The sequence below is a fragment of the Triticum aestivum genome, chromosome 2A, assembly GCF_018294505.1.
Source record: "Triticum aestivum cultivar Chinese Spring chromosome 2A, IWGSC CS RefSeq v2.1, whole genome shotgun sequence".
In the NCBI taxonomy this organism is placed as follows: Eukaryota; Viridiplantae; Streptophyta; class Magnoliopsida; order Poales; family Poaceae; genus Triticum; species Triticum aestivum.
Window position 1 is genome coordinate 709933194 of NC_057797.1, and position 71702 is coordinate 710004895.

Genomic DNA, 71702 nt, shown 5'->3' on the forward strand with positions numbered 1-71702 from the left:
CGGATCGAGCTGAAATTTTGAGAGGTGGTAGATATAGGAATTCCGCAGCCGAGCAACGGTTGGATCTTTCAAACGACGTCCGAGCTAGAAGCTGGACACCACGCCCTAAACTCGTCCAGATTCCCGTCCAGATTTGACAGGGCTCCGGTATATCATAGATTGCCGGAGATTCCTCCATCGAAACTTGATGAAATTTTCCAGGGTTGTTGTAGACTCGATTCCGCACAATTCCACCGAAGCGATCGTTGAAGCGACACTCGAGGAGGCGGTGGCCGCGGATACGTGTTCGCTGTCCGGAAAAACATCACGGTCGCCCGAGGGCAATGTTGACGTTGAGCCCCCGAGCTCCATGGACGATTCCTCCATGATCTTGATAGAGATCGGAGTTGGTGTTGATGAAGGCCCTCGTCCGAACATGGTGATTCGAACACGGGGCGCAATTCTTGGTCGAACCAAGGTGACTAGTCGAGCTGGTGACAAAGATGCCAAAGTCGCAGTTGATCTGCAGGCAAGCCATCGATCCTTTTGTCGATCACACAGCGGAACTCTCAATGAAAGCACCAATGTCGGTGTCAAAATCGGCGGATCTCGGGTAGGGGGTCCCGAACTATGCGTCTAGGCCGGATGGTAACAGGAGGCAAGGAACACGATGTTTTACCCAGGTTCGGGCCCTCTTGATGGAGGTAAAACCCTACGTCCTGCTTGATTAATATTGATGATACACTGGTAGAAAAAGGGCCTATAGTCCCGGTTCGTAAGGGCCTTTAGTCCCGATTCCTGAACCGGGACTAAAGTGTCGGTACTAATGCCCCGACCCTTTAGTCCCGGTTCAATCCAGAACCGGGACTGATGGGCCTCCACGTGGGCAGTGCGCAGAGCCCAGGCAAGAGACCCTTTGGTCCCGGTTGGTGGCACCAACCGGGACCAATAGGCATCCACGCGTCAGCATTTCTGTGGCTGGGGTTTTTGTTTTTTTTGAAAGGGGGGGGGTTGGGGGTTTTGGGGGGTTAATTTAGGTGTTTCATATATTGTGTTAGCTAGCTATAATTAATAGAGAGAAGTGTCCTCTCTTACGTCCGTGCTTGGTCGACGCTACGTACTATACATACGTATAGAGAGGACTAGACACGCTAGTTAGCTAGTAAGCAAACGAAGGAAACAGAAGATCGTCATGAACATATATGCATACAGAGAGAAGTGATATCGACCACCTCTCCTTCTCCGAGAGATTGGTCGAACAACAAGTTCTCGTATATCTATCCGACACTACCGGCTACATATATACAATAATTATCTCTTACAAATATAATCATACGGACTCATGGTCCACATAGTATTCTCCGTCTTCAGCGATCACTTGGTCAAGAAAGAATGCCGCCAATTCCTCTTGAATTGCTCGCATGCGAGCTGGTGCTAGGAGTTCATCCCGCTTCCGAAACATCTAATTTGAAGAAGGGGGTCAATACATATATATATATGAATGAATGAAACTCAATACAAATGATGGTAATAAAATAAAATTGTGAATGTTGTTATTTACGTACTTCATATTGTTCGTCAGAGTACCCGCCCCGCTCACAGGTCGTGTGGCGGATGGACTCGCAGACGTAGTATCCACAGAAATCATTCCCTTTTTCCTGCCACAACCACTTTACAAGAAATAGAGGTCAATCAAACTGATAAGCAAGAATGCTAAATGGTATTGATGAAACTAGCGCTTGAATCACTAGGAGATGCGCGGAACATGCTACTATAGTACTTACTTTCGGGTGTCTAAATTCCAGCTCCTTCGGCAGTCCCGGAACTTTTCTGGTGAATTTTCTCCAAACCCTGCCGGACAAAGAAAACAATTACTTGATATCAGGAAATGAACAAAGTTGCTGATATGGTGGATAATGATCGATTTAACTTACTTCTTGAGGATTTCAGTCATGTCCGCATACTCCTGGGGATCTTTTCGTTTAGAGTCCAAGACGGTTACTACTCCCTGCTCAAGCCTAATCTCTAGGAGAATATAGTGGAAACTGCACACGCATGCATAACTCATCAATTACATTACTATAACCTGGACTAATATATAAGGGAAACCGAATATGCACAAGACAGTAACACTCACTTGAAGTTGTAAGGAAAGAGTATTATATCTTTGTTTTCATTTTTTTGAATGATCGTAGCAAGTTGGCCTCGGTATCTCCGGGACGATGTTCAACCTCAGTTGCATCTATGAGATATGTGTTAACGAACCCAATATCACCGATTTGTCTTTTCTTCAATTCGGCGATCTTCATTCTGCATAATATAGTGAGGATAATTATAAATACATGCAATGAAAGAGATGAGCTATATAGAGAGACTTAATGACAGAAGTAGTAGTACTTACAGACAGTAGCAGGTGATCGTTGTTTTATCGAGGGCCAATTGATTGAAAAACTGATAGAACTCCTCAAATGGAATAGGCAACAGTTCAATTCCAACGAGGTCATGCTCCGGTTTAACTCTCGCATACAAAGTACTCCTCCCCCCAGACTCTCTGCAGATTTTCAAGTACCAATCATGTAATCTTCGCATCATCGTTGTTAAAGATTTTTCATCTTTGACGAGAGGCTTCCCGTACTCGTATCTGTGTATCTGCACCTCCATGGTATCATAATGTACATCGTCGGGCAGGTAATCGTCAACATTGCCATAACCGGGCACCATCCTCGGATCGACGATGTCGCTAGGCACCTTGAGGGGGGGGCACGATTGCTTCGCTTGTTCGCCGAGCTGGGCAATTTGTTTCCCAGCTGCTCGTCGTTCTTTCAGCCTTTGATCACTGACTGTACTTCCCGACCGCTCCGCTTCGGCCCATGTCTTTGCAATAATGCGCTCATAGTTGCCTTTCGGCGGAGACTTGGGTGGTTTTGCCAGGGCAGCCAGAGTGCGCTTCACTTTCACCGGATCTACCTTCTCCTCCGGAGGTGGATGTCTCTTTGCTCTCAACCCTTGAAACCAGTCATCCACTTCGGTTCGCGCGATCTCGGCGTTCTCCTCCGGGGTCCTCTCATATGGTAACTTCTCTGGAGTCTTCAGAGAAGGACCGAATCTGTATGTCCTCCCGCCTCTGGTTGTACTGCTAGACGCCGACCGAGCAGACGGAGCGGTTGTCTTCTTTACTTGCTTACGAGGCGGAGGAGAAGGACTACGACGCGCCGGAGCAGCTGGAGCGGCGGCAGGTCTCTTCCGCCCTTGCTGACGAGGCGGAGAAGGAGGAGGCTGGCTGCTCGGGCGCGTCGGCGCAGGCGGAGAAGGAGGCGGAGTGCCGCCACGCGCCGGAGAAGGAGCCGGCCGAGGGCCCTGATCGTCACTCGCCGGAGGAGGAGGCGGTGGAGGAGGCGGAGTGCCCTGACTTGCCGGAGGAGGAGGAGGAGGCGGAGGCGTCCAGTTCGGAAGGTTGATGAGCTCCTTCCGCCATAGGCATGGAGTCTTCAGAGCAGACCCCAGCCGAGTCTCCCCTTCACCGGTAGGGTGGTCAAGCTGGAGGTCCTCAAATCCCTCCGTTATTTCATCCACCATCACCCTAGCATATCCTTCTGGAATCGGCCGGCAGTGAAAAGTTGCGCCGGGTTCAGTAGGATAAACAGAGCCAACAGCCGCCTTGACCTTCAAATTCATCCATTGCGTCATAAGGTGGCAATTTTGAGACTCCGTGATAGCATCCACGGGATAGCTGGCAGGAGCCATCAAGGCATGCTCCGGCTGAAGCAGCTCGGTGGAAGCCACGCTGCTTCTGCGCTGAGATGGCGGGGTAGCTTCGGGGGAGGCTTCGGCAGTACGTTTGCTGCGATTTGCTTCTCGTTCCTCTATCGCGTCTACCCTTGCTTGCAGCGCCTGCATTTGGGTCTGCTGCACTTTTTTCCTCCTCTCATGGGATTTGTAACCGCCTGCGTCCGGAAACCCAACCTTCCACGGAATGGAGCCTGGCGTGCCTCGTGTCCGTCCAGGGTGCTCAGGATTCCCGAGGGCCATTGTGAGCTCGTCGTTCTCTCTGTCTGGAAAGAACTTCCCTTGCTGCGCTGCTTCGATATACTGCTTAAGCTTCCTGACTGGTATGTCCATTTGATCGTTCGTCCAAATGCACTTCCCTGTTACAGGGTCCAAGGTTCCGCCAGCCCCGAAGAACCAAGTCCGGCAACGGTCTGGCCAGCTAATTGTCTCTGGTTCGATCCCTTTATCAACCAGATCATTCTCAGTCTTGGCCCACTTAGGCCGGGCTACGAGGTAGCCACCTGACCCCGTGCGATGGTGAAGCATCTTCTTCGCAGCATTTTGCTTGTTTGTCGCCGACATCTTCTTACTCTTTTCCGATGTCTTGTGGGCCACAAATGCGGGCCAGTGATCTCTGATCTTCTCATATCTGCCCTTGAATTCTGGTGTCTCATTATTTTCGACAAACTTATTCAGCTCTTTCTTCCACCTCCTGAATAGTTCTGCCATCCTCTTAAGAGCAAAAGACTTGATTAATTTCTCTTTAATTGGGTTCTCTGGATTATCCTCTGGCGGTAGGGTGAAATTTGACTTCAGCTCAGTCCAAAGATCATTTTTCTGCATATCATTGACATAAGACACCTCAGGGTCTTCTGTAGCCGGCTTAAACCATTGCTGGATGCTTATCGGGATCTTGTCCCTAACCAGAACCCCGCACTGAGCAACAAATGCGCTCTTTGTCCGAGGGGTTCAATCGGTTGGCCGTCGGGCGCGATTGCTATGATCTCAAACTTTTCATCCGAGCTCAACTTTTTCTTCGGGCCTCGTCTCTTTACCGAAGTTGTGCTCGATCCGGAGGGCTAGAAAAAAGAACAAAGACTTAATTAATATGTGTACATACCAAAACAATGAATGCATCAATCAGCTAGTCAGCACAGGCTTAACTAATATATATACCTGGCCGGACTCGGTTCGGTCACCGGAGCCGTCATCACGGTCTCCTTCTTGCACCGGCATTGGGTCACCGGAGCCGTCCTCATGTTCTTCTTCTTGCACCGGCATTAGGTCACCGTAGCCAGCTTGTTCACCCTCTCCTTCCAGACCATCGGTGTCGTTGAGAAACAACGAGACGGCATCACTTCCTTCTGCGATTATGTCCCTCAACAACGCTTCTTTTGCTTCGTCTAGGGCGGTGTCCATAGTTTCTACAAATATTTACAACATGGCAATTATTATTCAAACATGACAGATGGATATATTAGTGCCAAACGTAGAACTAGCTACCTAATCATAGTAAGCTATCGGGAGGGGGTATATATCGACAACGACGACACTACATCTATGTCCCTCGACGACCCTCGTTCCCGATAAAAAAAAGAGGAAGAAGAAGAAAAAAAGAGGAGAAGAAAGAATAGAGGAGAAGAACTCCTCTATTCTTTCTTCTCCTCTTTTTTCTTCTTCCTCTTCTTTTTTTATCCTCTTCTTCCTCTCATGTTCGAGAGGATCGCCGAGGGGTCGGGAGGTTGCCTAGTGTCAAAGGATTCAACAAAACCATGTCTTCATCATTAGGCGAAAGTAACATGTGCATGATGGTACGAAGCTCTTCAAAGTTGTTCTGGAACGGAGTCCCAGATAGGATAATTCGCTTTTTGGTACAAAGTTCAGCAAGAGCCTTCCGAATATCGCTATTTGGAAGGCCTTTGCTGAATTCGTACCAAAAGGCGGATTATCCTATCCGGGACTCCATTCCAGAACAACTTTGCAGAACTTCGTACCAACATGCCCTGGTTACTTCCGGCTAATGATGAAGGCATGGATTTCTTCAATACTTTGACACTAGGAAACCTCTCTCGACCCCTCGGCGATCCTCGACCCCTCGAACCCTCGACGACCCTGGAACCCTCGACCCCTCGGTGATCCTCTTCTTCCTCTCATGTTCGAGAGGATCGCCGAGGGGTCGGGAGGTTGCGTAGTGTCAAAGGATTCAACAAAACCATGTCTTCATCATTAGGCGAAAGTAACATGTGCATGATGGTACGAAGCTCTTCAAAGTTGTTCTGGAACGGAGTCCCAGATAGGATAATTCGCTTTTTGGTACAAAGTTCAGCAAGAGCCTTCCGAATATCGCTATTTGGAAGGCCTTTGCAGAATTCGTACCAAAAGGCGGATTATTCTATCCGGGACTCCATTCCAGAACAACTTTGCAGAACTTCGTACCAACATGCCCTGGTTACTTCCGGCTAATGATGAAGGCATGGATTTCTTCAATACTTTGACACTAGGAAACCTCTCTCGACCCCTCGGCGATCCTCGACCCCTCGAACCCTCGACGACCCTGGAACCCTCGACCCCTCGGCGATCCTCTTCTTCCTCTCATGTTCGAGAGGATCGCCGAGGGGTCGGGAGGTTGCGTAGTGTCAAAGGATTCAACAAAACCATGTCTTCATCATTAGGCGAAAGTAACATGTGCATGATGGTACGAAGCTCTTCAAAGTTGTTCTGGAACGGAGTCCCAGATAGGATAATTCGCTTTTTAGTACAAAGTTTAGCAAGAGCCTTCCAAATATCGCTATTTGGGAGGCCTTTACTGAATTCGTACCAAAAGGCGGATTATCCTATCCGGGACTCCATTCCAGAACAACTTTGCCGAACTTCGTACCAACATGCCTTGGTTACTTCCGGCAAATGATGAAGGCATGGATTTCTTCAATACTTTGACACTAGGAAACCTCTCTCGACCCCTCTACGATCCTCGACCCCTCGAACCCTCGACGACCCTGGAACCCTTGACTCCTAGACAACCCTGGAACCCTCGACCCTCGACCCTATAGAACCCTCGAACCCTCGACCCTGAAACCCTCGACCCTTGACCCCTCGAACCCTCGACCCTGAAATCCTAGAGGAGAAGATCGAAGAAAAAAAAAGGAAAAAAAGAGGAGAAGAAGAAAGGAATAGTGGAGAAGAAGAAAAATAGAATATATTCTATTTTCTCTTCTTCTCCACTATTCCTTTCTTCTTCTCCTCTTCTTTTTCTTCTTTTTTCTTCTTCTTATTTATTTCTCCTCTTCTTCCTCTCCTCTTCTTCTTCTTATTTAGTTCTCTCGACCCCTCATCCCTCTCTCGACCCCTCGACGACCCTCGTCCCTGATAACATTTTTTTCTCCCCTCGACACCTCTCGACCTCTCGTCCCACTCTCGACCCCTCATCATCATCTATCACCCCCCTCGTTTTCTTTAGCATATATCCATGAAGAAAAAAGAAGTCTTCCTCTTCTTATTTTCCTTTTTCCACTCCTTCCTTTTCTTCTTCTTCTTCTTCCTCTTCCTTCTTCCTCTTTTCTTCCTTTTCCTTATTTTACTTTTTCCTCTACACTAACCTAAAATCGATATCTACTAATTAACAACCTAAATAAAAAAATGAATACATATATGAAAAAAACATCATATGAAAAAAACGTCTAGCATTTCATCAAACACCTTCTATATGGACAAAAAATTCGGAAATTCCAAAAAATTCAGAAAAGTGGACAGCGAGTTGCTGCTGCTCCACTTCTCCTCTCCTCTACTTCTCCTCTCCTTCTGCTCTTCAATGCATCAGGGCCGGCGGCGACCATGGAGCAGGGGCGGAGCAAGGGGCGCTCGAGCGCAAGAGTGGCACTCGAGAGGGGGGCTCACTTTGAGGGGGGCGGCGACGGCTGGAGTCCGGCAATGAGGATGGCGGGCTCGGGGCGGCACGCGGTGACGGGGACGGCAGCCTCGGGGCGGCACGCGGTGACGGGGACAAGGAGGCGGGCTCGGGGAGGCACGCGGCGACGGGGACAAGGGCGGCGGGCTCAGGGATGCCGGCAACGAGGACGGCGCGGGCTCAGGGAGATGACGACGTGGTCCGGAGGGCTCGGCGGCGACGAGGACGAGGAGCAGCCTGGCGGCGTCGTCGGAGGAGAGGACGAGGAGATCGATCGAACTGAATCGAGAATTTCACAAGTGTTGGCTTATATAGCCAGAGCACTAGTCCCGGTTCGTGAAACCAACAGGGACTAATGCCCCTCTTTAGTCCCGGTTGGTGCCACCAACCGGGACCAAAGGCCAATTTTCAGCAACCCAAAGGGCGGGAATCGGCGGCCTTTGGTCCCGGTTACTGGCTCCAACCGGGACTAAAGGGGGGCATTGGTATCGGTTGGTGCCACGAACCAGTACCAAAGGCGGGCATTGGTCCCGGTTCGTGCCACCAACCGGGACCAATGGCCTTGCACAGCGGCGTGGTGGTGGGAGTTTAGTCCCACCTCGCTAGTTGACAGCGCCCAACACCTGTTTATAAGCTTTGCTACCTCCTCCCTCTCGAACTCCTCTGAACTGCAGGCCTATGGGCCTAATCTGACACTGCTTTGCCTGTGGGCCTATTGGGCCTTCTGCGGGCCTGAATCCTGGCCCATGTTGGGTTTCTAGTCGTATTCAGGCCGTGGTGGCCCAATAGGTGGCAATTTTTTTACTTTTTTCCAGTTTTTTGTTTTGTTTTTTGCATTATTTATTTCCTTTTGTTTTTTGCTTTATTTTTAATTCTTTTTGCTTTTAGGTCAGAAAAATTATAAACTTCCTGTTAGTGCCATTACTTTTCAAATTTGAATAATTAAAATTTGAATTCTTTGAAATTTGTGTGAATCACAAGTTTGTGATTAACTTTACTATAAAAATATATTTTTTCCAGTTTTTTGTTTTGTTTTTTGCATTATTTATTTTCTTTTCTTTTTTTCTTTATTTTTTAATTCTTTTTGCTTTTAGTTTTAGAAAAAATTATAAACTTTCTGTTATTGCCATTAGTTTTCAAATTTGAAAACACTTTTTTGTTTTTTGTTTTCTTTGTTGCTTTATTTATTTTATTTTGTTTCTACTTACAACAAAATACTTATTGTTGCTATTTTTATTTTTTTTCCAATTTTTTGTTTTGTTTTCTGCATTATTTATTTTCTTTTGTTTTTGCTTTATTTTTTAATTCTTTTTGCTTTTAGTTTTAGAAAAATTATAAACTATCTGTTAGTGCCATTTTTTCAAATTTGAAAACACTTTTTTGTTTTTTGTTTTCTTTGTTTCTTTATTTATTTTATTTTGTTTCTACTTACAACAAAATACTTATTGTTGCTATTTTTATTTTTTTCCAGTTTTTTTGTTTTGTTTTCTGCATTATTTATTTCCTTTTGTTTTTGCTTTATTTTTTAATTCTTTTTGATTTTAGGTCAGCAAAATTATAAACTTTCTGTTAGTGCCATTAGTTTTAGAAAAATTATAAACTTTCTGTTAGTGCCATTAGTTTTCAAATTTGAATAGTTAAAATTTGAATTCTTTGAAAATTGTTTGAATCACAAGTTTGTGATTAACTTACTAAAAAATGAGAATAGATGAAAGTTGAAAGTTTCTGTTAGTGCCATTAGTTTTAGAAAGTTGAAAGTTGAAAGTTAAAAGTTGGCATGGGCCAGGGACTAATGGTCATGGTATTACGAGGGCCGAACCATAAGACATGAAAGCATTTCAAATGAACTCTGAAAAAGTTGAAAGTTGGGATGGTATCATAATTTCACCCACATAGCATGTGCATGTACAAAACGGACAATGGTAGCATGTTCGTGTGTTGCAAAGTTGCGGGAGAAAGTCTTCACTTTTTCTTCGCTTGTGTCATTTGCTTATTGCGCCGTAACCATGGATAATCTTCATTGTTTATCAGGATGCTTGGGTCAGCCTTGACATTGAAGGGAGGAATTTCATGAAACTTTTCATAATCTTCAGACATGTCTGTCTTGCCGTCCACTCCCAGGATGTCCCTTTTTCCTGAAAGAACTATGTGGCGCTTTGGCTCATCGTATGATGTATTCGCTTCCTTATCTTTTCTTTTTCTCGGTTTGGTAGACATGTCCTTCACATAGATAACCTGTGCCACATCATTGGCTAGGACGAACGGTTCGTCAGTGTACCCAAGATTTTTCAGATCCACTGTTGTCATTCCGTACTGTGGGTCTACCTGTACCCCGCCGCCTAACAGATTGACCCATTTGCACTTAAACAAAGGGACCTTAAAATTAGGTCCGTAGTCAAGTTCCCATATGTCCACTATGTAACCATAATATGTATCCTTTCCGCTCTCGGTTGCTGCATCAAAGCGGACACCGCTGTTTTGGTTGGTGCTCTTTTGATCTTGGGCGATCGTGTAAAATGTATTCCCATTTATCTCGTATCCTTTGTAAGTCAATACAGTCAAAGATGGTCCCCTGGACAACAAGTACAACTCATCACAAACAGTGTTGTCACCTCTGAGACGTGTTTCCAACCAACTGCTGAAAGTCCTGATGTGTTCACATGTAATCCAGTCGTCGCACTGCTCCGGGTGTTTGGAGCGCAGACTGTTCTTGTGTTCATCGACATACGGGGTCACCAAGGTAGAGTTCTGTAGAACTGTGTAGTGTGCTTGAGACCAAGAATATCCGTCCCTGCATATTATTGAGTCTCTTCCAAGAGTGCCTTTTCCAGTCAGTCTCCCCTCATACCGCGATTTAGGGAGACCTATCTTGTTAAGGCCAGGAATGAAGTCAACACAAAACCCGATAACATCCTCTGTTTGATGGCCCATGGAGATGCTTCCTTCTGGCCTAGCGCGATTACGGACATATTTCTTTAGGACTCCCATGAACCTCTCAAAGGGGAACATATTGTGTAGAAATACGGGCCCCAGGATGACAATCTCGTCGACTAGATGAACTAGGACGTGCGTCATGATATTGAAGAAGGATGGTGGGAACACCAGCTCGAAACTGACAAGACATTGCGCCACATCACTCCTTAGCCTTGGTACGATTTCTGGATCGATCACCTTCTGAGAGATTGCATTGAGGAATGCACATAGCTTCACAATGGCTAATCGGACGTTTTCCGGTAGAAGCCCCCTCAATGCAACCGGAAGCAGTTGCGTCATAATCACGTGGCAGTCATGAGACTTTAGGTTCTGAAACTTTTTCTCTGGCATATTTATTATTCCCTTTATATTCGACGAGAAGCCAGTCGTGACCTTCATACTGAGCAGGCATTCAAAGAAGATTTCTTTCTCTTCTTTCGTAAGAGCGTAGCTGGCAGGACCTTTATACTGCTTCGGAGGCATGCCGTCTTTTTCGTGCAAACGTTGCAGGTCCTCCCGTGCCTCAGGTGTATCTTTTGTCTTCCCATACACGCCCAAGAAGCCTAGCAGGTTCACGCAAAGGTTCTTCGTCACGTGCATCACGTCGATTGAGGAGCGGACCTCTAGGTCTTTCCAGTAGGGTAGGTCCCAAAATATAGATTTCTTCTTCCACATGGGTGCGTGTCCCTCAGCGTCATTCGGAACAGCTAGTCCACCGGGACCCTTTCCAAAGATTACGTAGTGTAAATCATTGACCATAGCAAGCACGTGATCACCGGTGCGCATGGCGGGCTTCTTCCGGTGATCTGCCTCGCCTTTGAAATGCTTGCCTTTCTTTCGACATTGATGGTTGGTCGGAAGAAATCGACGATGGCCCAGGTACACATTCTTCCTGCATTTGTCCAGGTATATACTTTCAGTGTCATCTAAACAGTGCGTGCATGCGTGGTATCCTTTGTTTGTCTGTCCTGAAAGGTTACTGAGAGCGGGCCAATCGTTGATGGTCACGAACAACAACGCCTTAAGGTTAAATTCCTCCTGTCTGTGCTCATCCCACGTACGTACACCGTTTTCATTCCACAGCTGTAAAAGTTCTTCAACTAATGGCCTTAGGTACACATCAATTTCGTTGCCGGGTTGCTTAGGGCCTTGGATGAGAACTGGCATCATAATGAACTTCCGCTTCATGCACATCCAAGGAGGAAGGTTATACATACATAGAGTCACGGGCCAGGTGCTGTGATTGCTGCTCTGCTCCCCGAAAGGATTAATGCCATCCGCGCTTAAAGCAAACCATACATTCCTTGGGTCCTTTGCAAACTCATCCCAGTACTTTCTCTCGATTTTTCTCCACTGCGACCCGTCAGCGGGTGCTCTCAACTTCCCATCTTTCTTTCGGTTCTCACTGTGCCATCGCATCAACTTGGCATGCTCTTCGTTTTTGAACAGACGTTTCAACCGTGGTATTATAGGAGCATACCACATCACCTTCGCAGGAACCCTCTTCCTGGGGGGCTCGCCGTCAACATCACCAGGGTCATCTCGTCTGATCTTATACCGCAATGCACCGCATACCGGGCATGCGTTCAGATCCTTGTATGCACCGCGGTAGAGGATGCAGTCATTAGGGCATGCATGTATCTTCTCCACCTCCAATCCTAGAGGGCATACGACCTTCTTTGCTGCGTATGTACTGTCGGGCAATTCGTTATCCTTTGGAAGCTTCTTCTTCAATATTTTCAGTAGCTTCTCAAATCCTTTGTCAGCCACAGCATTCTCTGCCTTCCACTGCAGCAATTCCAGTACGGTACCGAGCTTTGTGTTGCCATCTTCGCAATTGGGGTATAACCCTTTTTTGTGATCCTCTAACATGCGATCGAACTTCAGCTTCTCCTTTTGACTAATGCATTGCGTCCTTGCATCGACAATGACCCGGCGGAGATCATCATCATCGGGCACATCGTCTGGTTCCTCTTGATCTTCAGCAGCTTCACCCGTTGCAGCATCATTGGGCACATCGTCTGGTTCCTCTTGATCTTCACCAGCTCCCCCCGTTGCAGCATCACCGTATTCAGGGGGCACATAGTTGTCATCGTAGTCTTCTTCTTCGCCGTCTTCCATCATAACCCCTATTTCTCCGTGCCTCGTCCAAACATTATAGTGTGGCATGAAACCCTTGTAAAGCAGGTGGGAGTGAAGGATTTTCCGGTTAGAGTAAGACCTCGTATTCCCACATTCAGTGCATGGACAACACATAAAACCATTCTGCTTGTTTGCCTCAGCCGCATCGAGAAACTCATGCACGCCCTTAATGTACTCGCGGGTGTGTCTGTCACCGTACATCCATTGCCGGTTCATCTGCGTGCATTATATATAATTAAGTGTCCAAATTAATAGAAGTTCATCATCACATTAAAACCAAAGTGCATACATAGTTCTCATCTAACAACATATAGCTCTCCAGAGCATCTAATTAATTAAACCATACATTGAAACTATGTAAAACATTTCAATGCGAAAACAAATGCGATCATAATCGCAACCAAGGTAACAATTGATCCAACGGCATAATGATACCAAGCCTCGGTATGAATGGCATATTTTCTAATCTTCAAGCACATTGCATCCATCTTGATCTTGTGATCATCGACGACATCCGCAACATGCAACTCCAATATCATCTTCTCCTCCTCAATTTTTTTTATTTTTTCCTTCAACAAATTGTTTTCTTCTTCAACTAAATTTAACCTCTCGACAATAGGGTCGGTTGGCATTTCCGATTCACATACATCCTAGATAAATAAAATCTATGTCACGTTGGTCGGCATAATTTTCATAAACAATAAATGAACCAATAGTTATAAAGATAATATACATACCACATCCGAATCATAGACAGGACGAGGGCCGACGGGGGCGGATACCAAAACCGTCGCACTATATAAGATGCAATAATAAATGTAAGAAAATGATACAAGTATCTATCTAAACATACAAGTAAGAATATTTTTCCTTTCAGAAAGAAGATAAGAACAAGAGGCTCACCACGGTGGTGTCGGTGATGAGATCGGCGCGGGTGATCGACGGCGGTGAAGACGGGGACGGGGCGTGACGGACCGCTAAATCTAGACAAATCTCGAGGAAAATGGAGCTTGGAGGTCGAGCTTCGAGAGGAGAAAGCTTAAGTAGTGTTGCTCGGGCATTCCATCGAACACCTCATGTGCATAGGAGGTGAGCTAGAGCACCACAAAGCCCTCTCCCCCTCGGCCAGAAAAAACAGAGCACTGTGCTCTGCTCTTGCGCGAGGGGGTATATATAGGCACCTCATTGGTCCGGGTTGGTGACATGAGCCGGGACTAAAGGGGAGCCTTTGGTCCCGGTTCAAGCCACCAACCGGGACCAATGGTGGTGGGCCAGGAGCGAGGCCCATTGGTCCCGGTTCATTCCACCAACCAGGACCAAAAGGTCCAGATGAACCGGGACTAATGGCCCACGTGGCCCAGCCGGCCCCCTAGGCTCACGAACCGGGACCAATGCCCACATTGGTCCCGGTTCTAGACTGAACCGGGACTAATGGGCTGACCCTGCCTGGACCAAAGCCCTATTTTCTACTAGTGATATGAGTAGTACAAGAGTTGATCTACCACGAGATCGTAGAGGCTAAACCCTAGAAGCTAGCCTATGGTATGATTGTATGTATATATGATCTATCGACTAGCCTGGCCCTGGTTTATATAATGCACCAGAGGCCTAGGTTAACAAGAGTCCTAGCCGAATACGCCGGTGGGGAGAAGTCCTTGCCTTGATCGCCAAGTCTTGTGGAATCTTCCTTGTATGCGGCAGTTGTCCGAACTGGCCCATGAGTATACGGCCATGGGGGTCCTTGGCCCAATCTATCAGATCGGGAGATGACGTGTTGAGTACCCCCTAGTCCAGGACACCGTCAAACCTCTTCAAAATAGTGCTCGGCAGCTACTCGGCCTATGGCCGAACCTTGCGCCGCAACAGTGGTAGCATCCATCTCCGCCCAGTATGCCTTGACACGGGCAAAGGCCATCAGCGAGCCTTCTATGCACGCCAACCTCTTCATCGCGTTGATGCGCAACACCGCACCAAGGAACTGCTGCACTGAGCTGAAATAGCTGTTCGGCTTCAGCTTCTCCGGCCACAAATGATCTACAACGGACCTCATGGCGAGTCCGGACAACCAATTAAGTTTGGCCCATTCGGCTAGCTGATCAGTCAAGGGAAGCGGACGCTTTGGAACGTTAAATTGCGACCAGAACAGCTTGTCTACTTCACGATCTGACTGATCTCGGAAGTATTCGACCGCATCGACAGCGCTTGCCGCCAAGTCCATATATGCATCTGCCGAACTCCACAGCCGATCCAGAGGGGCATACCGCGGATCTCCGAACTTCCTCTGCAGTAGAAAGGGCTTCCCAGCCGCAATATCCCTGGATTCCTGCAACTCCTCCTTCTTCGCCCTCATAGCAGAGCGAGTGTCTTTGGTCGCCATCATAGCCTTCTCAAGGTCCGATGCCTTCACTTGGTTCTCTTCTTCAAGGAACTGGCAACGGTCGGCAGTGCCTTTTAATTCTATGGCCATCTTGGCCATCTTTTCTTTGCTTTCGCAATGGGCGGCCTTCTTGGCTCTTAACTCTTTGGCCGCCTTCAAAGCAGCCGCATTACTAACCCTCGCTTGTTCCTTGGCTCGAGCGAGTTCCGCCTGAAGGGTCTCCACGGTGGCAGCTCCGTCTACAATCACAACATATTAAAGATACTGGCATCATGCTGCTCTTATTATGTGACATTCACCAGAAAACATTACTTACCATGTGATTCATCAAGCCGCTTGTTAACAAGCTCAATGTCGGCGTCTGCCGCATCCAGTTGCCGCTTTAATTTGGCAAACTCACTAGTCCGGCTAGCCACCGAAGCTTCCACCACCTGCACATAAAGGCAGTCTGGTTATTGCCTAGGACTATGATCCTCTGTTCACCGCCGTTCTCGACGACAACCAGAGTCTCAGGGGCTACTATCTACACAGGTCACACCTAACATGTGCGGTACTATCAAATATCATTTCACGTACCTCAAAGCCTATCAGTAGACTCATAAAGGCTTCATGTAATCCACTTTCGGCGGATGAAATTCTTTCCATCACCGTACCCATTAGCGTACGGTGTTCTTATGAGATGGTTACTCGCTCCAACAGCTCCCTCAGAACGTCTGACCGCATACCAGACGGTGCCGGACTCTTTTGTTTGCTCTCTTCGAGAGCCGGATGTTGGGGACTTCGGGTGACTATGGGATTATCTTCTGGCCTCACCGGATCTGGAGAGGCCCTCCGTGACGACACTTCGGGGTCGCCCGCTTCTTGAGCGGAGGAGTCCGGGGAGGCGTTTCGCTCTCCATCATCTCCGGAAGAAGATCCCCCGAAGACGAGCTCAGCGGAGAAGGGCTAAGACCCGAACTGCATGATATATGCGGCGGTTATTCTCCTCAGAGGAAAGGTAGTATACCTTCACTATTAAAGTATTTTTTGAATCACTTACAACTCGTTGGAGGGCTGGTCCTCCTGCGGACTTTGTGCGGCAAGAGCACCCCTCGAGGCAGGACCCTCTGTTGGAGACTTCTTCTCTCGTTTGGAGGCCTCAGCTTCCAGATCCTCCGAAGCAGTCCTCTTCCTCCCCCGGTTATCCTCCTTTATGGAGGCGCTCATTACCTCAGTTGGAACTGGCAGCGATGGGGGCCCGCTTTCGCCCATATTATTCCCCCCTATATCTTCCTTCGAGGGCTCCGGGCAAGGTGCGAGCTCGAGCATCTTTTCCAGCACGGGATTTTCCAAACCCTCGGGGAGGGGGGCCGAACACCGAATCATCTTCGCTTTTGTTAGCCAGTCCTGGTCAAAGAGCGATTCCTCAGAGATGACGTCATGATGAATAAAAGACGGTGTGTTCGGCTAGAGGATTACTTACTTGTTCGGCGACGCAGTTACTGCTCAGGCCCACGTCCTCGGTAGTATCCGGACACTCTATTTGAGGTCCGAAGAATGACTTGTACATTTCCTCGTGCGTCAGGCCGGGGAAACTTTGAATAGCACGCGGTCCTTCTGGGTTGAACTCCCATAAGCGAAGGGGCCGGCGTTTGCAGGGTTGGACTCGACGAACCAGCATAACTTGCACTACCACAACCAAATTAAAATCTCCCTCGAAGAGATCTTGAATGCGGCTTTGTAGTATATGCACGTCCTTGGCTGGACCCCAGCTCAGTCCTCTGCTAATCCATGACATCAGTTGTGGTGGGGGGCCCGAGCGGAAAGCGGGGGCAGCCGCCCACTTGGCACTTCTGGGAGCCGTGATGTAAAACCACTCCCGTTGCCATAATCCGGACACCTCTGGAAAGGAACCTTTCGGCCACGGAGCTCCTGCCATCTTGCTTATTGATGCGCCTCCGCACGCTGCATGTTGCCCCTCGATCATCTTTGGCTTCACTTCAAAGTTCTTGAGCCACAGGCCAAAGTGAGTGGTAATGCGGAGGAAGGCCTCACACACGACAATAAATGTTGAGATGTGGAGAAAGGAGTCCGGAGCTAGATCGTGGAAATCTAGCCCGTAATAGAACATCAAGCCCCTGACGAAGGGATCCAGAGTGAGGCCTAGGCCTCGGAGGAAGTGGGAGACGAACACGACATTCTCGTTGGGTTTGGGAGTGGGGACGACCTGCCCTCGAGCAAGCAGCCGATGCGAAACCTCGGCGGTCAGGTATCTGGCATCCCTCAACTTCTTGATATCTTCTTCCGTGACGGAGGAGGGAATCCATCGGCCTTGAAGGCTGGATCTGGGCATGATTGAAGATCCGGAGCACCTGACCTGGGCTTTGGGTGTTAGAACTCGAGGCAGGGGAGGGGTTTGATTGAGCACGAGAGGGAAAAAGCGAAAACCTTGTCCCTTTATAAAGAGGGTGAATATCAAGCGTCCTCACCGTGGTCGTTTGGGCTTGCCTATAATCTAGGAGTCCTAGACACGGTTGGGTTACCCACGACCATATTAATGAGAATCCTGTAATTGGGGGAACACGATCTCTGCTTTGACAAGATGTGTCAAGAAACCGCCTCACGTTATGTGTGGAGTTGGTTGAAGAAAAACGGTTCGAATAAGCACCGGGCCATGGCATAATGTCATGTTGCCAAAACATGTCAGCGGATTAAGATTGGTGGAAATATTATTCTCTACGGTGGTAGGTGGAACTTATTTTGAAGGGTCGGACACTATCCTTATATTCAAAACTCTTCCCTGGTGTATTCGGAGGAAGAACCCGCCTTGCAATGCCGAAGACAATACTGCGCGCCGGACTCGTCATCATTGAAAGCCTGGTTCAGGGGCTACTGAGGGAGTCATGGATTAGGGGGTCTACGGACAGCCGTGTTGGGGAACGTAGCAGAAATTCAAAATTTTCCTACGTGTCACCAAGATCTATCTATGGAGAAACCAGCAACGAGGGGAAGGAGAGTTCATCTACATACCCTTGTAGATCGCTATGCGGAAGCGTTCAAGAGAACGGGGTTGAAGGAGTCGTACTCGTCGTGATCCAAATCACCAGAGATCCTAGTGCCGAACGGACGGCACCTCCGCGTTCAACACACGTACAGCCCGGTGACGTCTCCCATGCCTTGATCCAGCAAGGAGAGAGGGAGAGGTTGAGGAAGACTCCATCCAGCAGCAGCACAACGGCGTGGTGGTGGTGGAGGAGCGTGGTACTCCAGCAGGGCTTCGCCAAGCACCGCAAGAGACGAGGAGGGAGAGGGGTAGGGCTGCGCCATGGAGAGGTCCAAACTCATGTGTATGCAGCCCCAAATACCTCAACTATATATAGGGGAGAGGGAGGAGGGTGCGCCCCCTCTAGGGTTCCCACCCCTAGAGGGGCGGCAGCCCTAGATGGGTTTGAGGGGGGGCGGCCAAGAGGGGAGGAGAGGGAGGCGCAGGGAGCATGGGCCTTAGGGCCCATCTCCCCTTAGGGTTTGCCCCCCCCCCTTCTTCCCTTAGGCGCCTTGGGCCTTGTGGGAGGCGCACCAGTCCACTCAGGGGCTGGTCCCTCACTACCCTTGGCCCATGCAAGCCTCCGGGGCTGGTGGTCCCACTTGGTGGACCCCCGGGACCCTCCCGGTGGTCCCAGTATGTTACTGATAAAACCCAAAACTTTTCCGGTGACCAAAACAGGACTTCCCATATATAAATCTTTACCTCCGGACCATTCCGGAACTCCTTGTGACGTCCGGGATCTCATCCGGGACTCCGAACAACATTCGGTAACCACATACAAACTTCCTTTATAACCCTAGCGTCATCAAACCTTAAGTGTGTAGACCCTACGGGTTCGGGAACCATGCAGACATGACTGAGACATTCTCCGGTCAATAACCAACAGCGGGATCTGGATACCCATGTTGGCTCCCACATGTTCCACGATGATCTCATCGGATGAACCACGATGTCAAGGACTTAATCAATCCCGTATACAATTCCCTTTGTCTAGCGGTACGATACTTGCCCGAGATTCGATCGTCGGTATCCCGATACCTTGTTCAATCTCGTTACCGGCAAGTCTCTTTACTCGTTCCGTAACACATCATCCCGTGATCAAATCCTTGATCACATTGTGCACATTATGATGATGTCCTACGGAGTGGGCCCAGAGATACCTCTCCATCACACGGAGTGACAAATCCCAGTCTCGATTCGTGCCAACCCAACAGACACTTTCGGAGATACCTGTAGTGTACCTTTATAGAGACCCAGTTACGTTGTGACGTTTGGCACACCCAAAGTATTCCTACGGTATCCGGGAGTTGCACAATCTCATGGTCTAAGGAAATGATACTTGACATTAGAAAAGCTTTAGCATACGAACTACACGATCTTTGTGCTAGGCTTAGGATTGGGTCTTGTCCATCACATCATTCTCCTAATGATGTGATCCCGTTATCAACGACATCCAATGTCCATGGTCAGGAAACCGTATCCATCTATTGATCAACGAGCTAGTTAACTAGAGGCTTACTAGGGACATGGTGTTGTCTATGTATCCACACATGTATCGGAGTTTCCTATCAATAAAATTCTAGCATGGATAATAAACGATTATCATGAACAAGGAAATATAATAATAATCAATTTATTATTGCCTCTAGGGCATATTTCCAACAAGCCGGACTATCTCCATTGGCCGAACTGTTAAACTATGAAGATACGGGATTGAAGACTTCGTCTCGTATCCGGAGGGGACTCTACTTGGCGTGGAAGGCAAGCTAGGCAATATGGATATGTATATCTCCTCCTTTGCAACCGACCTTGTGTAACCCTAACCCCTCCGATGTCTATATAAACCGGAGGGTTTTAGTCTGTAGGACGAAGAATAATCATACCATAGGCTAGCTTCTAGGGTTTAGCCTCTCTGATCTCGTGGTAGATCTACTCTTGTACTACCCATATCATCAATATTAATCAAGCAGGACATAGGGTTTTACCTCCATCAAGAGGGCCCAAACCTAGTTAAAACATTGTGTCCCCTGCCTCCTGTTACCATCCGGTCTAGACGCACAGTTCGGGACCCCCTACCCGAGATCCGCCGGTTTTAACACCGACACTTTCCATGGGCCAGCCCGCCACCTTTTGACCAAGTCAAACGGGTCGGCCTTTTCACAGGAATGGGCCTCTGTTGGGCCGTGCCATGTGTCGACGTATCATAGGCGCCTTCTGTCCAATGAGTGGATGACATTTGTCCCAGTGATGAGCCGACACATGTTTCCTCCAGCCAATGATGGTTTTACACGTGCAAAATCCCCATTGGTCGGGGCTGTTAACAGGTTATCGGATCCAAAACCCGACCTGATAGCTTAACGGCGTTCCGTTACGGTGGATGCCACGTGTCGGTCACCCTTGACGAAAGCACTTCTGTGACGCGCGATTTATCGTCATGGAAGTGGACACTTCCGTGATGATAATTTTGGTAATGTCATGGAACACTTCTACGACAGCACAGGTATGACTATCTTGATTCTGTCATAAAATCATCATGGATGTACATGCATGACAGAAAACGCGACCTACTATGACAAACATGTATCATCACGGAAGTGTTTTTTTTCGTAGTGTAGTGAAAAGGCTCCTTCTTCTAGTGGTAAAAATGGCACCGGCATCTTTGCCCATGTGGAACCACCACTTGTTTATGGTGGACCGATTCCTTCCACTCACTTGAATCATGTCGGTCCTCCCCCTAAGATTGTGAAAAATGAGGACTTTGATTCTTGGGTTTATCGCTTTAAGCGTCATTTAAATCATGTGAACACTAATCTTTGGAGAATCATTGAAGAAGGTTTCTATCCGCATGACCCAAGCAACTTCACTCCTCGAGAAGCCGCGGATAATCAATTCAATGAGAATGCTCTCTTCAAGATCCAAGATGCAATCCCACCCGGAGATCTACCTCATCTTAGGCCCTTCACCTTAGCCAAAGATGCATGGCTTTGTGTGGTCTCTCTCTACCGGGGAAGCGCAAGCATTCAACGCTCCAACTATGAAGTAGTGCAAGACGAAGCCGATGAGTTTGCAATGAAAGAAGATGAAGAACCTCGTGAGCTTTACCGAGAGTAATTAAACTCGCGGTGTCACTCCGAGATCATGGGAGCAAGGACACGGGCAACAATTGGATCAAGCGCAAATTCCTCAAGGCAATTATGTCATACCACAAGGCGATGTCCTCCGTCATTCATCAAAGGCCGGACTTCCACACATTGACCTCAAGTGAAGTGTTGGATGAGTTTGTGGCCACGAACATCTTGGTCAAGACCGCCGACAATGCGGTGCTTTGTTCTCAAAGAGCAAAGAAGCCCAACCTTGCATTGAAGGCCAAGGTTTGTGTTGAAGAAGAAGAAGAGGAAGAAGAGGGAAGCAACCCCGAAGATACAAAATATGCCTATCATGAACACATGGCACTTGCTTCAAGGCAATTTTGGAGCAATAAAAGCTCAAGGCCAAACCTCAACAAGAACAACTCAAGTGGCACGAAAGGCAAGCAACGTGTGAGTACTTTCTACAATTGTGGCAATGTGAGCCATTTTGTTGCAGAGTGCTCGTATGAGAAGAGGGAAGACAATGGTGGCAAGCTCATTCGAAAGGACAAAGCCAAGTCTTTCCCCAGCAAGAGCAACTTCACCAACAAGACCCCTCACAAGGCATTGGTGGTTCAAGAAGAGTACCATGAGGATGATGATGATGATGAAGATGGTGAGTCGGTTGTCATGGCCTCCGTTGCCATTGCAAAAACTCCACGAGTGTCCCTCTTCGACTCACCCAATGAGAACATCACCGCCAAGTGCCTCATGACCAAAGCCACCAACAAGGTAACCCCCAACATCAAAACTACCATCATTAATAATCCTTCCTTGATGGATTGCATTGATGAATGTGAGGGATCTAATGTGGAGGAAAATGAGTTTTAGTCCTTTATGGGTAAACTCAAGGGTAAATCCAAGAAGCATTTTGTTGCTCTCTTGGAACAACTTGGTGAAGCCAATGACATGATCGAGTCTCATGAAGATACTATCTCCAAGATGGAGGGGCATAGTCGTGACTATGCCGATGAGATTTCGGATCTTTCCAATGCTCTTGAGGAAGAGCGTGGTCTTTGTTTGGCTCTTAAGGAGTCACACAACGATGATCATGCTAAGTTAAAGAAAGAGTTTGATCATGCTCTCGTTGTTTCTTGTGTGCTAAACTCCGAGAAGACCAAACTTGGAGTTGATCTTGTTAGACTCAAAGAGGAGTTTGATCTACTTGACAAGGCTCACAAGGTCTTGAAGGGTGCTCATGCTAGCCTCAAAGAGTCTCATGATCAACTTCAAGTAAAGCTAACCAAGGAGAAAGCCACTTTTCCTCGTATGATGTTAATTGATAATGCAAATGCTACTAACCCGTGTTGTGAGCATGTGCATCTTGTTGAGGAGAACGCTAAGCTAAAGGTGCAACTTGAGAAAGGTCTTGTGTCTTGCATACAAGGCGAGAAGAACCTCAATGACCTTTTGACCAACCAAAAGGGAGTTGTGGCCAAGGAAGGGATTGGATACGTGCCCAAGTCCAAGAACAAGAAGAAGAATGACAAGGCAAACGACCTCCTCCTCTCAAGCAAACCTTTGTGAAGGATGGTGAGGGTGCTACTAAGGATAAGGAGAAGAACTCCATGAGGGGTAGTGATGCCAAGAAGGGAAACGCTCCCCTTCCCAACAAAGCCGGCGACTTTAACCCTTCTTATGTGTTGTGTCGCGCTAGAGATGGGCATGTTTATGCCAAATTTGTTGGTTCTCCTTATGAGTACATTGAATGGTCTATTTGGGTTCCTAAGACCCTTGTTACTAACATCAAAGGACCCATTATAGAATGGGTACCTAAACCAAGCATTGATCTCTTGTAGGTGTTTGCTTCTGGTGGGGGATCATGGTTGCTCGATAGTGGAGCTACTAATCATATGACCGGAAGCAAGGACTTGGTGGTGGACGTGCAAAAGATTCCATCCATGCCCACCAATGTCGAGTGGGGTGATGCCTTGTCTTCTAAGGTATTGGGACTCGGCAAAGTTGTCATTTCTCATGATCTTACGATCAAGAAGGTCATGCTTGTTGAGTCCCTTGCATACAATTTACTTTCCCTTCGTCAACTAGCACTCATGGGCTTTGCCACTTTCTTTGATATTGATTCCGTGGCCCTCTTATGGAGCAAGACTCTTAAAGTAGCCTTTGTTGGGCACGTCGAGAACGGTCTCTATGTGATTAACTTTTCGGAGCGACCCGCTAAGACCGCGACATGCCTAATGGCTAAAGTTGACGTGGGATGGCTTTGGCATCGCCGTCTTGCCCACGTCAATATGATATCTTTGCAAAGTCTTCTCAAGGGGGACCATGTCCATGGACTAACAAATGTTAGTTTTGGCAAAGATCGTGCTTGCAGTGCTTGCATCGAAGGAAAGCTACATGAGAAGGCTCACCCTCCCATGACTATCATCTACTCGAAGAGGCCTTTGGAGCTACTTCATTTGGATCTTTTTGGACCTCCATCCTTTGATAGTCTTGGGGGTAGAAAGTATTGCTTGGTGATCGTAGATGGCTATTCAAGATACATTTGGGTATATTTCTTCAAGAGGAAGAGCGAGACCCAACAAACCGTCATCGACTTTGCAAATCAAGCTCAACGACAACACAATGCAAAGATCTTGACAATAAGAAGTGACAACGGCTCCGTGTTCAAGAACTACACCTTGGACGAGTTTTTGAGTTATGAGGGAATCAAGCATCAATATTCCGCACCTTACACCCCTCAACAAAATGGTGTAGCGGAGAGGAAGAACCGGACATTGATGGATGCGGCAAGGACCATGATGGCGGAGTTAAAGTCTCCCTACAACTTTTGGGCCGAAGCCATCAACACCGCGTGCCATGCATCTAATCGGCTCTACCTCCGCAAAGGCTTGAACAAGACTCCATATGAGATACTCACCGGTAACAAGCCCAACCTCAAGTACTTCCGGGTGTTCGGGTGTAAGTGTTTCATTCTCAAGAAAGGTGCATGTTTGTCTAAATTTGAGGCTAGAGCTTATGAGGGCATATTTGTTGGTTAGTATCTCATGTGGAGCCTTGTTCAAGCCTTTGCGGAGGTAGAGCCGATTAGATGCATGGCACGCGGTGTTGATGGCTTTGGCCCAAAAGTTGTAGGGAGACTTGAACTCCGCCACCATGGTCACCAATCTCCACACTTTGTTGCGCTCGAAGTTGTTGAGTTCTTCATGCATGGCATTGAGCCAATCCGGATCTTCGAGCGCCTCATAGACCTTTTGGGGTTCAACACAAGAGACAAATGCGTGATGTTCACAATAGTTTTCTAATTGTCTACGAGTGCTTACCCCCTTTCTTAAGCTTCCAAGCACATTTGTCATGAGATGATCCTTGGTGGAGAGCTTGGAAGCAACCTTGGCGGCACGACGCTCCAATTCCTCCTCGGGGGTGAGACAAGGAGTGGTCACTTGATCATCTTGAGCGTCATCTTGAGCTTGTTCTTGATCTCGTGGAAGCTCTTGATCTTGAACTTGCTCGGAGGAGGGAGCTTGACCTTGGGCATCACTTGATGTTACAACACCATCTTGAGATTGATCTTTCCCTTGATCTTGTTCTTGAGGTTGAGGTCCCTCACTTTGTTCTTCTGAAGCGTGTGGGTCTTGGGTTGGTGAAGGTTCCACTTGAGTAGAACATTCTCCTTCTCCTTTGGCCACAAGGGGTTCCTCAATGGGTAGGATAAGACCAACACCCATTCTTCTTATGGCTTGGGGAAGAATTTCATCACCTACATCACAAGTACCACTTTGCTCCACTTGGGAGCCGTTATTCTCATCAAACTCCATGTTACAACAAATGGATGTGAAGAGTGCTCTTCTTAATGGTCCTATTAATGAATTGGTTTATGTCAAGCAACCCCCCGGTTTCAAGGATCCCTACTTTCCGGATCACGTGTATCAACTCGATAAGGCACCCTATGGCCTTAAACAAGCCCCACGTGCGTGGTATGACCACCTTACCGAGTTGTTACAAGACCGTGGTTTTGAAGTTGGGCTAATCGACCCCACTCTTTTTACCAAGAAGGTCAAAGGGGAGTTGTTTGTGTGCCAATTATATGTTGATGATATTATCTTTGGTTCCCCTAACAAAGCTTTCAATGAGGAATTTGCTGCTCTCATGACCTCAAAGTTCAAGATGTCTTCCATGGGAGAGTTGAAGTTCTTTCTCGGGTTCGAAGTGAAGCAAAGGAGAGAAGGAACCTTCATAAACCAAGCCAAATACACTCAAGACATGCTCAAGAGATTCAAGCTAAGTGATGTCAAGCCGGCTTCCACTCCCATGCCCACCAAGTGCCAACTTGACATTGATCCCAATGGTAAAGCGGTGGATCAAAAGGTATATCGTTCCATGATTGGCTCCTTGCTTTACCTTTGTGCATCTAGACCATATATCATGTTGAGTGTGGGAATTTGTGCATGGTTTCAAGCCGCACCTAAGGAAAGTCACTTTGTGGCGGTCAAGCGAATCTTTCGATATTTGGCTCATACCCCAAACTTTGGCCTTTGGTACCCAAGAGGAGCAAACTTTAAGCTTGTAGGTTACTCGGACTCGGATTGGGTGGGAGACAAAGTGGATAGGAAGTTCACTTCCGGAGGGTGCCAATTTCCTGGTTGCTCTTTGGTGAGTTGGTCTTCCAAGAAGCAAAGTTGTGTGTCTCTCTCGTCCACGGAAGCGGAATATGTGGCTGCCGGTAGTTGTTGTGCACAACTTTTATGGATGAGGCAAACTTTAAAGGATTACGGTGTCACTTGTGACAAAGTGCCTCTTTGGTGTGACAATGAAAGTGCCATCAAGATTTCTCTCAAACCAGTGCAACACTTCAAGACAAAACATATTGAGATTAGGTATCACTTCATCCGGGATCACATTAGGCGAGGGGAGATCGAGCTTAACTATGTCAACACTCATGATAACCTTGCAGATATTTTCACGAAGCCTTTGGATGAAGCAAGATTTCACGAGTTAAGGCATGAGCTAAATATCATTGATTCGAGCAATGTGACTTGAACCCTTGCACACCCCACCTCACTCAACTTGTTGTCTAGTCTAGGTGTAGGCATGGACATAGGGGGAGTGTTGTTCTCTCAATGAACTTTCCCTCCCCCCATCATGCATAAACTAACCAAACTCTTTCACATTAGCCATTTTTAATGGTACTTGTGCTTCAAAGATGAGTGTTGGTCATGGGCCCAAGGTTAAAATCTTCGTGGCGCCATACCTCTGAAATCAAACATAGGTGGCCTCGGCCACCGTCCTCTCTTGGAGAGGTGTGTGTCTTCTTTCTTTTTGTCGGTGTTGTGTGTGTGTGTTCTTGTTTTGTCTCGGTTTCTTCTCTTGTGTTCTACCTGGTTTGGTCGGCCCTTTTTGCGGCAGAGCGGTACTACTGCTGCGTGAGCGGTACTACCGCTGATAAGCGTCAAGCAGTACTACCGCCCACCCCAGCAGTACTACCCCTGTGGGGCGGGCGACGGGGGGTTATGTCGGGGCAGGGGGAGTTGTTTCTCCCCATACCCATTCGCCCCCACTCGTCTTCCTCGTTGCTCCAGCAACCTCTCACCACAGGAGGGGCCCGGCCGGCCACCGTTTTCGTGCCGTCCCTCTCCATTTCCTTCGGTGGAGTTGATCCCCACCACGTCCTCTATCCATGGATGTCGGTATTGCCCCCGTTCCCGTTCTCTCTTTGCCTAGATCTTGCATCTAGTTTTTAGGGGCAATAGGCATTGTTCTTCTTGTCTTTTGGCTAAGGCGGGGCTTGAGTAGGATGGAGATGGCCTCTAGGCCCTGTGGATTGTAGTTTGGTAGGTCTCTTTTTGAATTTAGCATCTCCGGTAGTGCCGGATCTGACCACGGTAGTAGGGAACCGCCGTTCCCCATCTGGCGCGGTACTACCGCTCTCCTCGAGTGGTACTGCCGCTGTTGTGCCACGGTACTACCGCTCAAGCGGTACTGCCGCTGTTGGGTCGCGGTACTACCGCTGGATGCCCAGTTCCATGTTTTCCTACCAAGCTTTGATCCTTGTTGTTTTGTTTGGTGGCTTATGCTCTTTCTTTCGTGTGTTTCTTCCGGTCATGTGTTTGGTTCCAGGTGATGATCATCCTGAGCAGCAGGTCCGTCGTGTCAACCCCGGTCGTGCAATGTCAAAGCGCTACCACACTTCTGAGTCAGCAGGTGGTTCCTCTAGTGCTCAACCACTGCCAGCAGGCGCAACCTCAAGTGCTCCACCGCCACCTCAGCACTCGAAGAGATCTGCAAACAAGCCAAAGGGAAAGACTGTGACTGAGATGACTGCCGAGGAATTTTGGGCAAAGCGTCGCCTCAACCCCTATGAGGAAGTCCAAGATCCCACTTTGGTTAACCGCCCGTTCTGGAACCGCTTTTAGTTCTCCATCTTCTTTGATGTGATCAAGGCTAAGAAGAATCACTTTGTTGATGTCCGTTCCATCGACACCGATCCAATGGAAAAGGACCCTGAGTACTTTGGCGAAGCCCTTCAGATGTGCACTCAGTTGAACATTCTCAGAATCATGCAGTTCAACAAGGACTTTGATGCCGACATCATATGCCAATTCTATGCCACTGTCCATCTTGGAACTGATGCAGAAAGGACCTTGACTTGGATGACGAATGGCAAGTTGCTCACTATCACGTGGAAGGCCTTTATGGAGTTACTTGGGGTGGAAGATCACGGGCTTGAGCATCCAGTCGGCTTCCGTCCTCACCGCAATGTCACTTCCACCCGCAAGCAAGCTCTCTGGCCCTACTGCTCTCAGAAGGTTAACCCCAAGACAAAGAAGGTAACCTATGAGCTGTCTACCTATCTGGACATCCTTCACCGTGTTTTCCATGAGACTCTTTTCCCGCGCATTGGGAATCTGGATATGGTCCACTCCTATCTTGTGGACATGTTTCTCTTCTGCCAGCATGAGAAGGAAGAAACCACTAGAGAGACCCTGGACATTTCTCATGTTATGTGGTCTGAGCTTCTTTCTGCCATTTCTAAGCGCAAGTGTCCGATCTATGGTCCTTTCATCATGCTGCTCATTGAGAAGGCCTGGGCACATCACTATCACAGGGCTGTGTTGGAAACTGGAGAGTTGATTTCTCATGATATCAAACGTCTGCGGAAGAAGGACAACTGGGGCACCCAGGCCCCTTGTTCTGATGCTCCACCTTCTGAGGCTGACATGGAGTCCAAGGACGATGCTGAGGCCGACAAGGGTGAGGACTATGAGCCCTCCAGTGTGGAGCCCTCATGGGCTAAGAGGATCAAGCGCAAGATGAAGAAACTTTTCTGCATGGAGTCTCATGGCCAGTACATGTCTCATGTCTCTGAGAAGAAGGCCCATAGACGTCACAAGGAGCTCATGCGCCAGTTGGGTGCCACTGTTAACAACGGATCTGAGGAGAGGATCACTAACGAGGAGGAGTGGATTCAGCAGCATTGCCCATGGACTGATTCAGACGCCGAGCAGTTTCCGACCGACAACGGAGGTGCAGACGATCACGCTGAGACATGATGTTCGAGATCCTCAGCTTGCTATCACCTGGAGCCGTAGCAGCGCGCTTTTCCCTTTTGGTGTCTCACTGCCAAAGGGGGAGAGAGTTTTAGGGATTTGTGTTGTTGCCATGTTGCGAGTGTGTCTTTGTGGTGTGTGTGGTGTCTTGTGTTTTCTCGTCATTTTGCTTGGTTTGGTTTGGTGCCATGAGACCTAAGTTCTAGACATATGGTGTGAGACATATGCTACCTTATCTTTACCTTTATTATCTATGTCTATTCAGTACTGAAGTATCTTATGAGATGCATGCTTATCATGTTCTATACCCTGCGATCATGTATCCTGTGCTTAGAATTTTTGGACTATAAAATATAGGGGGAGTGTTGATCCTAATGTGTGTGTCTTGCATTCCAAAGGCACTACTAACTAGGTGCACACATTCAGGGGGAGCCCGTCTATATTTTTGTTGGGGAACGTAGTAATTTCAAATTTTCCTACGCACACGCAAGATCATGGTGATGCATAGCAATGAGAGGGGAGAGTGTTGTCTACGTACCCTCGTAGACCGAAAGCGGAAGCATTAGCACAATGTGGTTGATGTAGTCGTACGTCTTCACGATCCGACCGATCAAGTACCGAACGCACGGCACCTCCGAGTTCTGCACATGTTCAACTCGATGACGTCCCTCGAACTCCGATCCAGCCGAGTGTTGAGGGAGAGTTTCGTCAGCACGACGGTGTGGTGACGATGATGATGTTCTACCGACGCAGGGCTTCGACTAAGCACCGCTACGATATGATCGAGGTGGATTATGGTGGAGGGGGGCACCGCACACGGCTAAGAGATTAAGAGATCAATTGTTGTGTCTCTGGGGTGCCCCCTGCCCTCGTATATAAAGGAGTGGAGGATGGGGCCGTCCAAGGAGGGTGGCGCGCCCAAGGGGGGGAGTCCAACTCCTACCGGGAGTAGGACTCCCCTTTTTCCTATTAGGAGTAGGAGAGGGAAAGAAGAGGAAGGAGGGAGGAAGGAAAGGGGGGCCGGCCCCCTTCCCAATTCGGATTGGGCTTGGGGGGCGCGCCCCCTCCCTTGCTCCTTTCCCCTCCTTTCCACTAAGGCCCAATAAGGCCCATATACCTCCCGGGGGTTTCCGATAACCTCCCGGTGATCCGGTATTGTCCCAATCTTACCCGAAACCTTTCCGGTGTCCAAATATAGTCGTCCAATATATCGATCTTTATGTCTCAACCATTTCGAGACTCCTCGTCAAGTCTGTGATCACATCCGGGACTCCGAACAACCTTCGGTACATCAAAATATATAAACTCATAATGAAACTGTCATCGTAACGTTAAGCGTGCGGACCCTACGGGTTCGAGAACAATGTAGACATGACCGAGACACATCTCCGGTCAATAACCAATAGCGGAACCTGGATGCTCATATTGGCTCCTACATATTCTACGAAGATCTTTATCGGTCAGACCGCATAACAACATACGTTGTTCCCTTTGTCATCGGTCTGTTACTTGCCCGAGATTCGATCGTCGGTATCTCAATACCTAGTTCAATCTCGTTACCGGCAAGTCTCTTTACTCGTTCCGTAATACATCATCTTGCAACTAACTTATTAGTTGCATTGCTTGCAAGGCTTAAGTGATGTGTATTACCGAGAGGGCCTAGAGATACCTCTCCGACAATCGGAGCGACAAACCCTAACCTCGAAATACGCCAACCCAACATGTACCTTTGGAGACACCTGTAGAGCACCTTTATAATCACCCACTTATGTTGTGACGTTTGGTAGCACACAAAGTGTTCCTCCGGTAAACGGGGGTTGCATAATCTCATAGTCATAGGAACACGTATAAGTCATGAAGAAAGCAATAGCAACATACTAAACGATCGGGTGCTAAGCTAATGGAATGGGTCATGTCAATCACATCATTCTCCTAATGATGCGATCCCGTTAATAAAATGACAACTCATGTCTATGGTTAGGAAACATAACCATCTTTGATCAACGAGCTAGTCAAGTAGAGGCATACTAGTGACACTCTGTTTGTCTATGTATTCACACATGTATTATGTTTCCGGTTAATACAATTCTAGCATGAATAATAAACATTTATCATGATATAAGGAAATAAATAATAACTTTGTTATTGCCTCTAGGGCATATTTCCTTCAATTTTGTAGTTCTAAGTATCCTTACTTTTATGTCTTTTCCCTGTGCAAATCCCTGGTTGTCATCAATCCACCAAAAAGGGGGAGATTGTTAAGGCATATCTCTCTCGATGTAGTTTTGGTTATTGATGACAACATATTTGCGGACTAACCATGTGCTTTGAGCATTTCAGATATTCATCCTTTGGCTCGAGACGATCTCTTTTCCCCTCGGAGTGTGTTTCAAGACGGTGTAGCTCTTTCGTTTCTTGTTGGTGGACTAGTTTCGTAGGAGTCACAGTACTATCAAGAGAGGGTCCGCTTTGGTAAGGGTAGGGTGGAATCATCACATATGCTTTCGTTTCACACCCTCTCGGCCTTTCCGCGTCGTTGGAGGTTTGATTCCCTGCTGATTTGGGCAGTCTTTGGCCCCAGCGGTAGTACCGCGGTGTCCAGCGGTAGTATCGCTTGAGGGTCCTCAGCGGTAGTGCCGCTGTGGTACCGGGCCACTACCGCCTCGACTCGAGGGGGGCACTTCTCGTGTCGGGTTGAGCGGCACTTGCAGCGGTAGTAGGTGCGGTAGTACCTCTCGAGAGCGGTAGTACCGCCCTACCACCGCGGCAGTACCGCGCGGGGCCTGTCCGGCAGTACCGCGTTGGGCCAGTCCCTCCTCTATCTTCAAGCTCTCTCTGGCTGGGTGGTAGTACCGTAAGGGGGAGCGGTAGTACCGCTGGTTCCAGCGGTAGTACCGCTGCCCCCTGCGGTAGTACCGCCCTCTGCGGGGTTTTTTAGTGGGGTAACGGTTGGATTGTTACTCCCACTATAAAAGGGGGTCCCCTTCTTCTTCGTTGACCTACCTCTTCCCCCAAAACCTCCATTATTGCTCCAAGCTCCATTTTCACCCGATCTCTCTCCCTAGCCAACCAAACTTGTTGATTTGCTCGGGATTAGTGGAGAAGGCCCTGATCTACACTTCCACCAAGAGATATTTGATTCCCCCACGAATCCCTAGCGGATCTTGTTACTCTTGGGTGTTTGAGCACCCTAGACGGTTGAGATCACTACGGAGCCATAGTCCATTGTGGTGAAGATTCGTGGTGTTGTTGGGAGCCTCCGATTGAGTTGTGGAGTTTGGCCCGACCTTGTTTGTAAAGGTCCGGTCGCCGCCTCCAAGGGCACCAATAGTGGAATCACGGCATCTCGCATTGTGTGAGGGCGTGAGGAGAATACGGTAGCCCTAGTGGCTTCTTGGGGAGCATTGTGCCTCCACACCGCTCTAACGGAGACGTACTTCCCCTCAAAAGGAAGGAACTTCAGTAACACATCCTCGTCTTCACCGGGTCCACTCTTGGTTATCTCTTACCTTTACTTGTGCAAGCTTATTAGTGTTACTTCTCTTGCTTGCTTGTATGTTCGTTGTTGTTGCATCATATAGGTTGCTCACCTAGTTGCACATCTAGACAACCTACTTTGATGCAAAGTTTTAATTTGGTAAAGAAAAGCTAAAAATTGTTAGTTGCCTATTCACCCCCCCCCCTCTAGTCAACCATATCGACCCTTTCACCCATGATGTCTCCTTGTTCTCTCATCGCGCCATACAGCTCCGCTTTGAACATGGGCGACTACATCGCGAGCATCGCCTTGTGGGCAGGGAAATCCTCTCCTTGGACCATGAAGACCACGTCGGCGCCCACTTTCACCTTCAAGAGCTTCCCGAGATGCTCCGTGATGTCGGACGGCGGCACCTCCATGAACGGCTTCGCATCCTCGACGATGGTGATGACGCACTCAACGGTGAGGCGGTCGTGGCGGAGGTACGGCGGCGCCTCTACCTCGGCCCTCTTCTTGAAACCGTTGATGCCGGAGCGGCTCTTCCCGCCGTCGGCGGCACAGAAGTCGTGTGTCTTTGTCAAGGTATGCAGCGGCGAGGATCCCGTCACGTCCACCAGACTGAGCTTGAAGGACGCCCTCACCCTGGCGTCCTTGCTCTCTAAGCTGAGGTACACCGCCACGTAGTCTTTGTAAAAGTCCATGTCCCAGCTGATCCCGCCTGGGTAGAAGCAGAAAGTTTCTTCCTAACTCGAGCTCCACAGTACCTCTTATCTAGACTGTTGGTTTGCTTTGAGATTTGTGCACAAAAGGAGCATCAGCAGCAGTGTAGCTGTTCGCTGCAGTGCCATTAGCAGAACGTGTTGTCTTGTCTGCATGGCTACAGCCTTCTGTCATATTCCTAGGAGCACTGCTGCAACAGTGAAAGAGAGAAACGGAGTGGGGCAGCTAATAGAAAAGTGTGACACCCCTACGGCAAAAAGTCAAGAGAGAGGTAGCAGGTGTGAGTGAGAAAAAAATCACTGAGAAATTTCTTTGAAAGAGAGAGAAGTGCCTACGTGGGAGTCTTGAAGAGACAGAAAAATTCTTTGCAAATTTGAAGAGACAGGTAGCGTGTGACAGAGAGAGAAGAATTATTTTATAGAGAAGAGAGAGTGAAGCTCTGTGAGGATTTATTTTAAAATGAGGCTTTATTTATGAATGTGAGAGAGAACATATGAGAGAGAGAGAGAGCTTGCGCATTTGGATGCAGATTCTATTTGCATGCGAGGAAAGAGAGAGCTTTTTGTGAGGAAAGATTCCTTCTTGTAAATAGTCATCCATCAAAGAGAGAGTGTTTTTTATTTGTACAGAACTGTAGCAATGGCAGTGCATAGTGGCAGACACTGTTGCCTTTCTTGCCGGTCTCTATCATGGGTCTCCATCCACTGTCAGGTTATTAAGCACTAAGCACCTGCCTAGCTGCTGATTTTTTAATGTATGCACACATCCAGATGCACCAGAGTTCAGATTGAACGGCTATAATAGGGGGTACCGTGTAGCTTGTCCTACAAAAAACCGCTCTCCGGTAGAAGTGAATCCTCCAGTCGTGGCCCCCGACGGCGAACACGGGCGACGTTACTCTGCGGCGGCGCCGTTCCCCGAGTCGCTCCCGGTACTGGCTGTACCCTGTGATCTCGAGCACGTGAGAGCCCTGCTGCACTTTGTCGCTCGAGGCCTCCAAGTCCGCGCGCCAGCCCTGCGCCGTGTTGGCGGCACGGCGGGTGGACGACGTGGAGCTCCCCATCGCTCGTCGTGCTCACGGCCGGGGTTGGGGGTGGGTTAATTTGTGCGTTTTTGTAGGAAGGAAGGCAACGGCCGGGTTGGACTCCGATCGACTCCCGAGTGCACTTCCCCACCATAGCCTTCCTGAAACTGGTACCCTTCCATTTTTGGCGCACGGATCTGATCAGAAACCGCAAAATCCTCGACCGTGCCCTCAACTCCTGCTAGCTGAACGTCGTTCGTTTTGGCAAGATTTTGTCTACAAGTTTGGCAAGTTTGTTGGTTTTCCATTGAAGATCCGGATTGCACATTGCAACTAGGCCTTTATCCCGCAAAAAGAAAAAAAACTAGGCCTTTATCTGAAGAAAGTGCCTGTGTGGAATCCTTCGGATTCTCCAACCTCCCCTCAACCAATGTCCAAGGGTCCAAAGTGCACATATCAAAAGTGCTGAACATGGCTGAAGCTGCAGTAGAGAAATCCATCTCCCTGCTGCGACGATGCATGGTCGCGTGCACCTCTGAATCAGGTTCAGGTGTCCATGCTTTGTTTCAGGTTCAGGCCTTGCCCAATTTACATTCAGGTTCAGCTGTCCATGCTTTGTATGTCTTTAACTCTACCGCTTCGGTGTTTCCTAATTCTCAACTTCTCTCAGGCCGGGTCACAAGGGGGCTGCAACTATGAACATCTCTCTTAGTATGGTCCCTGGAATTCCATCTACACCGTATGATCTGATCGACAAGGGCTGGCAGTATATATGTGACAACAAGCATGGATTCAGCGAGTAGGTGACAAGGTAATGCGATTTCAGTGCTGCAACTCTGTTTTGCATGCAGATGGCATTCGGTTTCCCAACAAAATTTCGTCTATGATGCTCCAGATGTGGCAACAAATACAGAGTCTCACATTTTGATTTGGACGACGAAAGCCTGTGTTTACAAGTACAGTAATTAGATTCAACCATAGTACATGCATGACAGAAACATAGGAAAGCAAGAGCACTATTTGACTTGATCATTCAATGCAAGTAGACCTCGAATACTTCATTTCACCATTAATTCATGCAAGAGCAGATTGCAAAGTGCCAGGACAGAAACTAATACAAGAGCAACGTACTAGCAGCATCTTTCAGGGTTCTAGATTACAGAAGCAACATTTAACTAGGATGAAACTTCATATCCAAGAAACTAGCTAAGACTCGAACCAAACTTTGAACTCCCAGTTAATCCAGCTATGGCATGTCTCCCAGGGTCAAGTTTCCAATGCTTCAGTGGTAGCGCAGCTTCTCCTTGGGCCTGATCTCATTGCTGTGGCCGCACTTCTTCTTGCGGCAGTTGGCAGACCTGAGGGGCAGGCGTGCATAGCACCTGCAACGCAAATCATGGACAAGTTAGGATATACTCTTCTACTTGATAAAAACTACCTAGTTTCCTGTGGATCAAAAGCACACAGAGATTTGATCTACATAGGCATCAATCTCCATCAAACAGACCACGCACAAAGAAATATTTCAATTCACAAGCTTGTGCCATGCATAGACGACATCTAGATACAAACATGTAAACAACTGCATATTGATGAATCATGAAAGAACTAGTCCATCTACACCTCAACTAGTACTTGATGAAAAGTATGCTAATAAGCTAATTCCCTGGATCCAAATTAAACATTTAAACATCACAGAGACATGATGTACATATGCATCAATCCCCATCAAACAGACCACAACAGAAACATCACAATTCCCAAGTTCCTATCATGCCTAGACATGCATCCATTTCATTGATCCATATATAAACAAACATGCATGTGAAAGCACCATAAATGGATGAATCGTGAAAGAAACAGTCCATCTACACCTCAACTAGTACTTGATCAAAAGTGTGCTAATAAGCTAGTTCCAACCACACAGAGATACAATATAAATATGCATCCATACCCATCGAACAGATCACAAAAGAAACATTGCATTTCACAAACTTTTGTCATGCATAGATCATCAAGATACAAACATGTAAACAACTGCATGCATATCGTTGAATCTTGAAAGAAATAGTCAATCTACACCTCAAGAGTATGCTAATAAGCTAGTGTAGTTCCCTCGTTCCAAACCACACAGAGATATGATCTGCATATGCATTGTTCCCCATCGGACAGACAACAGAAGCATCACAATTCCCAAACTTGTGTCACGCATAGACATCCATATACAAACATGCATGTAACAGCAGAATATCTGCATATATCGATGAATCATGAAAGAAATAGCCCATCTATACGCCTCAACTAGTACTTGATAAAAAGTATGCTAATAAGCTAGTTCTTGCATCCAAGCCACACAGGGATATGATCTACATATGCATTGATCCCCATCGGACAGACCACAAAAGAAACATTTAAATTCACAAGCTTCTGTCATGCATAAGACATCCAGATACAAAGATGCCTGTAACAGCAGCATATATCGATGAATCGTGGAAGAAACAGTATGTACTCTACACCTATCGTAGTATCCCTTCATAAAAAGCATGCCAATGAGCTAGCCTAGCTAGTTCCAAACCACGGAGATATGATCTACATATGCATCGATCCCCATTGAACAGACAACAATAGAAACATTGCATCACAAGCCGCTATCATTCATAGGCAGCATCCAGACCACAATAGAAACATCTCAATTCACAAGCTTCAACCATTCATAGGCATCCAGAGTTCCAGACCAAAAGGCAAATCGATGTTTCCCCATTGAACAGACAACAATAGAAACATTGCATCACAAGCCGCTATCATTCATAGGCAGCATCCAGACCACAATAGAAACATCTCAATTCACAAGCTTCAACCATTCATAGGCATCCAGAGTTCCAGACCAAAAGGCAAATCGATGTATATAGTGAAAGAAATTGTCCAAGGAATAGCACATACTTGCGGCAAACAAGCCTGTGCTGCCTGTACTTGAGCGCGAGGGCGAGCAGGTTAGGCTCCATCTTGGGCGGGTAGCAGGAGCCCTTGTCCCCGCCGGCGAGGCCCAGCACGAGGTGAAGCGTGGACTCCCTCTGGACGTTGTAGTCGGCCAGGGTGCGGCCGTCGCCAAGCAGCTTCCCGGCGAAGATGAGGCGCTGCTGGTCCGGCAGGATACCTGCGATCATCGAAGCCAACACAGCGTCCACGGTTAGCCTCGCACCACAAGACGGCCACAGATTCAGGATAAAAATTGGCCCCTTTTTCGCGCCGCGGTTGTCTAGCGAATCAAACCGTATGTAGATCGAGGAGGCGCGCGTGGTAAAATCAAGCAAGAAGGCGCAGCAAGGCGGGCATTTCGAGCAACGGCGCAGCACGCGGATGCGAGGAAAGGCGCTACCGACGCCGGTGAAGGCGGCCGGAGTCCGTTGTGGGAGGAGGCGGAGGGGCGTACCTTCCTTGTCGTGGATCTTGGCCTTGAGGCTGTCGACGGCGCCGCCGCTCTCCGCCTCAACCGTGATGGTCTTCCCCGTCAGCGTCTTCACGAAGATCTGCATCCTTGCCGCCGGTTGCCGCTCTCCTCTCCTCTCCCGTCGCCGGATGGTGGTGGACTGGACTGGTGAGAATGGGAGCGCCGCGGACGTGGGTGCGGTTATATAGCTAGGGAGCGGCCGAGTGGGTGGGAGGAGGAAACGGAGCCGCCAAGGAACCGCCGACCGAAGCCCTAGCGGAGTGAGGGCCGCGAAGGCCGGCGCTCGGTCGGAGGAGAGCAGCGCGGTCACTCTCTACATACGTAGTAGCCCATTTAAGGCCCAACGTCTAAGCACGCTTTCATTATTTCCAAACCTGAGCAACTGAAGTGTTAAAAGTAAGATCGTCTGACTCTTGTGGAAATTACTTCGCATTTATGCATTCCAAACAGGGCTCCTACATTCGCAGCATCTATTTATTGTCGAAAAACTGCTAATTAGAGTCACATAAAAAATTAAAAATGATAATTAGTGGCACAAAAAAAATTAAAAGTTACAAATGGTGGCTTAGTTATGTCGAAACAGGGTAACTTGTTCCCCGCAAAAAAAAATAGGGTAACTTGCGACAAAATTTCGTAAATCTGTAAAGTTGTGTCAAAAGAAACATTTGATCATGGTAAATAGCATTAACTCTTTATATGCACAAAGTTGAAGATAATGTAGTTGAGTTCCAAATATTTTTTTGACAATTTGAACGTCAATTGGTTCGTCATAACGCCGGTGCCGCCGCCGATCTGCCCCACCTCCAATGACCTCTGGAACGTGGAGGTGCGCAGGATCTCAGGCCCCCACCGGCGGGAGGGATCTCGTTCTCGTTTTTGTTAGGTTCAACGTCTTGGTTGGGGCTATGTGGCGGTGGCGATGTCCCTCGGTACGAATAATGTCTTCCCACGTCCTATCGTCGCCCCGATGGTGAGAAGGAGGATGTGGAAGTGTATCTCCGTCGGATCTCGCGGGATTCGGTCGTGCTGGTCTTCAATGAATCTATTTGGATCCAGTTTTTGTTCGTCTTCGTTCCTTTGGTTACAAGTCTGATCTTTCCAATCTACAACTATTTTCATTGGCAATAGTTACTGCTTTGGTGCATTGGTTCTTTGGGCCTTAGCATGACGATTTCCCAACTGTCTACTACAATAAGGTTTGCCCGACTCCGGTGAGAGAGGGGCGATGACGGCGGCGCATCTTTGGCTCGCTCCAGTGCTTGTAGTCGTTGCTAGGTGGTTCGTGGACCTGGTTGTAATTTTTATTACCTCTAGTGTTCTCTGTACTGCCATGATTGATAAATAGATTAGAATTTTCTCTCATAAAAAAATTGATTCATCATTCAAAGTATCTTGGTGGCTTGAATATTCCAAAAAGAAATTCTTACCATGGCACCTATCTCCACCTCTAGAGCCTCATCTCGCTGCAACCGCCCCCACTCCCCCCACCCCACCACCCAGCACCTATTGTCGCCTTTTGAGCCTCATCCTACTGTTGTCACCTCCCACCACAAGCTAGGGCTCATCAGCGAAGTCAGGGCACTGGAACACTGCCACCTCCAGAGCCTCCACCCTCCCCTGAGGCTTCCAGCCGCCTCCCGCGTTCATGTCGCACCAGTCGCCATCGTCTCCACAGTTGAGCTTACGGCCTTTAGCGTAGACGGAACTGAGAATCGAGCCATGGCGCCTCTCTACCTCACATGTGCTTAATGGGTATATATAAAATTTTCATGATATATAAAAAATGTACTCCCTCCGTCCCAAAATTCTTGTCTTAAATTTATCTAGATACGGATGTATCTAACACTAAAATGTGAATAAATACTTCCTCCGTCCGTGAATAAGTGTACATCTAACTTTTGTTCTAAGTCAAAGTTTTAAAATTTTGACCAATTTTATAGAAAATAGTAGTAACATATATAACATCAAATTGATATATTATCAAAGTACATTTCAAAACGAATCTAGTGATAATAATTTGGTGCCATAAATGCTTTTACTTTTTTCCTAAAAAGCTGGTCAAAATTGTAAAACTTCGACTTAAGACAAAATCTAGATGTACACTTATTCATGGACGGAGGGAGTACATCCGTACGTAGAAAAATCGAAGACAAGAATTTTGGGACGGAGGGAGTACACTGTTAATGAAAAAAGTAGATATCAGATATGTACAAAAAAAATTAATCATAAATTTCCAAAGTGTTAACTGTGTGTATCAGAAATGTTCCTGGTGTATACAACAACAATGTGTATGGAAAAGTAGACTAAAAAATTACTCCATCCATCCTACAATATAATATTATTTTTGACACTATCATAGTGTAAAAAATGATCTTATATTTTGGGATGGAGGGATTAAGTTTTAAAAAAATGTTCATCATGTACTCAAAAAATATTGAACATGTATATAAATAATCTTCCTGGTGTATACGTAAAATGTACAAAGAAAAATGAAGAAGAAGAAAAACGAATGAAACACAAAAAACAAAGAAAAAATAAACCAGTAAAAACCATGAAAGAACTAACATCAAAGAAAAATGGAAAACCAAAGAAACCATGAAGAAACAAAGAAAACCAGCATAAACAGAAGAAAGATGTGAAACTGTACAGCGCTATCGATTGCGGCGCTAACTGCTAATTACCTTAAGGCCATGAAGAAAAGCGTCGAACCGAGGAAAAATGGTTGGACAAAGCCGCTTGAAGGCTTCGTGAAGTTAAATGTAGATGCACCATTCAGGGTACACTCCCTCCAGGGAGCTGTTGGTGCTGTCCTACGGGATCACAAGGGTGGATTCGGCGTCCAATGAATAACTGGAGCATGTTGCAGATGCAGGGACGGCGGAAGCCTATGCACTTCGACATGGATTGCTACTGGCGCAACAACTGGGGATATGTAAGCTTGTGGTTGAGTCGGACTGTCTCGAGGTGATCAATACCATGCAGAACGGAGGCTTCACGGCTTCAGGCGCAGCGGCGATTTATTCGGATTGTTTGGTCCTCGCTATAGGATATACTTCGGTCACATTTGCTCATTGCCCTAGAGAGGCAAATTCTGTATCTCACGACCTAGCTAGGCTAGCAAGGTCGTCACCTTCACTGTGGGTCGAGGAACCGCCGGATTTTATTGTAAAAGGCTTGGTGGACGATGTAACAGTTATATGATTCAATAAAGTGATCAAAGTTTCAAAATGATGTGAAACTGTACAGCGAGTGAGCGATCCATCATCTTCTCCGAGCGAGGCGGCGAATTGAAAAACCAAATGAAACGGTACGAAACAGTAATATGCTGGGGAAAAAGTTTCACGCGAGACTGGCTAAATTTTGAAAGAAAAAATAGAAAAGGAAAAATGGAAAAAAATGAAAAAGAGAAAAGAATGAAAACCAGAAGAAAAAATAAAGAAAACTGGGTTATTATTTTCAAATTTGTGAATATTTTTGATTTAGCGACAATTTTTGTATTCGTGAACATATTTTTGAGATTAATGAAAAAATTCAAAGTCGTTAATGTTTTTAAAAGTTTGCAAACTCTTTTTAAATCAGTGAATATTTTTATATTTCATAATAAAGTCAAAACTAAAAGAATAAATGACATTTTATTTTGAAACGACATACCCGCAACACGAGCGTACGGCTAAAAGAAGACAAGCGAAGAAACTGATCAAAACCAGAGACGGGTTAAGCGATTGAAGGCGGGTTATTGGGCTGACCCATGTTGGTTATTCATGTGCGCCATAGCACCAATTTGGTGCTTCAAGCGTCGAATAGGAGCTCCCTATTATCCGCGCACCATTGACCATCTCCAGCAAGGAAAAAAAGTTATATGATACACACAAGTGATATGATAATTTTGAAAACGAGGCTATAGCGGAGCGCACCTGTGTGTCTTTCTGTTTAGTCCTTTTAAATTCTTATAATTATTATAGAGTGGCCTATTTCATTAGAATTTTCGAGAAACCAAACATGAGGTCCTACCTCAGGTTTTATCTTTGTGTCGACAATTCCTCAGCTTTCCCAACATGATATTCAAAGGGCAGTTTGTGGGTTTTTTCTGCAGTTTTAGTTCATGTAGGAATTCATATTATACATGATATCTTATCTCTGCGATTTTTCTATTCCTATGTTTTGAGCTTTTGTGTTTCAAACGTTGATGGTGCAATTTCTAGAAATGGGGCTAATGATGTCTTCTTTCGAGACTATGTGGACAACCATCTAGGTTCCTCGGTCCTAGTTTTCCCACGATTAACCATCTAGTTGCCCCTCAAAAATAAAAAAAATTAGTAATAAATCGAGCAGATTGTTCTATAGAAGAAAATACTCTCGTCCCAAAATAAGTGACGTGGTTTTAGTTCAAATATTCGGCACTTGTACAATTGGAAATGGCTGTGACCCAGTTGATCAAAGAGAGTATCAGTTGTTGCCGGAGGAAGCAAAAGGCGTACGACGACTAGCTGCTGGAGACGCGGTGTGGAACGGAAGGCGGCGGCCGATATGACTTGCGCACGTAAGGTAACCCCGCCGACCGGGCCAACACTGCACGGCATGCACGCACGCACATGTTCACGGCCGGCACAATCGCACGCATGGCACTCGAAAAGTCATTACTACGTCTGGTTTCGCATGTCTGCAACGAGGAGGTAGATTGACGCTTCAGCCATTGACATGTCGTTGCTTCTGGGTGAGAGTAAAGATTAACAGGATTCACCTTACAAACGCATGCACGAACCTAAGAAATCTCGAACCCGAACATGCATGTGATGTGAGCCGTTTATCCGGCTGTGACACCCGTTCGTCGCCTATAAGTACGCCACCCGATCATACCATTGTTAACTCACCACAAGCTAGCTAGCTGCCCGCACTAAATCACTTACGCACAAGCAGAAGTCGACAAGAAGACGATGGGATCTCTCTCCGGCGTCCTAGCCTTTGCCGTCTTGGCGGCGCTCGCCGCCGGCGGCTTCTGCGCCTCAAACGTGCCACCCGGCCCCGACATCACGGCGGACTACAACCAGCCGTACCTTCCCGCCAAGGCCACCTGGTACGGCCTGCCCACCGGCTCCGGCCCCGAAGACAACGGTACGTGACGCGCGCACGCTCTGGCAGGCACAACACACGCTCTATCTATCATGTCAGTTTCACTTTCAACGACAGTTTGTGTGTTGATCATGCCATGTGCGTACATGCATGCAGGCGGCGCGTGCGGGATCAAGGACGTGAACCTGGCTCCCTACAACGGCATGATCGCCTGCGGCAACCTCCCCATCTTCAAGGACGGCAAGGGCTGCGGCTCCTGCTTCCAGATCAGGTGCACCAACCATTCTGCCTGCTCCAAGAAGCCGGTGGGGGTGGTCATCACGGACATGAACTACGAGCTCCTCTCGCCCTACCGCTTCGACCTGTCCGGCAGGTCATTCGGCGCCATGGCCGAGCCGGGGAAGGAGCAGGAGCTCCGCAGCGCCGGCATGATCGACCTGCAGTTCAGGAGGGTGCGGTGCCAGTACGCGCCTGGCACCAAGATCGTCTTCCACGTGGAGAAGGGCTCCCACGCCAACTACCTCGCGGTGCTGGTCAAGTTCGTCGCCCATGAAGGCACCATCGTGCAGATGGAGATCAGGGAGAAGAAGTCCAAGCAGTGGAAGCCGATGGAGCACTCATGGGGGGCTATCTGGAGGGTGGGCAGGGTCGAGCCGCTCGTGGGCCCCTTCTCCTTCCGCCTCACCACCGAGTCCGGCAGGAGGCGCATTGCGCACAAAGTTATCCCCGCCGGTTGGACGGCCGACACTACCTACAAGTCTGACGTCCAGTTCTAATCAAACCTATCACCAACACATTTCAAGCTGTTTTTCATTCGCAATCCAGTTAAAATAAAGATGTATATATAGGTTGATGTAGTGGGTGCATGCATGCTTGTGTTTGTTCATTCAACCAAATGTAACCATTGCTCGGTGGCCTGAAAATATAACCATTGTTGATTATTTGGAACACTATCCTTCTTAATGTCCTTTGGAAAATTTGGGACTAAGATGAGCATAGCCCTTCGCTTCATCATCGACGACCTTACTCTATAGACACACCTGATGAAGAAGCCAGCAGAAAAAGCAGTCGTCTCTTTATGGCGATCATACTTACCTTCACGCTTACACGTGCTCTTGTATGCTTGTGATTGTTACAAAATAACAGATCACACGCTTTGCCTCCACCATCCAATCGAGACTGTGGGCCCCGCGCCTCGCCACGTTTAGGACTAAAATAACTTTTCTAGCCACGTTTAAGAATGAGTGGTATAATTGACTCAAACAAAAATGGTGTAAGTTCATATTTTCCCTAGCTGCTTCTTCCTCCTACCACCTTTATTTCCTCTTCATCTTGCCATGTCGTCCGAGCCCCCCGCAACCGATGGTGCAACGTCCTCCCAAGCCACCATCTATGTATGTCTGTCCCCCCACGAACCCTCTAAGCCTGACCTCTTCTCCGGAGCTGGCTAGCCCTTCGCGCCCACCACCCACGCCATCAACCTTCGACTCTCCTGCAGAGGCAACGGCACAATCAGCTGCATCATCCTTGGATCTAGGTCGCTCCGGGCTCGGCGACGTCGTGGCCAATGGTGTCACTCCCATCTTCTTCAACGAGTCAAATTAACTAATGCAAGTTGCATTTTCAGGCAAATATGCAAATAGAAACCGCAGTAGAATTTGGGTCACATCGTGATTGTTTGGCAATCATTTAGACGAAGGTTCATAATAACAAGGTTTTTTTTAGAGAAAAAAACTCGTAAACAACAAGTTCAAAGAGGAGTATCAAAAATTACTTGTAAAAGTAGCTAAAGACTTCCCGAATAAAAAAGCGTGCTATCCCCCCTCGGCGGCCGCCCGTGCGGCCGCGATGTCCTGCGTCGCGGCAAGCCGGACGCGCTCCCGCTCCACGTCAATGGACGGAGGGGGCGTTCCGGTCAGCTGCTCCAGCTCCAACAGCCTCTGGATCACCGCGGCCGGTGCGGCCGCGTGGGCCGCCTGCCCTGTCGCGGCGACCTTGTAGGCGCAGCTCAACTTGACCAGGCGGGTGACCGACTCCACGGGCCGGGCTCTCGGCACGTGCACGAGCACCAAGAAGCGCCTCTCCTCGTCGTCGTAGAGCTCGCCCACGTCGATGGAGGCGGCACGGCCATCGGCGCCCACGTGGTTGCCGTAGCTGCCGGACTTGATCTCCTGGACGCGCACGCCCCGGTGCAGGCACGTCACGGCGATGCGCGCCTCCTGCACGGCGACCGAGAGGAGCCCGCCGATGCACTGCGCGAACGAGTCCTGGATCGCCGCCTGGTTCTCGATGAAGGAGAAGGTGCCGCCCGTCGCCTCCGCGATGGTGTGCATGGCCAGGGCGTCGTTGTCGGCGCCGAAACCGAACGCGTGGATCGGCCCGGGCCGGGTGCCGGCGAGCGTGAACAAAGGCGGCACGAGCGTCATGTAATCCTGCGCGGTGCGATTGGGGGGCGGCATGAACGATGTCCTGCCGTTCAGATAGGTGCCTGTGCCTCCAGGCCTGAGGAACGTGTCCCCGCCGTCGGAGAGAAGGATCATGCTGGCGACGACGTTCTTGTACCGGCGTCCGGCGAGAATCTGGGCGCCCACGCGGAGGCCCTCGCCGATGTTGGTGCCCGTCCATCGGACGACCATGCCCTCCACTGCGAGCTTGGCCTGGGCCTTGCCCGCGACCGTCATGCGCGTGAGAGGGATCAGCCGGGTCGCCTCCCCGGAGAAGGACACCATGGAGAGGCGGTCGTCGGGGCCGAGCTGGTCGACCACGAACCCCATGGCCTGCTTCAGCAGCTCCATCTTCTGGCCGTCCATGCTGCCGCTGACGTCGAGCACGGTGACGAGGTCGAGCGGCGCGCGCGCCACGTCGGCCGGCGCCCTGACGTGCACGAGCACCGCGAACTTGTCCCGGGACGCGCCCCTCCCGAGGGCCGGGAACTCGCACTGCGTCTTGAGGACCAACCCGCCGTCGACTGCCGGCGCCTGCGCCTGCGCCGCGGCGGCAGCAGGATGCTCCAGCGGCTCGTCGTCTTGGTACGCGCCGACCTGGGCCTGGGCGTACGGTGTCCGCGGCGGCGCAGCGAGATGGAGAGCCATGGCGAGTGACGTCGCTTGGCGGAAATGGCTGGCCCCGGCGATCCGGCCGATCAGAGGCCCCAACGGCTCGTCGTCTTGGTACAAGCCAGCCAGCTGGGCCTGCGGAGTCGTCGGCGGCGCGGCGAGACGGGGAACCTTCTTCCTGCCCGACATGTCGCTCGCCTCGGCGTCCGTGCTAGGGTTGTGGGAATGGATCGGCTTATGTATGTTTGGCCCAGCCGCCCGAGGTACGTATATACGGAAAGAACAGATTTGCTATTTCACATCTAGATGTAAAATAGAAACGTCAAATTGTATGATCTTCCCATGCATGCATGCAGGAACTACCCAAAACGTTTCCCTTCGGGGAACTGTTTAACCGAAGTCGAGCGCATTTGATTGCCTGATATCAAATTTGCCTAGTTAGCATGCATAATACTAACTATGATACTCACATTACAATCAGCCTTAAGCTATTATCCTTATCCATGCAGTGAAGTTACTACAAATATATAGTGTCCAAAACATGCAAACAACTGTTTTTACATATTGAAATTGAAATACAACGAATCATTTTTGGAATATAAAAATCATCAAATCACCATGCTCCCTAATTTTGGAGCTTTCCCATTTAATTGGGCCATTCAATTTTAGATTTGATTCATGATTTTGATCAGGTTAACTATTTTTAATTCATCATGCTTCCTAATTTTGGATCTCTCCCCTTCAAGTGAGGCGTTCAACTTTAGATTTAGTTCCTGACTTTGACCGGGTCAACTATTTCTCAACCAGCTCTCTCATGCACTATAGATATCTGATTTTGGATTTGATTCACTATTTTGACTGGGTCGGTTTCTCAATTAGTCGGGAACAACCAACTTGTAAAAACAGAGCAGTCTGTGCATCCTCTCACCATCAAAAAATAAAGCGTCAACATGTGACATTGTAGCACCAATATAGTATATACAATCGTCAACGCAACAAATTTCTCACATAAGTATTGGTTGATTAGCAGATATCACAGAATCACACCGCCAAGAACCACCAAAACATCACGTCATAAGAAAAAGAAAACACACTTCATCATCTTCCCTAGTTCCCCACGCGCCACCAGTTTTTATCTTTTTGAAATCCCAACAACACCAACAGCGAACAAAGCGTGTCCAACCCTTCTAGTACATTATCATGTATACATTTCATTAAAATCCTAGATTCTAGGTATTTCAAGCTTTTGGACCATTGTCTTGCACACACTTTCGTCTACTTCCACTACAAGTAACATTGCACTTGACAATCTTGTAATCAAATTCTGTCTTGGCAGAAATCATAAATATCCCCCGCAAAAAAATCATAAATATCATAGTGGTAGATGGATTAACGTTTTCACTGAGTAAGTGCAAGCACACCGCTCTTGATTTCACGGATAGAAGTGATTGTCTGTGAAGATGACAAGTATATTCTTCTGCTCTGCAATCTCACTTGACCAAACAACACTTGTGTCAAATACCTTGATCTCAAGTTGTCTCTTGTTTTCTTATGGCGTCCATCGATACGGGCGATCTCAAGTGTCTGTTGCTAAGTGGTGCTCGTCTATATAGTTTAACATAAAATGGTGCTCCTGGTCAAGTTTATGCAGACAAGATGAATTGTGTTGGTTGCAGTGCCTGCGTGTGCGCTGTTGTGATTTTGTGACATGGAAATGATGCTACACGCTCCACATCTTAACAAATTTGAGTTTGATGACTATCTAACACAAATTGTGCTCAGTGAATGTTTGACATTGTCATAGGCAACCTTTGTGTCAAACATGAGAGCCACTGGCTTTTATCATTGGAGAGATCATTGGTAGTATGGAGGAGAGGGATTCTTGCATTGCTCATACTCATCAGAATTGTAATATGGTTAGTCACGCCTTGGCTAATTTTTGTAGGGTGCAACGCCGAACCATGGTTTGGCTATGCTTGGGGCCGGATGAGGTCATGGAGCTTGCAAGTATAGAGAGTAGAATTTGATTTGAGTAATGCAAGAATTATTTCGCAAAAAAAAAGAGCCATCAGGTTTTATGATTATGGTTTCGACTTCTTCACCGTGTGCAAAAACTATTTCTAGTTGCTGGGCGACAAGCCTTATAAGCTATCAAACAAACAAAAAGAACTATTTTTACTTTTAAATGTTGATCAGGTTTGCTCTATAAAGAAATGCTTCCTTTTATAAAATTTTCTATCACAAATATTGCATCTCAAATAGATTACTCCGGCCAATCTGAATTAAATGACGCAACCTCCATATATACATTGTATAGAGGTTGCGTCATTTAATTCGGATCAGGTGAAGTATTATTTTTGCGTTTGTTCCAGGTGCTATGATTCACTAGAAACCAGACTAATCTGAGGCATCTGAACATGGACCTTGAGATCATGTTCAATCCATGTGCTGGTAGTTAGGTTATGGGGTTTGTTGAGGTTTCACCCTCCTGCTATGAGGACAGCAAAGGCCTCTACCATCACCTAAGGAGTGTTCCCATGTCAGGATTGCTACCGTGCTTAAACGTATGGTAGTAGATTCAGTGGCATATGGTGACCCTCGTCGTACAGATGATATCTATTCAGTCAGCAAGGCCGGTAGTACCGACGGTGGAGTTGGTACCATGTCCATAAGAATAGGAAGTTTGCGGAGAAAAATCGTGGCAGAGGAGTTTTGTCATATCGTCACCATTTTGTGAATTACAATGCTAGGGCTGGAAATCTTGTCTATATATGTCGATGGATGTGCACTGTGGAAAATGGATCGCATTTTTTTCTTTCCATCCTAAGGCTTTCTGAAGCTTCGAAAGAATCACTCACAAGGGATGCATGCATGCAACGGCGGAGCTTCGTGGGGGCGAACCTGGGCCATCGCCCCCCCCCAGCAAAAATGAATTTTTTTTACTACCCCTATGTATACATACAGCCCACAGGCCCAACTGCACAGGCCCGCTTATCAACTAGGCCTAGTCTACGATGCCTGGAGCCCTGGATGCAGCGACCAACTCCATACACCAGAATCTTGATGAAATGAGATCAGATGATGGTTGGGAAGCCTTTTTTGATAGGGTTGTTGAGTTCTGTGTAAATCATTCCATTGATATTCTAGATCTGGGGGAAACTTACATTATGCGTGGTGGTCGTGCTCGTCGCCAACCAGACCGTTTTACTAAGGAACATTATTTCCGTGTGGAAGTATTTCGTGCAACACTTGATACTCAGCTACATGAATTAGAATTCAGGTTCAATGACAAGGTACTGGATCTTTTGACCACAAGTGCTACTCTAATCCCCAAAAATAAATTCAGATCTTTCAAAGCTGATGATATTTACGAGTTGGTGAAGAAATATTATCCAGCAGATTTCACTCAACAGGAAATCTATGGATTGCAGCAACAGCTAAAACACTTTGTTGTGGACGCCTCCAATGATAAGGAGTTGAAAAATGTGTCAACCTTAACAAATCTTTGTCGATATCTCTTTGAGTCAGGGAGGCATTCTATCTACAATTTGGTTGATCGATTGTTGCGATTGCTTCTAACTCTTCCAGTTTCTACAGCAAGTGCCGAGCGAGCTGTTAGAGTACGTAATGGGCCTAATGGCCTGGGCTGGCGGTCTAGCCCGTTAATCTTAGGGTTAATTAGAGATAAGGATCGCTTGCTTAGGGGTCAAGTAAGCATTGCTTGGGAGTCAAGTAAATCTCTTTATATAATGAGAGGAGATGTATCAATCTAATCAAGCAAGAATTAAGAAGGAAATACCTTCCCTCTTGCCTGGCCGTGGGCAAAAAGGCCCCCGGCCGGCCCTCTCGCGCCCTCCTTCTAGCAGCGCCATAACAATTTGGTATCAGCTAGTTTCGGTTCGATCATGTCTTCACCGCCGCCCAACCCGTCTCTTCCGCTGCCGATCACCTCGTCGTCTCCGGCGACCACCACGACCGTCGCCCCGCTCCTGCCCGCGCCGGGATCCTCCGTCACGCCCGCCCCCGTCGTCCTCATCCCGGAGGAGGTGTCCGGGGTGCTGCGGGACCTAACACAGGCGGTCCAGGAGATCCACCTATTCTTGGTCGGGTCCTACGAGCCGCACCCGGCTGCGCCGCCCATCACCGCCACCGCGCCGCCGTGGCTGCCGCTGCACCAGGCGGCCCCCGCCGTGCTCGTCGGGCTGCTGCAGCAGCCGCTGCAGCTGCCATCCACCGCCCCGTCCTGGCTGCCGTGGCAGCCGCCGCACCAGGCGGCCTCCGCCGCGCTCGCCGGGCTGTTGCTGCAGCCGCTGCAGCTGCCATCCACCGCCACCACCGCCCCCGTCCTGGCTGCCATGGCAGCTGCCGCATTAGGTGGCCTCCACCGCGCTCACCGGGCCGCTGCAGCAGCTGCCATCCACCGCCACCACTGCCCCGCCCTGGCTGCAGTGGCAGCCACCGCTCCTGGCGACCTCCTTTGCGCCCGGCGCTTCGCCGCAGCAGCCGTTGCAACTGCAGCAGCCATTGCCGGTCAGCTCCGGCCCCGCATCAACCGCGCCGACGGGAGTCCCGATCCATCAGATCAAGTCCCCGTCGTCGCCATCACCGCTTCCCCAGGGCGTCCCCATCCAGCAGATCAAGTTCCCGCCGTCGCCGTCATCGCTTCTAGCTTGGATCACTACCCGCCATGTGCCAGCGGCGATGAGGCTGCAGGCTGCTATACGCGGCCTCCTAGCGCGTTGGCGTGTGCGGGAGTTGCATGGTCTGCAGCTGCCGCTCCTCCCAGTTGCGCTTCGCTGCGCAAAGGACCTCGATCTCGTCTGCTGTGTCGGGGATCTTGGGCATGCTGTTTTCCCCACGAACAGCACCCTCAAAGTCCGCGACATCGGCGGTTGGGGAGGCACACCCCTCCTCGCCATTCTCCATCGACAGCCTTCCATTCTTCTATGTGCGGTGCCGACCAACAACCGTCCGGCAGGGAGAAGGCATGGTGTCACCGACAAGAGCGCATCGCGTAGCACCACTGCATTCCGCCGCCGGCCGCCGCGAGGGCGCCTCTGCTGGTCGCTCTTGCGACCACTTCTAGGTGGACATATACATGCACTCCTTTTGTCCAGATGGTGTCCATGGGATCCAGGTGGCTGTACATGTGCACGTCCGACGTGCGGATGGTATCCACTTTTTGTTAAGAGGTTCAAAATAAATCATTCCAGTCCATTTCAGGTTGATGATAATAAAACAAGCCGAGATGTAAAAGGCTTATTTTCAGGTGTTAGGTCTGTGTTGCGTTGAGTCATGGTTATAAGTTGGTTAGGCTGCAGCTCGAGGACAAGCTGCATGTCCAGGTGGGGTGTAGCGTTAGAGTATGTAATGGGCCTAATGGCCTGGGCTGGCGGTATAGCCCGTTAATCTTAGGGTTAATTAGAGATAAGGGTCGCTTGCTTAAGGGTCAAGTAAGCCTTGCTTGGGAGTCAAGTAAACCTCTTTATATAAAGAGAGGAGATGTATCAATCTAATCAAGCAAGAATTAAGAAGGAAATCCCTTCCCTCTTGCCCGGCCGTGGGCAAAAAGGCCCCCGGCCGGCCCTCTCGCGCCCTCCTTCTAGCAGCGCCATAACACGAGCATTCTCTACTTTGAAGATCATCAAGACAAGGCTACGTAATACTATGGAAGATGATTATCTAGCCAATAGCTTGCTAGTAAACATAGAGAGTGAAATTGTGGAGAAGTACTGCTATGAAGATGTTCTTGTGCACTTTAAGGGTGTAAAGAAACGAAGGGCTGATCTGTAGTGAACTGGATCCTCCATGGTTAAATAGTATTTTGGGTATAGTTTCTTTTGTTCTGGAGCTGGTCAATAGTGAACTGAATGTTCCACGGTTAAATAGAACTTTGTAGTGAACCTAATTCTCTACTGATTAGAAATGTATTTTGTAAGCTAATCTGGAGAAGTTACTTGATATTTGCAACATCTAACTTGTTGAATACGTACGATTTCATATTTGTTTTTTTACAGCTTCGCCCTTTCAAAGATTTCTTTCAAGCTCCGCCACTGCATGCATGTACCACAAGCCAAATGATTGGAGACAGTAGTAGTATGTGCAACAAAATTCAGGAAAAATCCAGTGGTTTCTGCATTTTGATTGGAGCATGAGTTAACTGTGCTTTCTTTCTTACGTTTTCTTGTTTGTGAATTTGCTATCATGAACTGTCCATTATTATAGTATATGCAATACTCTTTCATTAATGAAATCGTGGAATTATTTATCTCGGTACATTCATAGCATCTCATGCATGGTCTGTGTTTGATGCTGTCAAGATTCAGTGTCTTCCTTGCTGCAACTAATCTTTCATCAGTTCCTTGACAATACTACATTCTTGTCTGAACCAACAATGTCAGAGAAGCCACTCCTAGCTACAACAGAGAGTTTAGTTACCCACTTTTAAGATACTTCCATTGCTTAAGAAACCTAAGAGAGATGCATTGCCGTTCAAATTACTTGCAACTTGAAACACTTTTGCTTCTTGCAAAATGCTAGTGTAGAAAGGTTTGACGTGAAATAACCAGTTCGCATCCTACCAGTACTACTTAGTAGCATCTCAGCAGATACACTTGCAGTGCTGTCGACAGAGAATAATCCACAAAAAGAGGAAACTGCAACCATGTCAGATCAAAACAAAGACATCAATTCAGCAGGATTACAGGAAATAACAAAATGTTTATGTCTTATACAAGAGCCGATCTAAGACTGTCTAATAATCATAAATACTTGTAGGCTCATCATGTTATTTGGGAACCAGTCGATCTTTTTGCTTCTCCTTCCGACAGGATATTGATTTTCACTCTTCTTGCTTGTTCCTGCAGGTGAAGGGCTTATTTAGGAGAAAGGCTCCTCACTCTTTCACCTCGGGAACCGGCTGCAAAGCTCAAGAGCACTTTCTTCTTCTTCCTGAAAAAGGAACATCCTTTCACTTTCACGACGATCGACTTGAGGCCAATCGTGCTGGCGGATCGCCCCATGTGTTTCCCTGTTGCTTCACCTGCGCACCGAGCAAGACGAAACCGCCCTTTACGATCCTCCAAGCAGCCAGCAGAAGCCCCGGCCTTCCTGTTCTCCTTGACGTCCGTCACGGTCACAAAGGTCTTTTTCTCCTTGGGTGTGATGTGTAGAACATCCATCTTTACTCGCGGAGCCGCTGTCCACGTTATTTCCATGTTTAATCGGCCAGACCTGCTACCGCCGCCTGTGAAATCATTTTCAGCAAAGCGACTGTAAATGCTGTCATTCTGCTTCCGTGTTTGCATGAGGCGGCTCACCGGATCGCCGTTCGTAAGGCCCTGCAGTGAGTTCTGCAAAAGCACAAATTGAGACTCAACTATCAAGCACCAGATAACAAGATCCACTGCTTTGTTGATGTCTCAGCAAAAAAAGGACAGACCCAGTGCATAGAAGCTCCCACACAAGGTGGGGTCTGGGGAGGGATTATAGGAACCTAGTCTTACCCCTGCAAAGTGCAATGCAGAGAGGCTGGTTCGAACCCAGGACCTCTTGGCACAAGTGGGGAGGACTTCACCACTGCGCCAGGCCTGCCCTCTTGTTGATGTCTCAGCAAAACTTGAAAAAATGAACAAGACAAGGTGTGTGTATATAGTAATGCGTCTGTAAGATCACATAAGATTCAAAGCTATATGGAGTAGCATTTGTGGTTGCAAACAGCACTCGACTTGGTTTGGTAGGTTAGCTGTCAATGGCAAAGGGAAAGGGCCACCTTTAGAAGAGGTGGAACAGTAGCAAGAAACAAGGAAATGATGAAAAGAACACCTATGTTTTCTTCTCTTCTTCTATTTCCTAGCATTGTAGCGGAATCAGTATGAAGCATTGTGCCACTCAAGAGGTGGAACAGTAGCAAGAAACAAGGAAATGATGAAAAGAACACCTATGTTTTCTTCTCTTCTTCTATTTCCTAGCATTGTAGTGGAATCAGTATGAAGCATTGTGCCACTCAAGAGGCACGCACACACTTGCCTAACTCCTGAATTTATCTGCTTCAGTACAAATTCACTCTACCATCGTATTGCCACTTACAATTTCATTTAGACCAAGTTAGCTGGAAATGCATTGGAAGGGAGCGATGTTGATTAGAACGGGCAGCTGGTAAACGTACCTTGTCAGTCGACAGCAGCCGTTGGGTGCCTGGTGAGGCGACCGGTCGCAGGAGCGCTCGGCCAGCGAGCCCGAGTGCCCTCGCCGCCATCGCCGTCTCCTGGACGGAGGAGGATGAGGTCTGGTAGAGGCCGCTGGCAACGGCAGGGACGAAATCCTTGTTTTCCTATCCGAGCTATGAGGCACAGGGGAAGAAAAGAGTGATAAATATTTGTACAGATAAATGAAACAAATATTGAAATATGCAGAACTTAATTTATTAATCGAGTGGGATCACTGGGCAGCTATATAAACAGAAGCAATACTGAATAAGCAAAATAAACTAGCCCGAAATAATCTAAATAAACTGGTGGTGAGCTGGGCATTTTATGGTTGATTTACAATATGAAAGTGACCAAATGGTGAGCTATGACAAATGAGTCTATAAACATCACAGTTTATATCTATAAACAAAGGTGTGTATGCACACCAAAACATCACAGTTTATCATACAGATACACACCAAAACAGTGGATTAATCTTATATGTGCATATACACATTCTTTAGCTGGGCAGGATACACTCAACAAGTTAGAAGTCCATCTCAGATTATCTGTAAACTGCACAGAAATCACACAATATCTCTAACTTGCAGAAGGGAGACCTCTAAATGGCAATGACATTATTATCTGTAAAACTGCAAAATGCACACAGCCTTCCTTTACCTTGACGGAAAGCGGGCAGAGGTGGTGTCGGCGTCGAAGTGCTGCAGCTGTTAGGGCTCGGGGAAGAGGTGGATCGGGGGCGGCAGCGTCGTCGGCGTCTGTGGCGCGAAGGATCGGACCGGAGTTGGTCTGACGGCCTGACTGGGCTCGGCGGCGGGAGATACTAGGACGGAGCGGGGGCGTCGCTGCGCTCGGGGCTCGGCGGCGGTGGTTTCGGGGGGAGAGGGACCCGGATCCAATCGCCGGAGCAGGCGGCGGCCAGAGATCGGGGAGCGTGGCGGCGTTGAGCCAGGGAGTGAGGGTGAGAAGGGATTTGTTTAAGGCCCGGAGCCCTATCTTACTTAAGGCCGAGCGACCAGGCCGGCCCACTGCTGTTGTATGTAGTTCGTCCTTTTTTTCTCTCTGCGTGTGTGTTTTGTCCGGTTTTTCACTGTTTTGGGCCGGTTTCCTTCTGTTTGGGTTTTCGTGCGGATGGGGCAGTAGCAAGCAATGGCGGTAGAGGACTGGCGGCGTCGATCTGCAGGGATACCAATAGTGTTTAACAGGGAGTAACGCTAGACCCACGTAAACTTACATGAGGTTTTTACGTAAAGGTTGATGTAGACAAAATCATTAATTAAAGAGTACTCGTTGCAAAGAGCACTTCACTTTTCCAGGTCACGACAAGTGGCGTACATGCAGCGCGCCACTTGTCGCAACCTGGGAGTTTTGCCTTTTTTCGTAGATCTGTTTATTCAAAACGTTTTATCTCTTAAACCGTGCGTCCAAATCTTGAACCGTTTTCACTATTGGATTCCTCGCGTCGAGATCTTCAAAACTAGATCTAATGTTGATAGGTTTTGACGAACTTTTTTTTTCACGAAAAAACAAGATGAAAAAAACCGCGTGAAAAAACCGGACCGGAAACATGGTTTTTTTCCCTTTCCGAAAGAGGCACGTCCGTGCCTCTCGCGAAATCACAACCGTGCCTCTCATGGAAGCAAAACCCTGACTCTTGTGGAAAGAAAAAAAAACAGAAAACGCGTTTTTTTCCGTTTCCGAGAGGCACGGCCGTGACTCTTGCGAAAGCACAACCGTGCCTCTCGCGAAAGCAAAACCGTGACTCTCGCGAAAGAAAAAAAACAAAAAACACGTATTTTTTTCCCTTTCGGAGAGGCACGGCCGTGACTTTCGCGAAAGCACGACCGTGCCTCTCACAGAAGCAAAACCGTGACTTTTTCGAAAGAAAAAAAAACAAAAAATGCGTTTTGTTTTTCCCTTTCCGAGAGGCACGGCCGTGACTCTCGCGAAAGTACAACCGTGCCTCTCGCGGAAGCAAAACCGTGACTCTCACGAAAGAAAAAAACAGAAAATGTGTTTTTTTCGTTTCCGAAAGGCACGGCCGTGACTCTTGGCTAAAGCACAACCGTACCTCTCGCGGAAGAAAAACCATGACTTTCGCGAAAGAAAAAAAAAGAAAACGCGTTTTTTCGCGCAAATTTTTTTTTTCAAAAATTTATTTTGATCGAAAAGCTAAAAAAGACCGGGGGAAAACCAAAACGTCGGAAAAAACCCGTTTAAAAAGCCGAAAACATATGCGAAAAAATAAAAAAATAAAATCCGAAAGGAGCGTCTAGAGCACAACATATGGCAAATGACTGAGAGCGCGCCAAGTGGCGCTGATCGTTGCGAGGCTTCTTAACTAGTTGCTCCCTGATGTAGAGGTAGTTAATTAGATGAGGATTAGCGGCTGGGGCCCATCCCAGTTGAAATCAAGGGAGGAGAGGATTATAGTTAGAAAGATTATATTACTTTTGCGTAGCCTGGTTGTAGATGGAGCATTATCGTTAACAGGGAGCTTCGGCGATAGTATTCGGGGCATTACCGACCCAACAACACTTGAAGCTTTGGCTTGTCGAGTGGCTATGTCACTTGTGGAGGATCTACCCGCATTGTGTTATCTCAGATTGACACGTAATGGAGCAGTTGGTAGTCTCGTTTCTAGGTTTTTTTTGTCCCACCACTTTCGTCCGGTTTTTTTCGTAGGTTAACCGTCGTAGATTTTTTTTGATGTTGGTTTCTTATTCACCGGTTTATTTACCCCTCAGCTCTTTCCTTGCAAATCAGCACTTTCCAAACATGCACGCAATCACGGATCTAAATTTACTAACTTATCCAAATCAACCGATACCTTCCATTGTTGCAAATTTCTTTAGGAAACAAATAATAGATTTTAAGGAAACAAATAAAAGATTTTAAAGACGCATCATACTTTACTAACAATCACTAAAAATCAAATCTAAATTAATTAACCTTACCTTAAATCACTTAATCACTTGAATTAGAAAACATTTTTTTCCTAACTGCACCCCGCTTAGTGTGCACATAACAATCCGAAGTAATTAGAGTCACATGATTGAATCCATTTATTTAGAGCGACATGATTGAATTCATTTATTAACAATAATCCTCACAAAAGTGCGTTTAGCAATTTTAGAGGGCGGACCAAAACTCTGCCATCCGCTCGCCCGCGTTTGTTTAGGTACAGGAAAAAATGGCATATGGAAACAACACGACCGGGGCGGCGGCGCAATCTTCGGGGATAGGGGATCGGAGGAGAAGGATTGGCCTGACAGCATGATCGGGGTGCTTCCCCGCGGCCGCTGCCGTCCTCGCGATGCCACCTACCAGAAATCAACGCTGCTCCCTGCCGTCAGCCGAGGCGACGCCGCCTGCCCTCCTACCCACGGTCCGCTACCGCGTGCGGCTACGGCGGGAGGAGTAGCGACGGGGCCGAGGTCCTTCATGCGTTCCGGGATGGAGGCCATGATTTCGTCGAGGTCGTTGCTGCCTCCTACACTCAGGGTGTGTCACCGAGATCGAGGCGAGCGTGAGGAGCTGTGGCCACCGCCATGGTCACCCCATCGCAGGGGATGGAGCACGTCGTCGGCCTACAGCTTGTGGAGATCACTGTTGCTCTTCAGGTCGCGTGGTGACCGGATCTTGCCGATGTGTCCCTTCCCGACGACCTCCTCTTCGCCCGGTTGGCCGGCATGGATCTCGTCACTGCTGCCCTCAACTTCTCTGCCTCGAGCTCGACGGTCAGCCACCATGGATCCCCCAGCTGGAGGGTCACGTGAACCAGCCGTCCTCCCATGCTGCAGCGGTGAGAAGGTGACATGGCTCTCCGTACACGAAGAGTGGAGTTCAGTCAAGTACTTATATACTTGGCCTCTACTGCTGATCCATGTACATGGAGAAGAACAGACAACCGCTCATTCATACTTCGTTCCACTCCTTTGTGCTATATTACTGGAGGTGACATTTTCCTATCTCTCTATGTTGTAACAAGCCTGCTGCCTGCATAGTTAATGGATTTTTTATTTAAATTTATCGCTGCTTAGTGCTTTGTTGCAATTGTTCACCCAAGATTCTTATATATAATCTGAGCGTATGTAGGCATACTTAGCTTTGCTATTCTATTTTTTCTGGCGCATAGAAATAAGAGTATTGTCCAGGTTAGGTATTCAATTGAGTATGGTATTTGGATTGCTATCAGAATGTCTTTTCTATGCATGTGATTTCTCACATCTGGTTATAATATTTGTGAAGACGTGCATTGCACGTGCACTTGGAAGCGGGCCCGTGGCCCGCGCTGGACGGCGCCGACGCCGACCCGAGCCACCTCGTCCGCGTTTTCTTGGAGCTGTGGCTGGTCGATTTACATGAAATTAATTCCCTCAGTTTTGGTGGCAAATATAATACACATAATCCATATTATTATGCACTAGCGTGTATGTGTGAAATAGATGGATTATGGTCCCGTACCCAATAAGATGGATATGTGTGTGTGTTAGAGAGAGAGGGAGAGGGGGATAGAGAGTGAGGAAGAGGGAGGGAGAGTGTGTGTGTCTGTGTGTGTGAGGATTTGATGGTTAAAAAGGTCGCCAATGTCATAATATTGAACTCTTAAAGTTAATGTGGCCCCGTTGCAACGCACGGGCGTTCTTCTAGTACCAATAGTGTTTAACAGGGAGTAATGCTAGACCCACGTAAACTTACGTGAGGTTTTTACGTAAAGGTTGATGTAGACAAAATCATTAATTAAAGACTTTTCCAGGTCGCGACAAGTGGTGTACATGCAGCGCGCCACTTGTCGCAACCTGGGAGTTTTGCCTTTTTTCGTAGATCTGTTTATTCAAAACGTTTTATCTCTTAAACCGTGCGTCCAAATCTCGAACCGTTTTCACCGTTGGATTCCTCGCGTCGAGATCTTCAAAACTAGATCTAATGTTGATAGGTTTTGACGAACTTTTTTTTCACGAAAAAACCGGATGAAAAAAACGGCGTGAAAAAACCGGACCGGAAGCATGGTTTTTTTCCCTTTCCGAAAGAGGCACGTCCGTGCCTCTCGCGAAATCACAACCGTGCCTCTCATGGAAGCAAAACCGTGACTCTTGTGGAAGGAAAAAAAAACAGAAAACGCGTTTTTTTCCGTTTCCGAGAGGCACGGCCATGACTCTTGCGAAAGCACAACCGTGCCTCTCGCGAAAGCAAAACCGTGACTCTCGCGAAAGAAAAAAAAACAAAAAACGCGTATTTTTTTCCCTTTCGGAGAGGCACGGCCGTAACTTTCGCGAAAGCACGACCGTGCCTCTCACGGAAGCAAAACCGTGACTCTTCCGAAAGAAAAAAACAAAAAATGCGTTTTGTTTTTCCCTTTCCGAGAGGCATGGCCGTGACTCTCGCGAAAGTACAACCGTGCCTCTCGCGGAAGCAAAACCGTGACTCTCGCGAAAGAAAAAAAACAGAAAACGCGTTTTTTTCGTTTCCGAAAGGCACGGCCGTGACTCTTTGCTAAACCACAACTGTGCCTCTCGCGGAAGAAAAACCGTGACTTTCGCGGAAAAAAAAGAAAACGCGTTTTTTCGCGCAAATTTTTTTTTTCAAAAATTTATTTTGATCGAAAAGCTAAGAAAGACCGGGGGAAAACCAAAACGTCGGAAAAAACCCGTTTAAAAAGCCGAAAACACATGCGAAAAAATAAAAAAACAAAATCCGAAAGGAGCGTCCAGAGCGCGACATGTGGCAAACGACTGAGAGCGCGCCAAGTGGCGCTGATCGTTGCGAGGCTCCTTAACTAGTTGCTCCCTGATGTAGAGGTAGTTAATTAGATGAGGATTAGCGGCTGGGGCCCATCCCAGTTGAAATCAAGGGAGGAGAGGATTATAGTTAGAAAGATTACATTACTTTTGCGTAGCCTGGTCGTAGATGGAGCATTATCGTTAACAGGGAGCTTCGGCGATAGTATTCGTGGCATTACCGACCCAACAACACTTGAAGCTTTGGCTTGTCGAGTGGCTATGTCACTTGTGGAGGATCTACCTGCATTGTGTTGTCTCAGATTGACAGGTAGTGGCGAAGGACTGTGAGGAGCATTCCAGAGGAAGTTACAGTGCAGTTCTACATGAAATAGTGGAGCGCAGACTGGGTTTCAATCTTTTAAATTTATTTTCAAGCTTAGGAATTTAATTTTGACGCGCGCAATCTCGCCATTTTTGCATGTAATCTAAACATAGGACAGCATGTTTTTTTTGGTAATCCGTAAGATGATACCCTTGTACCTATGAACATTGTGCATTAATAAAATTGCACGAGAATTCTCACAAAAAAATGTTCTCATTGTATTAATGGTTTTTTTTGTATGAATTTCTCGGGTTTTTTTAATTTCTGCACTGGTTTTGTTAGGCTTTTTTTTCATTGTTATAATTTAGTTTTTTTGTTTTTTCACCAGCCATGTTGCTTTTCCTTTGTTTTTCTTCGATTCACCACCTTTCCTTTTTTATTTTCCTTGTGGGATTTTGTTGGTTTTTTTAACATATGTATATTTTTATACTACACAATATAAATTTTTAGTGTATATGTAAAACATGTTTTGATACAGGTTGAATATTTTTTGATATGTGTTGAACATTTTTCTGAAATGAGTTGAATATTTTTTCAAATACATGATGTATTTTTTATTTTGATATATGTTTTGAACACTTTTTTGAATACATGATTCAAATTATATTAAATACACATTGGATTTTTTTTAATAGTAATAAACGTTTTCTAAAACAGTGAAAAAATATTCTTACATTATATAATAGATTTTTATTATCACAAACATGTTTTGCAATCCAGGAACCTTTATTTAAAGTGTCACATGCAATTTATTTAATGGTAAGAAATATTTATTTATACCATGCAAAACCATTTTTTACATTGTATACACATTTTTCAAAAAGTGCACATATATTTTTCTGAATCACAGAAATATTTTTTACTCACGCGAACATTTGTTTTGAAAGCTATCAACATTTTCTTTAATTGTGCCAATTTTTTTTTCAAAAACAGTTTTTTTAATCAGTATATTTGTTTTTTAATACTCCTATATTGATTTAAAATATAAATATAAACGAAATTAGTGTGACGTTAGCATGACGACCCACGTCCCTTCTGGGCCGGCCAGTACCGGCTCCTAGTAGCAAGGTTGGCTTCTACCTCACGCCAGGCGAGGTACAATCTCGCTCAAATAGAACGAAGCGGCAGACAATACTTTGTCTGGAAGAAAGGGGGGTGGGGGTGTTCTAAAATGGCCGTTTGCTGCGGCCGAATGAAGCTCAAAACGCAGCTAGTTTTTCTTCTGGTGGAGCTTCAGCCATCGTTTTCCAATTCTTGAGGAGGTCGGCCGGAATCAACCTCGTCTTTTTCAACGTGGGTCGGGCTTCTTGCCAACTCCTATTTGGCGCCTATAGCGTCAGTTACAAGCAAAACGGTACCGAATGTATACCCCATTTCCCTCGTTAGATTTTTCGGGCCGGGCCATATTCTATGAAGCGCCCACACGGTTTTGGGAAGTTCCCTATCGGGCATTTTCCATTTTCTCGTACTTTAGCCCGGTACTTTTCCAATATTTTCTCTTTTTTCATTTGTTTTTTGTTTTCTTTACTTTTTCCGGTTTCTTTTTTCATTTTTTAGATGCATAATTTGTTTTCCAGTTCTTTAAATTCATGATATTTTCCCAAAATTGTGAACTTTTTAATTCATGAACATCTTAAATCCATGAATGTCTTTTCAAATTTCCAAAAAAATGTACATTTTTCTCCCAAATTCGGAACTTTCTCCAAATCCTGATATGTTTTAAAATTTCGTTAACTTTCCATTTCATGAACGTTTAAAAATTCATGATTTTTTTATTTGTTGTGAACTCTTTTTAAGTTCATTTTCTTTCTCAAAATGCGAACAGTCAAGGGTCAATGGTCAATGGCAGCGGTCTAAATATGTGGCCGAATGGTCTGGTAGGTCGCGGCATATATCATTCGGGTTAGTGTTAGCAGCCTAACAGGCACTATAAGTGTTAATTAGGACTTGTACAATGCAAGGTGCTTAGGATAGGTGTTTGAAAAAATAAACCAGGCTTTCTTTAAGCATCGGTGTTTATTTATATAAGGCATACCCTTAATTAGGCATCTCTCCTATAAAAATAGACGCCGGTGCTTTAGAAAAATCCGATTTATTTTTCTAAGTACCTTCCTAAGCATCTAGCATTGTACAAGGCCTTAGGAGCTCGCGGGCTAGCCACTCAAAAAAAACTCATGGGCTTCTTTGTTATCGTGTGTGTCATCGTATATATCCGGGCAGAGGGATCATGGGCCGTGCACCAAGACAGACATGGGCTGGTGGTATTGATCATCATCTGCAAAGTATAGCAGCATTCCACTAAAAAAAGTGTTTGTCAAAAAAGAAAACTAAAAAAGAGCAGAGCAGCAGCAACGTGAGCGACTCTGTTCTGCTACTCACGTTCTTCCCTGGATTATCAATTTCTCATGTGGCCGCTCTCCACAAATGGCGCTATCTTCTTTTTTTTTTTTGGGGGGGGGGGGGATGTGTTATCTTCTCCTTTCCCTCTGGTGATCTTCGGCAGCGATGGGATGTGACAGTGTGCCCATAGGTTATGCGCTCTTTCAATTATAGGAGAAATTTTGTAACCCCTCAAAAAAAAGGGAGAAATTCTGTTCCGCCACTCAAGCGTTTGTCATTTTGCTTATACCCGTAAGCGTGAACATACAACACACGTATACCCGCAAGAGTAAGCTTCCTTGTACATCCTAGTTATGAGATGTCTACATCGCATTCTCTACATTATCTCATTTCACTACCCAAGCTAGCTGCAGAACAAGGAAATAATAATAAAAGGAAAAGGATGAGCAATGCCCTCTATATCATATACAATTTTGTCATATATGCATGTCATGAAGTTTGTCTATGCAGAGAATGGTATCTTCAAAAGTTTAGATTAGTTATCTGAATCGAACAGGATGCAAACTGGGGCCCGCATTAGATATGTTTGCAAAATGTTCTATGTTTTTGTATGAAATCTTATTAATGTCTACTGGTGTGACATTCAGTACACAAGATAAAGTGTCTGAATGTTATATGTTTCAGTGCTACTTCCAGTAATCTTCAGTAAACATCAGTTTTTGGCCACTGAAAGCTTTATGTTACATATTGGCAAACCTCGAGGACTTGCAGAAGCTCCTCAAAAATACATCATAAGTTCACGACCACCTGCACTTGCCGTTGAAGTTCACTCCACTCTTCACTGTACCATCAGAAAACAGGATAACCTGGTGTGAAACACAGTTATAATCATCAGAAATCCTTGCAAGAGCAGGAACCATCCTTGAAGCGATGGAAACGACTCCTATCACGTACTGTCATCTCCTAGTTATAAATCTGTGATATGCACTTAATTGTTGCATGACAACCAGAGCATAGTCGCAGGGTTTTTTTTACCACCCGAACCTGTATTCCAAGAGTCCTCAGGAGCATGAATGCAATTGCGAGCTTCTCACTGTGCCACTGAAGCGCACCTTCCTTGTCCTCCTCGAGTCCTCGTCAAGGTCAAGGAGGACCTCTGATGGATTTTTTTTTCAAAACTAGCATGTTCTTACAGCAATTTCAGAAATTAGCAATGCTAACTAGTTATTTGCAAAACTAGCACCCCGTCGGCCGTCCATTGGCCGAAGAGTGGCTCTTCGGCCAGCCGTTGACCGAACAAGGCACCTCTGCCTCGCATTGGCCGAAGAGTGCCCCAACTGGGCTGAAAAGGACTCTTCGGCCTCCCATAGACCGAAGAGCATTCTTTGGTCAACCGTAGGCCGAAGAGTCCTTGGGCCCCACCTTTTCGCGTTAATGGTTGACCGAAGTTGCATGGTTGCGCTCTTCTGCTTACTGTAGGACGAAAAGGTTTTTTTTTGTTATGACTTACGAATGTTGTGTAACTATTTTCCATCTTAGCCAATGAAAAAAAATTGCACAACCCTTTCCGTCAATATTTTACCTCCATATGTTCCTGCCACCCGTTTCCCGCCAACCCTTTCCCGCCATATGTTCCCGCCACCCGTTTTCCGCCAACCCTTTCCCGCCATATGTTCCCGCCAACCCTTTCCCTCCATACCCCAGTCGTTCTTTCCCGCCATTTTCTCCTCTCTACCTATAAAACTCCCTTGACTCGGAGGTGAATAAGTAGTCCAGTGTAGTCGAGATGTCCCATTATCCTTTCGATCGTAGTTTTCATCCTGAGATGAGCAGATGTCTTCTGAGGCTAGCCAGCGATTTCAGGATGGACAATAGATAGTTCCATGGGACGAACTCACCGGTAGTGACACCATAATGAATGAGTTGGCTCACGAATTACGTAGGTCTGGGTGGCCTGAAAGGACCTATAAGGAGGTACGTAAAGAACTTCTTAGGTTGCATGCAAGGTGGAAGAAGGTAGTGGAGCCGAAGAGTGAAACTTTCAGAAGGACTGCAGAAAAGCATCCATTTTTATGGACCGAGGAGAGCGAGGACGAAGATGATATCTTCATGCCGCCGCTTCTGGGTTCTGCATCGTCAAAGGGCAAAACTTCTGCATCGTCCAAGGGCAAAAGTACTGCATCCTCGAAGGGCAAGAGTTCTGCATCGTCCAAGGGTAAGAGTTCTGCATCCTCGAAGGGCAAGAGTTCTGCATCGTCGAATGGCAAGAGTTCTACATCGTCGAAGGGCAAGAGTTCTGCATCAACGAAGGATGACGATGATGACTTCATGTAATATGTAAGCTGTATTCCAGTCGTACCTTAATTGTAGGGCATTATGTTCTACCTTAATTTCATTTTGTAGTATGTAAGCTGTATTTATTAAGTTCAACTGCACCATTTAATTCAGATGTGCTTGTATCTTAATTATCGGTTGTAGTCTCTTTGGAAATGTAACTGGAATAACAATGCGAATTAATAGTAATATGTCTCTCGCATACATAAAATGATATATGTCTCCTGATCAGATAGAAGCAAGTGCAATAGTAACACATACATGAAGCATGTCTCATACATAAATACTGACTCACATATGTGAATAGTCTGAAACTAACATAGATAATGACTCATACATAGATAACCATATCACTGCGGAGGACGACGACGAATCTGGGTCTTCCTCGGGCGAGGGCCGGAAGGCGATAAGTGCTGAGGCGGTGGACGATGCTCACGATAACCACGACCATAGATAACCTTGTCTGTCACTGTCTGTGTCTCCTGCGACGGTGGTGGTGGTGGAGTGTGAAACACCGTGTGCGAGAAGTCATAAGTGTTTTCAGCTTGGCCATCGTCATCGCCATAGCCCTCTAATCCACATCCAGCACCACTAAGTATCGGTGACTGCACAGAATGCATAAACTGTTGCGACTGGTTGCCTACCGCAATATAGTAAAACGGGTAAAATTAATTTGCGAACCTACAATGTTGAAAAGAATGTACAAAGTAGTGTTACCTAGTTCCATTTGATGAGACCAGGAAGAGGTCCCTGGTTGAGAAGGCGATGGCTGATTCCAAGAAGAGTTCCCTGGTTGTGAAGGAGATGGCTGATGCACGGAGAGGCATGGTTGCTGCACGGAGTGTCGTGGTTCTGAACGCTGCACAAAGTGTCGTGGTTCTGAACGATGGACAGAGGGACGTGGGGGACGATGTGCGGGACGAGGAACGACAATATCCGTAGATCGCCTACATGTAAGTGATGCGTAAATCCCTCTTAACTTCTCATCCATACGCCTCAACCATGAGAGGTGCTCTGGCTGTGGGATAGTATCCCCCCTCTCAACCTACCGCATTAAAGCGGAAACCTCCTCTCGCGCCTGGACTGTCAAGTCATTCTGCACATGAAGAGTTAACCCATTGTATATGATAAGGTTATGATAAAACTACACATATGAGAAGCAAGACACGTGCCACGTGGTGTCTCGTTCCCACAACAGAGGTAGTTGGGTACATATCGCTGGTGAGAGGGGCTTCAATCTGATCAGGAGCAGCTGATGGAACCAAGTAGATCCTCGTTGTATGCCGGTAAGTTTGTAAATACAACCCAAACTTGTCCCAGTCAAAGGGCCAAACCTCATTCCAGATATTTGTCGGCGCCGTAGTCCATTCTTGAACGTAAGGGCTAATGCTTTGAAGCCAGACAACCATGGACTTGTTTCCTCCTACGCGACTGTACCTGAGATTGACATGCGCGTTGCATGGTTAGATATATTCTCAATGTAGTACTGACAACTTTAATATTATTACTTACTTGTGAACGTGGTCTGGTATCCGTGGAATATCTGGAATTGCAGGCTCTTGACATAGACCAAACTGTCTCATCACCCTATGAAGAGCCATCTCCTCAACTGTCACGTCGCACACCAACTTGGCCTTGGTCATCCAGTAGTGCCGATCTCTAGTGCATAAGGCAGATATCCCAACTGGATACCTGGATGTTATAGTCTGATACGAGTATGGCTCCCAGATAACTTGATCCTCGTGCAAACTATCAAACTGCACCATGAAGGACGGGTAGCAGCCCTTCACCTAGGTATGTGCAAATTGTCTTTGTATATGACAACAAATTTACATTAGTAATACTATTGCATGGCAAAAATAATTGAAAGAATTACATAATTTAAAAGTACCTCTCTCCATGCCCAAACAGATCCCATAGTAGGCAAGTCGCCGATAGCAGGCACGTAAGCCCCTGCCATGTCCTCCAACCCAAACGGTGTGTCAATGGAGACATAGGGTCGTCCAATAGGGAATCTCTCGTATGACCAGAGCTACAGCAATAGTGGACATCCAACCAGACCTGACTTTCTAGACTTCAACAAGCAACCTTTGCACAAGCCTCTGTACGTAGCTGCTAACACGGCAGAACCAAAACTCCTCTGGACAATATCCGCAGGGCAACGTGCGTCAGCTATCTCTCGTGCAATACCGATGAGTCGTGCATCAACAGTGGTCACGTGGTTCTCCGTGAACATCGTCTTGCCGAACAACCATAGAATATATGCCTCTAGGGATCGATCAATCTGTGCGTCTGACAAATCTACTGTGGGGTATCCTAATGAGACAATCTACATAGAAACATACGATTGTGTGAACGATGTACTATTGGTAACTAAAAAAACATAGTCATGTGGCGACGAAGGTTACCTGAAACTGGCTCAACCACCTAAAACGTGGCCCGTGAGGATCATCGTCTAAGCCCGTAACAGTTGGCACCGCAGCTAGAAAACGGGCCTGCATATTTGCAAGCCAGCCAGGTTCTGCCTCTAAAGGACCTATGGCATCACCGGCCAAAGGTAATCCCAACAAGTAGGAGACATCCTGTAAAGTAGGCGCCATCTCTCCCCAGGGAAAGTGAAAGGTATGTGTCTCCGGTCTCCATCTATCTACTAAGCAAGTAAGTAGTGACCTGTCGTAAGAGAACCGTTTCACTTGCCTCTTTTTCAATTGCATTGGTTCACCTTCCTCATCCAAGTTTGGATGGTCAACCCACTCTTCCAACGTACCCTCAGCCAGCCGTGCCAAGGGTAGAAGTCCAGCCCAACTTAACCTACAAAAAAGAGAATGTAGCATGAAAAGTAAGTAATTATATGTTTCAATACCTATGTCAAACATGTAAGGCACTATATGTATCAATACCTATCAACCCATGAAGGGTGTATCATCCAGTTAGTCTTTAGGGTGCGAGTGACCAAAACGTCTAAGTTCTTGCCCCCTTGCATAAGTGCAGCCCGGTGACCTCTATCAATCGTACCATTAAGCAACGGATACAAAGACATATCTGCAATCAAAACATAGTCCAGACATTACAAATTAATACATAGTTCAGACATACAAAGTAAAACATAGTCCAGAGGACATTACAAATTAAAACATAGTTCAGACATACAAAGTAAAACATAGTCCAGTCGACATTACAAACTAATACATAGTTCAAACATTACAAAGTAAAACATAGTCCAGATGATATTACAAATTAAAACATTCTCCCCCACATTATATAGCTTGTGAGTTATTCCTTCCTCGTCCTCCCCTTCGGCCTCGACTGCCATGACCACGTCCGCCTCTTGATCCTGTTGTTGCAGCCGTCGATGTGGAAGCACTCGTCGATGTGGAAGCACCATCTTTGTTCAGGTCAGGACAATATTTCATCCTATGCCCATAAGCCGCGCATAGCAAACATTGTCTGGTTGCTCCACCAGCTTCAGATTGGTCCATATCGTTTCGGATTCGATGGGCCTTACATCGACCCCTGCTTGTTCGCCAAAGTTCTGGATCCGGGATGTATACTCTCTCACCGTCCTTAACCTTGTTGAAATTGCCAATGACTCTAAACCCTGTCATCTCACTGTTCCATGTGTTCAGTATAGCCTCTTTTAAGTAGTATGGCGACAAAAAGGAGACCGCATCCAACTCAATCTGGCCACAGGCAGCCAACACATGTGAGCAAGGCAGGTGCAACAACTTTTGTTTGTTGCATGTACACTCACACGTTGGATAAAATTCCGTTCCAATTTTTACCTCATGCGTCTTTACCTCATTCGCAGAACCAAAACCATCGGTAGGTAGCTGAACCTCATACCTCCTTTCCTGATTACCTACGAGTCTTATAATGTGCTTCTTTGCTTTCTCTATCTTCTCTGCCATATACTCCATGACACGGCTACACTAAGGTGTGTTCTGATTATCTATAATATGCTTCTTTGCTAACTCGTGTCGGTCTCTGAAATATCTCAAAGTGCCATGGAATACATCCTCCACAATAGCTGTGAGTGGCAATGCTCTATTCCCTCTGAGTACAAAGTTATACACCTCTGTAAGGTTGGTTGTCTTGTGGCCATACCTAGCTCCATGGGCGTCATGCAGCAAAGACCAATTCACGGGAGGATCTTTCTCTATCCACTGTGAAAAATCCTTTATTGCCCTCCCCTTCTTTCTCTTAGTATTAGGAGGGTCAATTGCTGGCAAGTCACAAAGACCAACTGGCTCCTCTAGCTCCGCCATGAGTGTTGCTAATTGTTGTTGGTCTTTTTCCATTTTCTTCCTGGCACGGACCTGCTTCTTAGTAAACTCATCAAGTTTTGACCAAATAAATTGGTATTTACGCTCCTAGTTCTGCTTGCACAATTTTTAAACAAGTTCATCAACCGCTTGTTCTTGAACTGTGAGAAAAAGTTAGCCCCAAGATGGCGCATGCACCACCGGCTCTGCAAATCCTTCCAAGGTGTTGGTTCGTCTACTGTTGGATTCCTTAGTGTCTTCACAGCCTTCAATATACCAGCATGCCTATCATGAATGACACACACGTTTGGTCGATCCTTCACGATGGCAATTTTCACTTGCTGAAAGAACCATACCTAGCTTGGAAAGTTCTCACCCTCCACAAATGCCATGGCAAGTGGAATGATTTGATTGTTTCCATCCACACCAATGGCAATCAGGATTTGCCCTTTGTACTGACCAGTAAGGAATGTACCATCCACAAACATCATAGAAGGACAATGCCGGAAAGCTTCAATGCACATAGCGAAAGAGAAGAATACTCGTTTCAACACCTTGAAACCTGGTATACTCAGCAACCTTGTATGTTGTACGTTAACATAAGTGCCGGGATTCCTCTCCTTCAGTACATCCAGGAGACGGACAACATTATCATATGAGTCAAAGAACATCCCAAACCTTTCCTCCATAGCCTTCTGCTTAGCCCTCCAAGCCTTCCCATAAGGAATGTTATAATTCCATCTGACCTTCACTGCTGTCTGGATGTGTTTTGCTTCCATATCTTTTTTCTCCACTATCTCAGTATACATGAGTTGCGCAATGAGAGTTGAAGTTAGGTTTGGATGACGAACCAACAAGTTTTTCCTCACACAATTATGTGGGACCACATTCGTGACAACCCAGTGGATGTTATACTTCGGCACGTGCCCGTGAACCTTCGCAGGACAACCTGTTTCAACACACTTCACGGTATAGTTTGTTGGGTTTGATTTGTGTGTCCGAAAAACCCTCTGAGTAGACATAGCCCACTTTATCACTACATACTTCAATTTTTTCTTTTTATCAAACATAGCCCCTATCTGGACTTGGTTCAGATTATATTGCCATGGAGTCTCATGGCCATCGTTCACAGTAAGGCCGGTGGATATGTCCTGATTCCATGCAGAAGGAATCGGTACCTCCACTTCATCCTCAGAATTTTCAGAATCCAGATCCTCTGCATATCCATCCTCGTCCTCTTCCTCCATCACCCTCTGCATTTCATTGATGTCTACTACACAACCTTCTTCTTGTAGGCGTTGTTGGGCCTCCAACTGCAGAGGTTTGTAGGACAGTACCAAAATTCCCTCAAGTGGATGACCTAAGGTTTATCGATCCGTAGGAGGCGTAGGATGAATATGGTCTCTCTCAAGCAACCCTGCAACCAAATAACAAAGAGTCTCTTGAGTCCCCAACACACCCAATACAATGGTAAATTGTATAGGTGCACTAGTTCGGCGAAGAGATGGTGAAACAAGTGGTATATGGATAGTAGAAGGTATTTGTAATCTGAAATAATAAAAACAGCAAGGTAGAAAGTGATAAAAGTGAGCATAAACGGTATTGCAATGATAGGAAACAAGGCCTAGGGTTCATACTTTCGCTAGTGTAAGTTCCCTCAACAATAATATCATAATTGGATCACATAGCTATCCCTCAACATGCAACAAAGAGTCACTCTGAAGTCACTATTAGCGGAGAACAAACGAAGAGATTATGGTAGGGTACGAAACCTCCTCAAAGTTATTCTTTCCAATCAATCCATTGGGCTATTCCTATAAGTGTCACAAACAGCCCTAGAGTTCGTACTAGAATAACACCTTAAGATACAAATCAATCAAAACCTAATGTCACCTAGATACTCCAATGTCACCTCAAGTATCCGTGGGTATGATTATACGATATGCATCACACAATCTCAGATTCATCTATTCAACCAACACATAGAACCTCAAAGAGTGCCCCAAAGTTTCTACTGGAGAATCATGACGAAAACATGTGCCAACCCCTATGCATAGGTTCATGGGCAGAACCCGCAAGTTGATCACCAAAACATACATCAAGTGAATCACGTGGTATCCCATTGTCACCACAGATACGCACGTCAAGACATACATCAAGTGTTCTCAAATCTTTAAAGACTCAATCCGATAAGATAACTCCAAAGGGGAAACTCAATACATTACAAGAGAGTAGAGGTGGAGGAGAAACATAAGATCCAACTATAATAGCAAAGCTCGCGATACATCAAGATCGTGCCAAATCAAGAACACGAGAGAGAGAGAGAGAGATCAAACACATAGCTACTGGTACATACCCTCAGCCCCGAGGGAGAACTACTCCCTCCTCATCATGGAGAGCGTCGGGATGATGAAGATGGCCACCGGAGAGGGATTGCCCCCTCCGGCAGGGTGTCGGAACGGGTCTAGATTGGCTTTCGGTGGCTACGGAGGCTTCTGGCGGCGGAACTCCTGATCTATTCTCTGTTATGGAAGTTTTAAGGTACGTAGGTATATATGGGTGAAAGAAGTACGTCGGTGGAGCTTCGGGGGCCCCACAAGGCAGGGGGCGCGCCCTAGGGGGGGCGCCCCCCACCCTCGTGAGCACCTCCCTTGGCTCCCGACGTGGGGTCCAAGTCCATTCGATAGTTTTCCTTCCAAAAATAACTTCTCCAGTTGATTTCGTTCCGTTTCGACTCCGTTTGATATTCCTTTTCTTCGAAACACTGAAATAGGCAAAAACAACAATTCTGGGCTGGGCCTCCGGTTAATAGGTTAGTCCCAAAAAAATATAAAAGTGGATAATAAAGCCCAAT

The 71702-nt window shown here is 47.0% G+C and overlaps 3 protein-coding genes and 1 pseudogene across 3 annotated transcripts; 1 reads left to right on the top strand and 3 right to left on the bottom strand.

Annotated features, from left to right (window-relative positions):
• Positions 1-32485: 32485 nt before the first annotated feature.
• On the bottom strand, positions 32486-34062 carry LOC123191888 (BTB/POZ and MATH domain-containing protein 1-like; annotated as a pseudogene).
• A 986-nt stretch (positions 34063-35048) lies between these two features.
• LOC123190433 (ubiquitin) lies at positions 35049-37727 on the bottom strand. Its single transcript, XM_044603071.1, has 3 exons — positions 37454-37727; positions 36964-37177; positions 35049-35405 (listed from the first exon to the last, which is right to left on the bottom strand). Exons 1-3 carry the CDS (start codon positions 37554-37556, stop codon positions 35306-35308), a joined length of 417 nt encoding a protein of 138 aa, XP_044459006.1. The 5' UTR covers positions 37557-37727; the 3' UTR covers positions 35049-35305.
• A 4620-nt stretch (positions 37728-42347) lies between these two features.
• On the top strand, positions 42348-43491 carry LOC123190432 (expansin-B9). Its single transcript, XM_044603070.1, has 2 exons — positions 42348-42583; positions 42698-43491. The coding sequence occupies exons 1-2, from the start codon at positions 42406-42408 to the stop codon at positions 43315-43317; spliced, it is 798 nt and encodes a 265-aa protein (XP_044459005.1). The 5' UTR covers positions 42348-42405; the 3' UTR covers positions 43318-43491.
• An 8776-nt stretch (positions 43492-52267) lies between these two features.
• On the bottom strand, positions 52268-54789 carry LOC123190434 (uncharacterized). Its single transcript, XM_044603072.1, has 3 exons — positions 54468-54789; positions 53765-53938; positions 52268-52949 (listed from the first exon to the last, which is right to left on the bottom strand). Exons 2-3 carry the CDS (start codon positions 53852-53854, stop codon positions 52473-52475), a joined length of 567 nt encoding a protein of 188 aa, XP_044459007.1. The 5' UTR covers positions 53855-53938; positions 54468-54789; the 3' UTR covers positions 52268-52472.
• Positions 54790-71702: the final 16913 nt, after the last annotated feature.

Bases quoted from the DNA above. Each gene is read 5' to 3' on its own strand.
- LOC123190433 (XM_044603071.1), bottom strand. From the start codon at position 37,556: ATGCAGATCTTCGTGAAGACGCTGACGGGGAAGACCATCACGGTTGAG. The intron at 37,178-37,453 runs GTACGCCCCTCC...CGATGATCGCAG, and splicing joins CAAGATCCACGACAAGGAAG to GTATCCTGCCGGACCAGCAG. The intron at 35,406-36,963 runs GTATGTGCTATT...TTTGCGTTGCAG, and splicing joins CACAGGCTTGTTTGCCGCAA to GTGCTATGCACGCCTGCCCC.
- LOC123190432 (XM_044603070.1), top strand. From the start codon at position 42,406: ATGGGATCTCTCTCCGGCGTCCTAGCCTTTGCCGTCTTGGCGGCGCTC. The intron at 42,584-42,697 runs GTACGTGACGCG...ACATGCATGCAG, and splicing joins CTCCGGCCCCGAAGACAACG to GCGGCGCGTGCGGGATCAAG.
- LOC123190434 (XM_044603072.1), bottom strand. From the start codon at position 53,854: ATGGCGGCGAGGGCACTCGGGCTCGCTGGCCGAGCGCTCCTGCGACCG. The intron at 52,950-53,764 runs GTACGTTTACCA...GTGCTTTTGCAG, and splicing joins GGCTGCTGTCGACTGACAAG to AACTCACTGCAGGGCCTTAC.